This window comes from Salmo salar, chromosome ssa12, assembly GCF_905237065.1.
Source record: "Salmo salar chromosome ssa12, Ssal_v3.1, whole genome shotgun sequence".
Lineage (NCBI taxonomy): Eukaryota > Metazoa > Chordata > Actinopteri > Salmoniformes > Salmonidae > Salmo > Salmo salar.
In genome coordinates, this window is record NC_059453.1 from 9,847,305 (window position 1) to 9,919,393 (window position 72,089).

A 72,089-nucleotide genomic window follows, 5' to 3' on the forward strand; every position below is an offset into this window, starting at 1 on the left:
TTTATTATGTTCAACATAGGTGGGCCAAGCACAAGAAGTAGCTCTTTCAGTAGTTTAGTTGGAATAGGGTCCAGAATGCAGCTTGAAGGTTTAGAGGCCATGCTTATTTTCATGAATGTGTCAAGAGATATAGAATAAAAAAAACTTGAGTGTCTCCATTGATCTTAGGTCCTGGCAGTTTTGTGCAGACTCAGGACAACTGAGCTTCCGAGAAATTCAAAGACGAGTCCGTAATTTGCTTTCTAATGATCATGATCTTTTCGTCAATGAAGTTCATGAATTCATCACTGCTGACAGGAATGGAGGTCTTTATTTCAGTGAGATTGCTAAGGCGAACACCGCCATGTTTAGTTTTGCCCAACCTAGATCGAGGCACAGACACGGTGTCAATGGGGATAGCTGAGCTGACTACACTGACTATGCTAGTGGCAGACTCCACTAAGCTGGCAGGCTGGCTAACAGCCTGCTGCCTGGCCTGCACCCTATCTCAGTGTGGAGCTAGAGGAGTTAGAGTCCTGTCTATGTTCATTGATAAGATGAGAGCACCCCTCCAGCTAGGATGGAGTCTGTCACTCCTCAGCAGGCCAGGCTTGGTCCTGTTTGTGGGTGAGTCCCAGAAAGAGGGCCAATTATCTACAAATTCTATCTTTTCGGATAACAGTTTTCAAATCAAATTTTATTGGTCACATACACATATTTAGCAACGTTATTGCGGGTGTAGCAAAATACTTGTGTTCCTAGCTCCAACAGTACAGTAATATCTAGCAATTCACAACAATACAAACACATCTAAAAGTAGAAGAATGGAATTAAGAAATATATAAATATTTGATCGAGCAATGTCGGAGTGGCATAGACTAAAATACAGTAGAATATAATACAGTATATACATATGAGATGAGTAAAGCATTATTTAAACATTATTAAAGTGACTAGTGTTCCATTATTAAAGTGGCCAGAGATTCCAAGTCTGTGTATATAGGGCAGCAGCCTCTAATGTGCAGGGTTGCGTAAGATGTCCTGGAGGGCAGGTAGTTTGTCACCGGTGATGCATTGGGCAGACCGCACCACCCTCTGGAGAGCTTTGCGGTTGTGGGCGATGCAGTTGCTGTACCAGGCGGTGATACAGCCCGACAGTATTCTCTCAATTGTGCATCTGTAAAAGTTTGTGAGGGTTTTCGGTGTTAAGCCAAATTTCTTTAGCCTCCTGAGGTTGAACGGCGCTGTTGCGCCTTCTTCACCACGCTGTCTGTGTGGGTGGACCACTTCAGTTTGTCCGTGATGTGGAGGCCGAGGAACTTGAAGCTTTACACCTTCTCCACTACTGTCCCATCAATGTGGATGGGGGGGTGCTCCCTCTGCTGTTTCCTGAAGTCCATGATCATCTCCTTAGTTTTGTTGATGTTGAGTGAGAGGTTATTTTCCTGGCATCATACTCCCAGAGCCCTCACCTCCTCCCTGAAAGGCTGTCTCATTGTTGTTGGTTATCAAGCCTACTGCTGTTGTGCCGTCTGCAAACTTGATGATTGAGTTGGAGGCGTGCTTGGTCACGCAGTCATGGGTGAACAGGGAGTACAGTAGGGGGCTGAGCACACAACCTTATGGGGCCCCAGTGTTGAGGATCAGCAAAGTGGAGATGTTGTTTCCTACCTTCACCACCTCGGGGCAACCCGTCAGGAAGTCCAGGACCCAGTTGCACAGGGCGGGGTTCAGACCCAGGGCCTTGAGCTTGATGATGAGCTTGGAGGGTACTATGGTGTTGAATGCTGAGCTATAGTCAATGAACAGCATTCTTACATAGGTATGCCTCTAGTCCAGATGGGACAGGGCAGTGTGCAGTGCGGTGGCGATTGCATAGTCAGTCTGTGGATCTATTGGGTTGGTAAGCAAATTGAAGTGGGTCTAGGGTGGCAGGTAGGGTGGAGGTGATATAATCCTTGACTAGTCTCTCAAAGCACTTCATGATGACAGAGGTGAGTACTAATGGGCGATAGTCATTCAGTTCAATTACCTTTGCTTTCTTAGGTACAGGGACAATGGTGGCCATCTTGAAGCATGTGGGGACAACAGACTGGGATAGGGAGAGATCGAATATATCTGTGAACACACCAGCCAGCTGGTCTGCGCATGCTCTGAGGACGCGGCTAGGGATACCATCTGGGCTGGCAGCCTTGCGAGGGTTAACATGCTTAAATGTCTTACACACGTCGGCCACGGAGAAGGAGAACCCACAGTCCTTGATAGCGTGCCGGGTCGGTGGCACTGTATTATCCTCAAAGTGAGCGAAGAAGGTGTTCAGCCAATGTTGTTATAGAGAATTTGGCAGTATGTCAAACACAGGAGATTGATGAGGGGAGAACGGCTCATAATAATGTCCGGAACGGCTTCAGCCATTACCACGAGCCCGTTCTCCCCAATTCAGGTGCCACCAACCTCCTGTGATGTCCAACCAGCCTCAAAACCACAGACCAGTCAAACCAAGCCAGCCCAGGACCTTCACATCCAGCTTCTTCACCTGCTGGATTATCTGAGACCAGCCACCCAGACAGCTGATGAAACTGAGGAGTATTTCTGTCTGTAATGAAGCCCTTTTGTGGGGAAAAACTCATTGATTGGCTGTGCCTGGCTGCAGTGGGTGGGCCTGGATCCCCAGTGGGTGGGCATACACACTCCCAGGCCCACCCATGACTGCACCCATGCCCAGTCATGAGAAATCCAGATTAGGTCCTAATGAATTTATTTCATTTACATGACATTTTAGCTAACACTCTTATCCAAAGGGACTTACAGTAGTGAATGCATACATTTCATTTTTCATTTTTTTCTCCGTAGTGGTCCCCTGTGGGAATCGAACCCACAACCCTGGCATTGCAAACACCATGCTCTACCAACTGAGCCACACGGGACCACCGTGTTGCTCAGTTGATTGATTTTCTTATATGAACTGTAACTCTGTAAAATATTTGAAATTGTTGCATGTTGCTTTTATATTTTTGTTCAGTATATTTCGCCACTGTGTGACTGTTGTCTTTTTGTCATCTCGGCCTTATTGTATATCCCGGTGGAGTATGAATGAATGGGTTATAGAGCAATCAACGCAATTATCACAACATAGGTTGTAATATGACTTTTTTACTGGCCCCAGTGATTTTACCCGCTCACTGCAACTACTTTAAGAGCCGCGAAATGAGCAGCAACGCTCCTCGGGGTGTAAACTCTGTGGATTTGGTAGAAGTGCTCCTGGGTAGAATGGATCCCCTTTTACTGCGACATAACGTACAGGCAGTTATGTACAGTCCAATAAATGATAAGAGTACACACAGAAAAAAAACATTGTTGACCATTTAAATATCAACAATTGTTCGCATTTTCCATTTATTTTCGGCCAAATTATTAATTTACAAAGTATACAGGACATGACTCTTATTCTGAAAGATTCCAAAACTCGTGACATGGAAGTGCTTAGTTATTCCAGAGCTATTAGAGAATGAGGACATAGGAATCTCAGCTGGAAATAAATGTCGACCAATATGCAGTGGTGTAAAGTACTTAAGTCGTTTTTTGGGGTATCTGTACTTTACATTACTATTTATATTTTTGACAACTTGCATTTTCACTCCACTACATTCCTAAAGAAAATCATGTACTTTTTACTCCATACATTTTCCCTGACACCCAATTACATTTTGAATGCTTAGCAGTTCAGGAAAATTGCCCAATGTATGCACTTATCAAGAGAAAGTCCCTGGTCATCCCTTCTGCCTCTGATCTGGCAGACTCACTAAACACAAATGCATCTTTTGTAAATTATGTCTGAGTGTTGGAGTGTGCCCCTGGCTATCCATACATTTTAAAAACAAGAAAATTGTGCTCTCTGGTTTGCTTAATATAATGAATTTGAAATGATTTATACTTTTACTTTTTATACTTAAGTATATATAAAACCAAATACTTTTAGACTTTTATTCAAGTAGTATTTTATTTTGGTTGGGTGACTTCTACTTTTCTATTCAGGTATTTTAACTTTTACTGAAGTATGACAACTGGGTACTTTTTTTGACCTCTGCCATGAACGTCGACCAATGTGCTCACGCTGTCATGCTGCGTCACGTGGTTGTAAAAACGAATCGGCACGCAATTCCTTCTTAAAAGTCAGGGGACGAGACACCTGCCTATTTTCCTCAATAGTACGTAATGTCATGGATTTTAAGCTATACGATATTACAGCGAACAAGTGAATTATCTCACACCCCGATAAAAATGTTGAATGTTGTACTTCTTGTTCACGTAATTCATGCTAATGTTGGGTTTTTGAGCTGGAGCCAGAAGGAGTGAGTGCGTTGTCCAATAATCCCCCAGAATGCACCACGCGGCCCATTGACGAAGCACGGGCAACGTACACAATGGTAGTTAACACAATTACACTGGAGTTTCTCATCTCCATAAAGGTATCTCTGGTTATTCTTGCTCGCTTCACAACGGTGGCAATACCAAAGATGGTGGACGCTTTTCTTCTTTGATTGAAAGCAAGAATGGGACAATTTTGGAATATAGCTGGTCAGTAAAGCATTAGGTATCGGGGTTGTTCAAACGATGTAGTTACCTAGTCGTTAGGGTTGCATAACTTAGTTACTGTTTTGCACCTGCTCTTCAGAATGCTACTTTTTTAGTTGGGTAGCTAGCTGCTCAATAGCGCCTGCTAACTCATTTGAATCTCTGCTCAAACATAGACGATACAGGAATAAAATGACAATTGTTTTCTGTATGGTAAGAACAGGCAGGGGACTCTACATATAATTAATGAGCTGTTGTACCTAATGTTCCTGTTACGTTATTAAGCTAGCTTCCAAAATTCCAAATTGTAACCTTCAAAATAAAAGTCCTTATTGTGGAAACCTTTCAATTTAAATGGTATTAAAGATAACTCATATTGTTCTATTATATTGTTATATTAAGTAAACATGAAATAGTGACGGTAAAATATAGAACATTTAAACATTTGATGGACTTGACAGAAATAGAATGTCACTACATATTTGACCGTATTAGGACGGGATTCGTTTTACTGGGGGAGATCAGGTAAAGTAATTATGCGCTCGAGCACAAAACTCAACTAACCGAATTTTTGTCCTGTGCGAATCTGCCATGTCCAGTCATTTTTCACATGGAGGGAGAATAATAATTCTAGCGGAAAAACCTACATTTATTTTTTTGGCAAACTCCAAGATGCTCTGATAGTACTTATCCTGAGCGAATCGACATCACTGTGTTTTGAAGGGTATTACAGCGTTTAACAGGTGCTGCTTGCAGTTTGGGTAAGAACATGGGAACAAGGCTGTGCAGTGCTAGCTATGTACAGAGCCTACAGATAAGTTCTATTTTTTTTGTCATATATAAACTTTCCTAGCACCTATTTCTCTTTTTAAAAGATTAAGCGCATGATATTGTGCCAATGAATTGATACATGGCCAAATACAACAGTTTTAAATAGATGTCTGCATACAGTTCATGGTTCTTATTGATATTATTTAGATTTTCTCCGATCTTAAAGCAAGTCAATATTATATTAGGCTATCCCATAGACAAGTTGAAATATCTGCACGCCTAGAACAGCCTCCAGGCTTCCATCATAACGGTCAAGTTTGAATGAGGAAAAATACAAATAAATTACAGGGGGCAGTTTGGTAAAAACGGATCCCGTCCGACTTGCCCTTTACACCACGTCTGCCTATTTTTACACAGGTGACCTCACAAAGAGATTCCACTGTTCTGGTGACAGGAAGAAAGATCTGGTGTTCTGAGATAACGCTCACCCTGGAATAACTTGTGTCTTGGCCAGAGACTGGCAAAACAGCACCTCTTGAAGCTTCCCGTGTGGTGCAGCGGTCTAAGACGCTGCATCTCAGTGCTAGAGGTCGTCGCTACAGACACCCTGGTTCTATTCCAGGCTGTATCACAACTGGCCGTGATTGGGACTCCCATAGGGTGGCGCACAATTGGCCCAGCGTCGTCCAGGTTTGACCGGTGTAGGCCGTCATTATAAATAAGAATTTGTTCTTAACTGACTTGCCTGGTTAAATAAAGGTTAAATAAAAATAAAGCTCCCAGTGTGAAGGGAGATATAGGAGTCCTGTGAATACAAAGGAGAGAGACACCTCACATTAGTGACAGCTCCGTTCAATGACCAGTTGTTATAGGTTTTTTTAAACCAAGAAACATTCTACCTCTGCTGAGACAAAATGAGTTCAGAGAAGGAAACGTTGATGGATGAAATTGAAAAGAGTTTATGGAATTTAACTGAGGACAATTTACGTTACATGTGTGAACGTTGTGGAATAGATGGCTCTGAAGTTAAAGGGATGAATCATCGCTTATTACGGCGTAAAGTCATGGAGGAAATGTGGGACAATACGGAGTCAATGATATCAGAGGAGCAGGGAATGTCTTGGTTAGTCCAACTGAAAGACGACATCAGGAGGATACAGGAGGGTAGCAGTGCACTCATGAGGCCCAGCCAATCCGACGATGTACACTGTGACGAAGAATGGAATGAAGAGGGAGGAGCTAGGTTGCCTAGCAACAGACTAGAGGCAAAATCTGATCTAGAGAGGCACACAGCAGAGCAGAGGGAGAGTGGTGTGACTACTTCCCAGTCAGAAAGTGTTTTTCTCAAACCACACTTGTGCACTAAATGTGGAAAGGGATTCCATCAGGCCGGCTGTCTGAAGAGACACCTGAGAACTCATACGGGGGAGAAACCGTTCGTCTGCCCTCGTTGTGGGAGGGCTTGGAGTGATTCTGGAAACTTAAAGAGACACATGAGAAAAACTCTCCCAGGAGAAGAGATGGTTGTTAAGAGGCTCAACACACAGAGGACTGACCCTACAGGAAATAGGGAGGAAATGAATGTGGATTCAATTAAATTGGAGGAGCAGGGAACATCTTGGTCACTCCAGCTGAAAGAGGAGGATGCTTGCGGTGCACCCGTGAGTCCCAGCCAGGCTCATGCTGATGATGTAGACTGCAACGTTGAGGACAGGGATTGGTTGCCTAGCATTGGACTGAAGGCGGAGCCCATGAGTCCCATCCAATCCGACGATGATGCTGCAGACCGCGAAGGAGAATGGAACGAAGCGGGAGGCGCTAGGTTGCCTAGCAATGGACTGGAGGCGGAGTCAGCTCAATAGAGCCACAGTTGCGTGAGTACTTTCCAGTCATTATGTATTTTGTTTCTCAACAGTTTTTCCTTGATTCCCAACCTCCTTTTTATAAATGCATTGGGAGGAGAATAACTGAGGCTCCACCTCTTGGACTTCGTCCTCCAATGCATTTTGAGAAGGAGGCAGAGTAATTGAGGATGAGAGTAATCGAGGAAAGACTCTTGAGACTTCAAAATTCCTTGACAGGTAGGAGAGCGTTTCCCACACTAAGGGTTTTTCTGGATCAAAAATGGGCTTAGGGGGTGGGCGTGGCATGGGGGCGTATCAATGGGCGGGGTCGGCCCATTGGCTCAGTTGAATTTTGGACATCATTTTAGAGGCCCCCATCTTGGCGATGTACAGAATTCTTAGCATTTTTAAGCCAATTTTCTGCAACTCTACAAATTTCTCCATGGAGCTGAGAGAGATTTTTAAACACATTTTTAAAGCAACATTATTTTGCGTTTCTACGTATTCTGCCATGAACCTGAGAGAAGATTTTGCAGTTTGAAGCTAATTTCCTTGAACTCTATGCATTTTGCCATGGTTAATGCTGTGTTATTCTGCTCAAACAAAAACATCTAAATAAATTCTGCTAAATTAATTGTTTTTGGCATTGTTTATTCTCCCTGACTGTCTAGTTTTTATTTTGATGATTGTTAGTTCTCAGATTATATTATTGATAGATGTATCGGTCTGTTATCTTTTCTACATACCTTCTATCTGGTTTTAGTCCTTTACCCTGAAAGTGTTTTTCCAGGACTTCAATGGCAGAAAAATCCCTGCACCCTGATTTTTGATTTCATGTCTATTTTTCTGATTTCCAGGACAAGCCTCTCTGGCTCTCCTCCACCCTCCCAGAGTCCCCGGGTCGTGCCTCTCCCGGTAGCACCTTATTGTGCAGTCTGAAGGGGGTGTCTGTGCGGCTTGTCGACTGCAGGAAGACACCTGGGCAGAGTGGCCTTAAAATACACAAGGCAACAATGACAGGAGAGAAATCCCACAGTTCATCTAATGCTGAAAAACACAAAACCCTCTCAGGAAACAGGCCTCGCTCCCATATCTGTGATCACTGTGGGAAGAATTTTACCACAGCAACCAATCTGAAAAGACACTTACTTTATCTGTCTGGAGAGAAACCATACATGTGCTCTGAATGCGGAAAGAGATTCACACAGGCCGGCAGTCTTAAGACACACCAGAGAACTCATACGGGGGAGAAACCGTACATCTGCCCTCGTTGTGGGAAGGCTTGGAGTGATTATGGAAACTTAAAGAGACACATGAGAAGGCATACTGTTAAACAACACACAGTGAAACCTCACCATTGCTCGGATTGTGGGAAACAATTCATTGTAAAATCAAGCCTAAAACATCACCGGCTAGTTTTTCACACAGAACACCCTCACCGTTGTGGTCAATGTAAGAAGAGTTTCATAACTGCAGAAAGACTGGAATCACACATAAAAACACGACACCCGCCAAGTGATCCTCTGAAGAACCCACACGTGTGCTCTGAATGTGGAAAGGGATTCCATCAGGCCGGCTGTCTGAAGAGACACCTGAGAACTCATACGGGGGAGAAACCGTTCGTTTGCACTCGTTGTGGGAGGGCTTGGAGTGATTCTGGAAACTTAAAGAGACACATGAGAAAAACTCACCCAGGAGAAGAGATGGTTAAGAGGCTTGACACTCAGAGGAGTGACCCTACAGGAAGTAGGGAGGAAATTAATGTGGATTCAATTAAATTGGAGGAGCAGGGAATGTCTCGGTCACTCCAGCTGAAAGAGGACATCAGAAGGATACTGGTGGATGCTAGCGGTGCACCAATGAGTCCCAACCGAGCCGATGATTATTCTGAAGACTGTGACGAGGGACGAACTAGGTTGCCTAGCAACAGACTGGAGGCGAAATCTGATCTAGAGAGGCACACACCAGACCAGAGGGAGAGTGATGTGACTACTTCCCAGTCAGAAAGTGTTTTTCTCAAACCACACTTGTGCACTAAATGAGGTAAGGGATTCAAAAAGGCCGGCTGTCTGAAGAGACACCTGAGAACTCATACGGGGGAGAAACCGTTCGTCTGCCCTCGTTGTGGGAGGGCTTGGAGTGATTCTGGAAACTTAAAGAGACACGAGAAAAACTCACCCAGGAGAAGAGATGGTTGTTAAGAGGCTCAACACACAGAGGACTGACCCTACAGGAAGTAGGGAGGAAATGAATGTGGATTCAATTAAATTGGAGGAGCAGGGAACATCTTGGTCACTCCAGCTGAAAGAGGAGGATGCTTGCGGTGCACCCGTGAGTCCCAGCCAGGCTCATGCTGATGATGTAGACTGCAACGTTGAGGACAGGGATTGGTTGCCTAGCATCGGACTGAAGGCGGAGCCCATGAGTCCCATCCAATCCGATGATGACTCTGCAGACCGCGAAGAAGAATGGAACGAAGCGGGAGGTGCCCTTCGTTGTGGGAAGGCTTGGAGTTATTAAAGAGACACATGAAAAGAGCTCACCCACCACACAATCAGCATGTCCCTTATCCCTACCCACCACACAATCGGCATGTCCCTTATCCCTACCCACATCAGACTCCATTGTAACTTGGTTTACACCTGTCCAATCCCTTATAGATGTGTTTACTACTTCAAGGAAACAAGATGGGAAGGATGTGATTTTTAGGGGTGGTATATTTGATGTTGTAATTGTTTTTAATGGAGACAGGTTAGAAGTAGAGGGGGAGACAGATGAGCAGGGAAGACAGTGAAGAGTAGATGCAGGGATTGAACTTTGGTCTCCAGTGGGGAGGCTGAGGCATACATAGAGCATCCAGCTGTGTTACCACAAGACTACAGGCTATGTACAGAAGGAAGCATTTCTAAAGTATTGGAACACTGCCCTAGACTCAGCCTGTCCCAAATATCACCTTATGCCCTATATAGTGCACTACTTTTGACCCCTGCCCAATGGGGTGCCATTTGGGATTCAGGACTTCCCAAACCCCTACCTACCACGTGCCCTTGCTCGGCCCTCACTAGGGCTGTGGCGGTCATGACATTTTGTCAGCAGGTGATTGTCAAGCAAATAACTGCCAAGTAAATAACTGCCGGTCTCATTTTGACCGTTTAATTATCATAAACATGTTTAGAATCTCCTGGCTTCCACATTTAACCTACAAGCCACTGATCAAATCAAATCAAATGTATTTATATAGCCCTTCGTACATCAGCTGATATCTCAGAGTGCTGTACAGAAACCCAGCCTAAAACCCCAAACAGCAAGCAATGCATGTGAAAGAAGCACGGTGGCTAGGAAAAACTCCCTAGGAAAAACTCCCTAGAAAGGCCAAAAACCTAGGAAGAAACCTAGAGAGGAACCAGGCTATGAGGGGTGGCCAGTCCTCTTCTGGCTGTGCAGGGTGGATATTATAACAGAACATGGTCAAGATGTTAATGTTCATAAATGACCAGCATGGTCAAATAATAATAATCATAGTAGTTGTCGAGGGTGCAACAAGCACGTCCGGTGAACAGGTCAGGGTTCCATAGCCGCAGGCAGAACAGTTGAAACTGGAGCAGCAGCACGGCCGGGTGGACTGGGGACAGCAAGGAGTCATCATACCAGGTAGTCCTGAGGCATGGTCCTAGGGCTCAGGTCCTCCGAGAGAAAGACAGAAAGAGAGAATTAGAGAGAGCATATTTAAATTCACACAGGACACCGGATAAGACAAGAGAAATACTCCAGATGTAACAGACTGACCCTAGCCCCCCGACACATAAACTACTGCAGCATAAATACTGGAGGCTGAGACAGGAGGGATCAGAAGACACTGTGGCCCCATCCGATGATACCCCCAGACAGGGCCAAACAGGCAGGATATAACCCCACCCACTTTGCCAAAGCACAGCCCCTACACCACTAGAGGGATGTCTCCAACCACCAACTTACCATCCTAAGACAAGGCCGAGTATAGCCCACAACGATCTCCGCCATGGCACAACCCAAGGGGGGGCGCCAACCCAGACAGGAAGACCACGTCAGTGACTCAACCCACTCAAGTGATGCACCCCTCCCATGGATGCAGACCTTTGGGCTCCCTAGTGGTGCAGCGGTCTAAGGCACTGCATCTCAGTGCTACAGGCGTCACTACAGACCCTGGTTCGATTCCAGGCTGTATCACAACTGGCCTTGATTGGGAGTCCCATAGGGCGGCGCACAATTGGCCCAGCGTAGTCCGGGTTAGGGTTTGGCTGGGATAGGCCGTCATTGTAAATAAGAATTTGTTCTTAACTGACTTGCCTAGTTAAATAAATAAAAAAAATTAACAAAAGTATAAACATTGAATTTAATATATCACAATTGAACATAGCTTAATAAAATAGAAAGGATATTTTCCCCAAACGATTTCAAAGGAAGTGCACACAATTCTGTGTTGAGCGGTTAACAAAGAAACTGGTCCTCCTATATGCTTCGTTCAGAGTTATTTATTCGACTTTTGTTGTGATACGAACGTTGAGATATGTTCTTATTCTTAAAATATTATAAGGGTGCATGATGGGACTCTGATGATTTGAAAAAAAGTCGCAAGCTGAACACACTTCATCAGTCTCTCATTCACAATTTGACAAGCACTTGACAATATTCTCACCAGGCCTCGAATTTCCCGGTAGCATCCCCCTTGTGTGGCTGTAATGCCCCATAAAAAAATCTGTGCCTTTTGCGGCCAATGTGAGTGTTATAATAATAATAATTTCTCTCACTCACATGGCTCCTTCAGATGTAGTCAATGCCCGTCACGTTATCGGGTCCATCTCAAAGTCATTTCAGCTAAGAAGTAGGCTAAAAGTGAATGAAGACAGACGCATCGGGGGCGTAACTGCGCGCGTCCAATTCCGAGGCGCATATTGATAATGTTAGAACTGTCCACATCTTACTTTTCGTCAGCCAATCAGATGAGTCGGTCTAACCAACACCAACAGCACTAGCTTATGCCAATGTACTATCCCCCCCATAGTGCAAAAGTTGACCTATGCTATTGGTCAACCGTTCTTCTTCTGTGCAAGAAATAAATATGCCAAACATACTCTAGGACAGTTTGTGGGATGCGATAGATCCCAAATGAATACAGCAACTCACATCCAAACATTTTTTTTTAAAGCAATGAGGCTGGTGCAACAGATAGAACGTTTAGCTTAAACTGTTGATAAACTATTAGGCTATTCCTATTAGTCTATTTCTTCATATTAGAACTGTATCAATGCGCACATGGTGGTTGGCTATTAGTGCGAATGTCCCAAAATGCAATCAATTAGCAGTAAAACACTGTTCCTGAAAGTGAGGGCAAATGCGATTTGTGCATTTAATGGTTTATTATAAAGGTGTATTTATGGTGAAAATGATCTTCCCCAAACTTGAAACTCACGCACAGCTTATGTATGCCAGTTAGGCTCTACACCGGTTATAAAGCGGATTAATGGTGATTATTTTATTTTTTATTTAACTAGGCAAGTCAGTTAAGAACACATTTTTATTTTCAATGACGGCCTAGGAACAGTGGGTTAACTGTCTTGTTCAGGGGCAGAATGACAGATTTTTACCTTGTCAGCTCGGGGATTTGATCTTGCAACCTTACGGTTACTGGCCCAACGCTCTAACCACTAGGCTACCTGCGCTTCCTGTGCTTCATTGTAAGGAGTTATTTGGTGACTTTAGTTGTGATAAAAACATATAGGCCTATGTGCTGGGCTACATACGGTGTGTGACTATGATTTGAAAAAGTCGCAAAAAAACACGAGTTATTCCTTACCTTACTGCACAAGCTGGGCATCATTCACAAGTGATAATACATAATCCACAAGTGATAGGCTAATATTGTCACCCATCAGACTATTCTTAATATAATGTTGTCTTTACATATACTAAATAATATATGTGTGAAATTAGTTTTGATTTAGAATGGACTATTATCATGCACCTGAATCGAATCAGGGGTGTATGGGGAAAAATGTGTCAACTATGCACTTAAATAGCTAAATGCTTTTCCTGTGGTCCATTTTCATGCCAGCCAGGTAGGCTATACTCCTGTTGTAAAGAGAAGTGCTTAATATTAGGAAAGTTTATAAATATAATAGGCCTAGCCTATAGAAAGCTGATGGGATCCTCCTCTTTTTAATAGTCCATCAAAACGGTTTTCTCACTCAATTACATAACCTATAGAAATGTTGACCAACATGAGCTTATGGACTCTGAAGTGTTTTGATTAGATTTGACATTACATTTGCATTAATGTCAGAGTGATTTAAAGGGACAATACAGTGCTGAGTACCAGGCAGTTAGTTTGGTAGGCTACTAATGACCAGCAGTAGCATCAGAGAAGCCTAATTACCGTCGTGGAATTTGACTGCCGTCATGGCTTGTGACTGCCGATCTGGTGGTAATACCGTCACCTTGACAACCCCTCCATGTTGGCAGATCTAGGGACAAGATGACTGAGTTTACCAAAGACAAACGGCTGAATGAAGAACTCTATACAGCTGACTTTCTATCATTGGACCATTGGAGAAGGGCCCAATCCCAAATTGACATCTAGACCCTATGCACTTGTGGAGATGTAAGATAATCTAATTGGTTGTAAGCAATATGGTATTACTTCCACCTAGCCTATCGTTGTGTGGTAGAGCTATTACCATATTGCTTACACTTGACAAAACCTCTCCGATCTCCACAAGTGCATAGGGTCTAGGGGGCATTTAGGATTGGGCCCATTGGGTCCATGTGTCTTGATCTCTGGTTTTAAAAGACTTGTCAGCAGTCTTACCACCATGACTAGTTCATAATAAATTCAAAGTGCCATGCTGTTGTATCCTGTATGTATAACTTGGAATATAATTATATTTTGTAAATTTGTCTCAAACTGAAATAATGCTGCTCGGCTCCCTGTTCAAGTTGAGTTCACATTTTAGCCCGGTAGTTTTTGTATTTACTGTTGATGTTTAGATACTTTTGTATATGTAGTGTATGTGAACACCCTTTCAAATTTGTGGATTTGGCTATTTCAGCCACACCCGTTGCTGACAGGTTTATACAATTGAGCACACAGCCATGCATTCTCCATAGACAAACATTGGTAGTAAAATGGCCTAACTGAAGAGCTCAGTGACTTTCAACGCAGCATCGTCATAGGATTCCACTTTTCTAACAAGTCAGTTCATCAAACTTCTGCCTTGCTAGAGCTCCCCCGGTCAACTGTAAGTGCTGTTATTGTGAAGTGGAAACATCCCGGAGCAATGACGTCTCAGCCGCGAAGTGGTAGGACCACAACAAGTTCACAGAACAGGACCGGCGAGTGCTGAAACACGCAGCACGTAAAAATCAACTCCATATTGATGCCCAACATTTTGGAATGAGATGTTCAACGAGCATGTGTCCACATAATTTTGGTCATGTAGTGTATGTTGTCCATTTCAAGGAATGTTTTCAATTTATTGCTGAACACCAACTAGAGTTAATAAAAATGGTGACAGCAAAGTGTTGTTGGAGTATATCTTTATGAGTAAGAAGGATTATGCATAACCAAGGGTCCTAGTATAACCAAGGGTCCTAGCATAACCAAGGGCCCTAGCATAACCAAGGGTCCTAGCATAACCAAGGGTCCTAGCATAACCTAGGGTCCTAGTATAACCAAGGGTTCAAGCGTCACAGGTAAAGTCCATGTATGTAGTGTTACATCAACATTTTGTGAGGACAGAAATTTAAGAAATTCTTAGATTTGTAATTATTTGTTAATTGATCAATAATGACAATAAAGGTGTAATTCTATCTTAAGTTAGATAACAATAGGCATATGTGTAATTTTTACATAAACACACATTAATCCCGATAAGATTGCTATACTACCATTATTTGTCACCTATCTAAAAAATGGGGATCTTCATTTCAGTCCGTCTTTCATGGCAGAGTTTTGTGCTTTTGCATTGGGTGACTGTTGATGGCGTGAAAAGACAAATTAAAATTGCTATTCAAAATGGGGGGGGACACTCGTTATAACGTGTTCATTTATGCTCACCGCACGACTAATAAATCCAAACTGTACATTCGAGCTAGAAAGCGCGTAATCGTGATTCGTGCATCATACGGCTTTTATTTTGTCGTAGACATATTTTGATTGACGCCGTGTCAAAAACGTCACTACGCCGGAAGTGTTGGAAAAGATTAAAATCCTCTTGAGTGACAGCGGCGGTTTGGTACATTGTATTTTTGTCTTTCTGTAGGGATGGAGGTGACACGAACAAGTAATTCATCTCTTTATGCACCCTTATAGATAATATACACCAAGATTATATTCCTATGCTATTAGATACACAACGTTAGCTGTCGTTTCTCACCGCACAATCATGATTCCGTTCATGTCCGCGAGGTTGTGAATGCTAACCCGCTAACTAGCATTAATGGCTAGCTTGCGTGTTGAGTAAACCACCAACGCATGTTGGCTGATTGTTTTTGTATTACAGATTTCAAAGACAGTTTAAACACTGTGTACAGCGCTATAGAGGAAGCAGACTTTCTCGCAATCGATGGGGAATTTTCAGGTAAGCCATTGTTAGCTAGCTATTAAACTGGCAAACGTTTATAGTTATATCTTAGTTAGCTCGCTGGCCAACCAGTTTCCGTGGCTGCTACAAGCCACACGCGCAGTCGGTTTTGAACTCTGACAGCTATAATTTTCTAGTTAATACAATAGGAAATACACTTTTCGGTTTCAGGTATTAGCGATGGGCCCAACGTCAGCGCACTGACTAACGGGTTGGACACGCCAGAGGAGCGCTACATGAAGCTAAAAAAGGTAAGTCAAGAGAGGCATGTTTTTAGAGTTGGGGTCAATGCGGTTTCTGCATTATGCTGCATTTACTTGTAACTACAACATTTTATGGCAGCCATGTTGGTTCCCCGTTAGTTTAACATGGGGAATATTTAACAATGCTATGTAACGGAATGTCTAGAACTACAACGATATTCAAAACACTAACAGATTGCCTAACACTAAATGACTCTGGTTATAACTGTCGGTCAGGTACTGAGTGAATAGGTACAGTTGAAGTCGGAAGTTTACATACACCTTAGCCAAAGATATCTCAACTCAGTTTTTTCACAATTCCTGGCATTTAATCCTAGTAAAAAGTCCCTGTCTTAGGTCAGTTAAGATCACCACTTTATTTTAAGAATGTTAAATGTCAGAATAATAGTAGTGATTTATTTCAGCTTTTATTTCTTTCATCACATTCCCAGTGGGTCAGAAGTTTACGTACACTCAATTAGTATTTGATAGTGTTTAAATTGTTTAACTTGGGTCAAACGTTTCACGTAGCCTTCCACAAGCTAACAACAATAAGTTGGGTGAATTTTGACCCACTCCTCTTGACAGAGCTGGTGTAACTGAGTCAGGTTTGTAGTCCTCCTTGCTCGCACATGCTTTTTCAGTTCTGCCCACAAATTTTCTATAGGGTTGAGGTCAGGGCTTTGTGATAGCCACTCCAATACCTTAACTTTGTTGTCCTTAAGCCATTTTGCCACAACTTTGGAAGTATGCTTGGGGTCATTGTCCATTTGGAAGACCCATTTGCGACCAAGCTTTAACTTCCTGACTGATGTCTTGAGATGTTGCTTCAATATATCCACATAGTTTTCTTTCCTCATGATGCCATCTATTTTGTGAAGTGCACCAGTCCCTCCTGCAGCAAAGCACCGCCACAACATGATGCTGCCACCCCCGTGCTTCACTGTTGGGATGGTGTTCTTCGGCTTGCAAGCCTCCCCCTTTTTCCTCCAAACATAACGATGGTTATTATGGCCAAACAGTTCTATTTTAGTTTCATCAGACCAGAGGACATTTCTCCAAAAAGTACTATCTTTGTCCCCGTGTGCAGTTGCAAACCGTAGTCTGGCTTTTTTATGGCGGTTTTGGAGCAGTGGCTTCTTCCTTGCTGAGCGGCCTTTCAGGTTATGTCGATATAGGACTCGTTTTACCGTGGATATAGATTTTTGTACTTGTTTCCTCCAGCATCTTAACAAGGTCCTTTGCTGTTGTTCTGGGATTGATTTGCACTTTTCGCACAAAAGTACATTCATCTCTAGGAGACAGAATGCGTCTCCTTCCTGAGCGTTATGACGGCTGCGTGGTCCCATGGGGTTTATGCTGGCATTCTATTGTTTGTACAGATGAACGTGGTACCTTCATGCATTTGGTAATTGCTCCCAAGGATGAACCAGACTTGTGGAAGTCTACTTTTTTTTTTCTGAAGTCTTGGCTGATTTCTTTTGATTTTTCCCATGATGTCAAGCAAAGAGGCACTGAGTTTGAATGTAGGCCTTGAAATACATCCACAGGTACACCTTCAATTGACTCAAATGATGCCAATTAGCCTATCAGAAGCTTCTAAAGCCATGACATCATTTTCTGGGATTCTCCAAGCTGTTTAAAGGCACAGTCAACTTAGTGTATGTAAACTTCTGACCCACTGTAATTATAATGATAAGTGAAATAATCTTTCTGTAAACAATTCTTGGAAAAATGACTTGTGTCATGCACAAAGTAAATGTCCTAACCGTAAACTTCTGACTAGAGGTCGGCCGATTATGATTTTTCAACGCCGATACCGATTATTGGAGGACCAAAAAAAGACGATTTCTATTAATTTAATTATAATTTTTTTACTTGTATTCATTTTATTTTTTTTGAATTTATTTGTTAGAATGACAATTACAACAATACTGAATGAACACTGATTTTAACTTAATATAATACATCAATAAAATCAATTTGGCCTCAAATAAATAATGAAACATGTTCAATTTGGTTTAAATAATGCAAAAACAAAGTGTTGGAGAAGAAAGTAAAAGTGCAATATGTGCCATGTAAAAAAGCTAACGTTTAAGTTCCTTGCTCAGAACATGAGAACATATGAAAGCTGGTGGTTCCTTTTAACATGAGTCTTCAATATTCCCAGTTAAGAAGTTTTAGGTTGTAGTTATTGTAGGAATTATAGGACTATTTCTCGCTATACGATTTGTATTTCATATACCTTTTGACTGTTGGATGTTCTTATAGGCACGTTAGTATTGCCAGTGTAACCGTATAGCTTCCGTCCCTCTCCTCGCTCCTACCTGGGCTCGAACGAGGAACACATCGACAACAGCCACCCTCGAAGCAGCGTTACCCATGCAGAGGAAGGGGAACAACTACTCCAAGTCTCAGTGCGAGTGACGTTTGAAACGCTATTAGCGCGCACCCCGCTAACTAGCTAGCCATTTCACATCGGTTACACCAGCCTAATCTCGGGAGTTGATAGGCTTGAAGTCATAAACAGCACAATGCTTGAACCATTGCGACGAGCTGCTGGCAAACGCACGAAAGTGCTGTTTGAATGAAGGCTTACGAGCCTGCTGCTGCCTACCATCGCTCAGACTGCTCTATCAAATATCAAATCATAGACTTAATTATAACATAACACACCAAAATACGAGCCTTTGGTCATTAATATGGTCGAATCCGGAAACTATCATTTTGAAAACAAAACGTTTATTCTTTCAGTGAAATACGGAACCGTTCCGTATTTTATCTAACGGATGGCATCCCTAAGTGTAAATATTGCTGTTACATTGTACAACCTTCAATGTTATGTCCTAATTAATTAGGGCCTTTGTTAGGAATAAATGGACTTCACACAGTTCGCAACGAGCCAGGCGGCCCAAACTGCTGCATATACCCTGACTGCTTGCACGGAACGCAAGAGAAGTGACACAATTTCCCTAGTAATAAGAAATTCATGTTAGCAGGCAATATTAACTAAATATGCAGGTTTAGAAATATATACTTGTATATTGATTTTAAAGAAAGGCATTGATGTTTATGGTTAGGTACATTGGTGCAATGACGGGGCTTTTTCGCAAATGCGCTTGTTAAATCATCACCCGTTTGTCGAAGTAGGCTGTGATTCAATGATAAATTAACAGGCACCGCATCGATTATATGCAACGCAGGACACGTTAGGTAAACTAGTAATATCATCAACCATGTGTAGTTAACTAGTGATTATGTGAAGATTGTTTTTTTAATATAAGTTTAATGCTAGCTAGCAACTTACCTTGACTTCTTGCTGCCCTCGTGTAACAGGTAGTCAGCCTGCCACGCAGGCTCCTCGTGGAGTGCAAAGTAAGGCAGGTGGTTAGAGCGTTGGACTAGGAATGGGAAGGTTGCAAAAACGAATCCCGGAGCTGACAAGGTAAAAATCTGTCGTTCTGCCCCTGAACAAGGCAGTTAACCCACCATTCCTAGGCCGTCATTGAAAATAAGAATGTGTTCTTAACTGACTTGCCTAGTTAAATAAAGGTGTATACATTTTTTTTTTTTTTAAACGGCAAATCTGTGTCCAAAAATACCGATTACGGTTTGTTATGAAAACTTGAAATCGGCCCTAATTAATTGGCCATTCCGATTAATCGCTCGACCTCTACTTCTGACCCACTAAAATTGTGATACAGTGAATTATAAGTGAAATCTGTCTGTAAACAAAATTACTTGTGTCATGCAAAAAGTAGATGTCTTAACTGACTTGCTAAATCTATAGTTTGTTAATTAACAAGAAATTTGTGGAGTGGTTGAATAATGAGTTTTAATGACTCCAACCTAAGTGTATGTAAACTTCTGACTGTATATAACTAAAACTAATAATATAGCGAGGTAGCTCGCTTAACTTTTTACTTCATGGCTGAATTTGATCATGGTTTTTGGGTGTTTTTGATTCCTGGAGTCTATGTATGGCCCCACGTGGGCCACAACAAGGCCACCTGCTATCGGTTCTGCTTTAAATGTACACGTTTGACTCTCTCTCCACTCCTCTGGCTCTCCACCCCCCCCCTCTCTCTTATCCAGCATTCTATGGATTTCTTGCTGTTTCAGTTTGGACTGTGCACGTTCACATATGACCAGGCAGAGTCCAAGTGAGTGGGACTTTTTCTCTCTTAGGTTTAACCTTCCTTCCTCCACCACAATTGTTATAGTCCTGGGCCACACACGCAGTCGCTTTTGAACTGAGTGACATTTGAGTAACATGAAGCTTCTCAGAGTAGGAGTGCTGATTTCGGGTCAGTTTTTAGCCTTTCAGCTCATTCTGAATGAGATTCCATATGGACCTGATCCTATATCGGCCATCTTACTTAGATAAGCTTGACACATAGGACCCCTGACCTGACTCCAGATCAGTTAGTGATTTAGCCAACTCTTCTCTGCTGTGTTGTTACACTGTCACAACTAACGGGTTGTCTGAAATACAGATCTGGGACCAGTCTGCCACAGAATGAAATAGAAGGCTGATTTAGTGTTAAATAGAAGTCTAAGTCAGCTATATTGAATGATGTGATCTCTATGCAGGCTATAGGAATGTTTAACCTACCTGACCTGCTGTTCTTTCTCTCCCGGTGTTTTTGTCCCCACAGCTACGTCATAAAGACTTTTAATTTTTATATATTCCCAAAGCCATTCAACAGAACCTCACCAGACACCAAGTTCATCTGCCAGGTTAGAAAACCATGGTCTGTTTTATTTAATCCGGGTGGTACAAGCATTTCTTATTGGACAGGTTTAGGTAGTCACTCTCCGTTTCAGCCCTTTTGCTTCCCTTTCATTCCTGGAGAGAAGCACCCATGTTGCCCCTGGCGGTGCTTCGTTAAATATGATTGTTTGTTATTTCAGAGTTCCAGCATAGACTTCCTGGCCAGTCAGGGTTTTGACTTCAACAAAGTGTTCCGTCACGGTAGGTGGCATTCTGTTTGGTTGCCGTAGAAATCCGAACTTGGACAATAAAGATGATCGATTGATTTTATTGATTGAAGCTACTCTAGCTAACTCCTCCCCTGTTCTGGTTGCTCTAGATATTCCAACTGGGACAATAAAGATGACTAAGTGATTGATTTAAGCTAACCTAGCTAACCAAAACGCCGCCATCTAACCCCGCCTCCTTTTGTGGTTGCCGTAGGGATCCCGTACCTGAACCAGGAAGAGGAAGTGCAGCTGCGGGAGCAGTATGAGGAGAGGCGGAGTCAGAGTAACGGATCAGGAAACCCCTCCTACATCTCCCCCAACTCAAACAAAGGCCCCGGCAGCATCCCCGAGGAGCACAGGGAGTACATCGGACGAGTGGTGTAAGTTTAAACCTCACTCCCATTTCTAGTTACAACTTTAGATTGTAGTTGCATGTGGTAACGGAGTGGTGAGAGTTGACAGCCTGGTCCCAAATCTGTCCCTAGCCACCTGCTGACACCATTTCCTCCAGCCGCCGCTAGCCTCTTTCCCTCACTAGCCACCTGCTGACACCATTTCCTCCAGCCACCCCTAGCCCCTTTCCCTGCCGAGCTACCCACTGACACCAGTTCCTCCAGCCACCACTAGCCCCTTTCCCTGCCGAGCTACCCACTGACACCAGTTCCTCCAGCCGCCCCAGCCCCTTTCCCTCCCTAGCCACCCGCTGACACCAGTTCCTCCAGCCACCACTAGCCCCTTTCCCTCCCTAGCCACCCGCTGACACCAGTTCCTCCAGCCACCACTAGCCCCTTTCCGTCCCTAGCCACCCGCTGACACCAGTTCCTCCAGCCACCACTAGCCCCTTTCCCTCCCTAGCCACCCGCTGACACCAGTTCCTCCAGCCACCACTAGCCCCTTTCCCTCCCTAGCCACCCGCTGACACCAGTTCCTCCAGCCGCCCCTTTCCCTAGCCACCCGCTGACACCAGTTCCTCCAGCCACCACTAGCCCCTTTCCCTCCCTAGCCACCCGCTGACACCAGTTCCTCCAGCCACCACTAGCCCCTTTCCCTCCCTAGCCACCCGCTGACACCAGTTCCTCCAGCCACCACTAGCCCCTTTCCCTCCCTAGCCACCCGCTGACACCAGTTCCTCCAGCCGCCCCTTTCCCTAGCCACCCGCTGACACCAGTTCCTCCAGCCACCACTAGCCCCTTTCCCTCCCTAGCCACCCGCTGACACCAGTTCCTCCAGCGGCCCCTTTCCCTAGCCACCTGCTGACACCAGTTCCTCCAGCCACCACTAGCCCCTTTCCCTCGCTAGCCACCCGCTGACACCAGTTCCTCCAGCGGCCCCTTTCCCTAGCCACCTGCTGACACCAGTTCCTCCATAGTTGTCCTTCATATAAGGCATGGTTTAAACTCCTCCAAACGGGTGTTACAGCCTCAGTGCGGAACCCGTCCTACGGTCCACAGTGAACTCACATGGTACTGATTTATGTCTAGTGGAGCAGAAATCCATGGTAACAGTCCAGACACCACCCTTCAGCTCCAGCCCTGAATGCATCCCTGTAGTCGTTTTGTTAAGTCTTCCTCTTGTCCCTTACAGAGAGAAGGTGGAATCTCTGTTCACTACCTCAGAGAAGACTGTGGACCTGGAGCCCTGCACAGGGTAAAGAAACGTGTGTGTGTGTGTGTGAAATGTGCATTTATACAACTTTTTTTCAGTCTCAAAGGGCTTTACCATGTTAACATGGCTCTCCTGATCCCCCAGCTACATTTACCATTGTTTTGTTTATTAAGAACCTCCATTCCCCCTGTTCTGTTCTCTGCTCCACTCCAGGTTTCAGAGGAAGCTGATCTACCAGACACTCAACTCCAAGTAAATACTTTCTGTCCTTCAAGACCAGCAATGTTCTAGAACTCTGCAGATATAATTCAGTGTTCCACCCCATGAATACAGGGAGATGAATGAAATCCACTTTTTAATTGTTTGTTTACATTCTGCTATTTCTAAAAGAAATGAATTGGGGTTTATAACTGTAGTTTTAACGCTGCTTGGTCACAATTAATGTTAATCATAAAATGTTCATATATTTACCAGTACTGAGTGTGTATATTGTACAGAGATTACATATCTTTATGGAAGGATAATGTTGATCTAATCTCCTATAGGTTCCCAAAGGGCCTTCATGTTGAGACCTTGGAGACAGAGAAGGTCAGTCTGCCAGCTAGATCAGTGGTTCTCAAACCTGTCCTCGGGGGGGACCCACAGCCAGTCCATGTATTTGATCTATTCCAGAGCCCTACGGGACTCCTGATCACGGCCGGTTGTGATACAGCCCGGGATCGAACCAGGGTCTGAAGTGACTCCTCTAGCACTTTCGATGCAGTGCCTTAAACCGCTAGCACACCTGATTCAACTAATCATCAAGACATTTTATATTAGGGACAAGGGTCCCGAGTGGCGCAGCGGTTTAAGGCACTGCATCGAAGTGCTAGAGGCATCACTACAGACCCTGGTTCAATCCCGGGCTGTATCACAACCAGCTGTGATCAGGAGTCCCGTAGGGCAGTGCACAATTGGCCCAGCATCAACCGGGTTAGGGGAGGGGTAGGCCGTCATTGTAAAATAAGAATTAGTTCTTAACAGACTTGCCTAGTTAAATAAAACCATTAAGCTAGAGGATGTAATGTGGGATACCAGTTTCAACTTTAGTTTAGGCCTCCATTTTAACTGTCTTTATACCTATGGCAGAGTTACTCAGGGATTTTCTACGTTAGTAATCAGGAGTTACTCAGGGATTTTCTACGTTAGTAATCAGGATTAATGAAATTAATTTATTTTCTCTGGAGTATAACTGTGCTTAGAGTAACTTTTGTCTCCAGTCAGTGTGAGGTGTATGTTTGTTTACATTATAAACACATGTATGTTTTATATTATATATGGTGTTCCAGAAAGAGCAACACCTCCAGATCTAGAAGGAACAACACAATGCTTAGAGTACAGAAATACTACCTTGCCTGTGTTCTAGTCTGACCTCTTGCCTGTGTTCTAGTCTGACCTCTTGCCTGTGTTCTAGTCTGACCTCTTGCCTGTGTTCTAGTCTGACCTCTTGCCTGTGTTCTAGTCTGACCTCTTGCCTGTGTTCTAGTCTGACCTCTTGCCTGTGTTCTAGTCTGACCTCTTGCCTGTGTTCTAGTCTGACCTCTTGCCTGTGTTCTAGTCTGACCTCTTGCCTGTGTTCTAGTCTGACCTCTTGCCTGTGTTCTAGTCTGACCTCTTGCCTGTGTTCTAGTCTGACCCCCCCCTTGCCTGTGTTCTAGTCTGACCCCCCCCCCTTGCCTGTGTTCTAGTCTGACCCCCCCCTTGCCGGTGTTCTAGTCTGACCCCCCCCTTGCCGGTGTTCTAGTCTGACCCCCCCTTGCCGGTGTTCTAGTCTGACCCCCCCTTCCGGTGTTCTAGTCTGACCCCCCCCTTGCCGGTGTTCTAGTCTGACCCCCCCCCTGCCGGTGTTCTAGTCTGACCCCCCCTGCCGGTGTTCTAGTCTGACCCCCCCCCTGCCGGTGTTCTCGTCTGACCCCCCCCTGCCGGTGTTCTAGTCTGACCCCCCCCTGCCGGTGTTCTCGTCTGACCCCCCCCTGCCGGTGTTCTAGTCTGACCCCCCCCTGCCGGTGTTCTCGTCTGACCCCCCCTGCCGGTGTTCTCGTCTGACCCCCCCCTGCCGGTGTTCTAGTCTGACCCCCCCCTGCCGGTGTTCTAGTCTGACCCCCCCCTGCCGGTGTTCTAGTCTGACCCCCCCCTGCCTGTGTTCTCGTCTGACCCCCCCCTGCCTGTGTTCTAGTCTGACCCCCCCCTGCCGGTGTTCTAGTCTGACCCCCCCCTGCCGGTGTTCTCGTCTGACCCCCCCCTGCCGGTGTTCTAGTTTCATCCTGATCTAGAAGGAATAACACAATGCCAATGCTTAGAGTACAGAAATACTATCATGTAATGTGAGTCATGCTGTGGGATTGTCTCCAGTCAGTAGGTGTTATATTATCAGTAGGTGTGTGTAGATGTACATTATAGACAGGTGTATTATATGGTGTTTCAGAAAGAGCGTTACATCCAGATCAGCAAGGTGGACGACGAGGAGCGGAAGAGGAGAGAACGGCAGAAACAGGAGAGGGAACAGGTGACGTTCCGTCAACCGTTTTTCTAAAAAGCAAACTAACATTCCACAACATTTCTCCCTGTGGTGTTGTAGAATGAAGCAGTCTAAACACAGTAACTCCAAAATGACATGACCAGCTGAATTTCCTTCTACTGTATCTAAAAAGCAGACGGTACATTTCTTCTTGAAATGTTCCAAACCTTCACCCCCCCCCAAGAAACACGATCAGGAGGCAACGTTTTGAATCCTGGAGAATACTTGTCCAATAAGAGACATTCCTTTGTAGTTTCTTTGCAACGTTTTGCTATGTTTCCTACTGAACATGACCCTGGTCAATCCTTCCAGGAGGAGCTGAATGACGCTGTGGGATTCTCCAGGGTCATACACGCCATCTCCAAATCTGTGAGTTACCCTGACAACCTGTTATCAAGTTGTTTAGTTTTGATCTGTATCTTCTTATGTTACGATGTACAGTATATGCCAACTGCCTTTGCAGTCCACCACTGAAACTATAAGGAATATTTTAGTTGAGTGAGTTCTCCTTTATCTCTCTTGGGCGCTATACCTTTAGGATGGGACTCATCTCTTTTCCCCCTCTCTCCAACCCAGGGAAAGTTGGTGGTTGGCCACAACATGCTGTTGGACGTCATGCACACCATCCATCAGTTCTACTGCGTACTGCCAGAGGTACAAACACGCACCATTTATATGAACGCAATGGTTTATTTTTTTATTTTATTTTTTATTTCACCTTTATTTAACCAGGTAGGCTAGTTGAGAACAAGTTCTCATTTACAACTGCGACCTGGCCAAGATAAAGCAAAGCAGTGCGACACAAACAACACAGAGTTACACATAGAATAAACAAACATACAGTCTATAACACAATAGAAAAAAAGTCTATATACCGTGCGTGCAGAAGATGAATGTGCAAGTAGAGATACTGGGGTGCAAAGGAGAAGAAGAAAAAAAAGAACAGTGAGGATGAGGTGGTTGGATGGGCTATTTACAGATGGGCTATGTACAGGTGCAGTGATCTGTGAGCTGCTCTGACAGCTGATGCTTAAAGTTAGTGAGGGAGATACGAGTCTCCAGCTTCAGTGATTTTTGCAATTCGTTTTAGTCATTGGCAGCAGAGAACTGGAAGGAAAGGTGGCCAAAGGAGGAATTGGCTTTGGGGGTAACCAGTGAAATATACCTGCTGGAGCGTGTGCTACGGGTGGGTGCTGCTATGGTGACCAGTGAGCTGAGATAAGGCGGGGCTTTACCTGGCAAAGACTTATAGATGCCCTGGAGCCAGTGGGTTTGGCGGCGAATATGAAGCAAGGGCCAGCCAACGAGAGCATACAGGTCGCAGTGGTGGGTAGTATATGGGGCTTTGGTGACAAAACGGATGGCACTGTGATGGACTGCATCCAATTTGCTGAGTAGAGTGTTGGAGGCTATTTTGTAAATGACATGGCCGGTGTCGAGGATAGGTAGGATGGTCAGTTTTACGAGGGTATGTTTGGCAGCATGGGTGAAGGATGCTTTGTTGCGAAATAAGAAGCCGATTCTAGATTTAATTTAGGATTTGAGATGCTTAATGTGAGTCTGGAAGGAGAGTTTACAGTCTAAGCAGACACCCAGGTATTTGTAGATGTCAGAACCGTCCAGAGTAGTGATGCTGGACGGGCAGGCAGGTGCTGGTAGCGATCGGTTGAAGAGCATGCATTTAGTTTTACTTGCATTTAAGAGCAGTTGGAGGCCACGGAAAGAGTTGTATGGCATTGAAGCTCGTCTGGAGGTCAGTTAAGTGTCCAAAGAAGGGCCAGAACTATACAGAATGGTATCGTCTGCGTAGAGGTGGATCAGAGATTCACCAGCAGCAAGAGCGACATCATTGATTTATACAGAGAAAAGAGTCAGCCCGAGAATTGAACCCTGTGGCACCCCCATAGAGACTACCAGAGGTCTGGACAACAGGCCCTCCGATTTGACACACTGAACTGTCTGAAGTAGTTGGTGAACCAGGCGAGGCAGTCATTTGAGAAACCAAGGCTGTTGAGTCTGCTGATAAGAATATGGTGATTGACCGTGTCGAAAGCCTTGGCCAGGTCGATGAATACGGCTGCACAGTAATGTCTCTTATCGATGGAGGTTATGATATCGTTTAGGACCTTGAGCGTGGCTGAGGTGCACCCATGACCAGCTCGGAAACCAGATTGCATAGCGGAGAAGGTACGGTGGGGATTCGAAATGGTCTGTGATCTGTTTTGTTAACTTGTCTTTTGAAGACCTTAGAAAGGCAGGGTAGGATAGATATAGGTCTGTAGCAGTTTGGGTCTAGAGTGTCTCCCCCTTTGAAGAGGGGGATGACTGCGGCAGCTTTCCAATCTTTGGGGATCTCAGACGATACGAAAGAGGTTGAACAGGCTAGTAATAGGGGTTGCAAAAATTTTGGCTGATAATTTAGAAAGAGGGTCCAGATTGTTTAGCTCTTTCAGAACATCAGCTATCTGGATTTGGGTGAAGGAGAAATGAGGGAGGCTTGGGCAAATTGCTGTGGGGGGTGCAGGGCTGTTTACCAGGGTAGGGGTGGCCAGGTGGAAAGCATGGCCAGCTGTAGAAAAATGCTAATTGAAATTCTCAATTATTGTGGATTTATCGGTGGTGACAGTGTTTCCTAGCCTCAGTGCAGTGGGCAGCTGGGAGGAGGTGCTCTTATTCTCCATGGACTTTAGTGTCCCAGAACTTTTTGGAGTTTGTGCTGCAGGATGCAAATTTCTGTTTGCAAAAGTTAGCCTTAGCTTTCCTAACTGTCTGTGTATATTGGTTCCTGACTTCCCTGAAAAGTTGCATATCGCAGGGTCTATTCAATGCTAATGCAGTATGCCATAGGATGTTTTTGTGCTTGTCAAGGGCAGTCGGGTCTGGAGTGAACCCAGGGCTATATCTGTTCCTGGTTCTACATTTTTTGAATGGGGCATGCTTATTTAAGATTGTGAGGAAAGCACTTTTAAAGAATAACCAGGCGTATTCTACTGATGGAATGGGGTCGGAGACACAGTGGTTTAGAATCGGAGACACAGTGGGTTTAGAATCGGGGACACAGTGGTTTTAGAATCGGGGACACAGTGGTTTTAGAATCGGGGACACAGTGGTTTTAGAATCGGAGACACAGTGGTTTTAGAATCGGGGACACAGTGGTTTTAGAATCGGGGACACAGTGGTTTTAGAATCGGGGACACAGTGGTTTTAGAATCGGGGACACAGTGGTTTTAGAATCGGGGACACAGTGGTTTTAGCATCGGGGACACAGTGGTTTTAGCATCGGGGACACAGTGGTTTTAGCATCGGGGACACAGTGGTTTTAGCATCGGGGACACAGTGGTTTTAGCATCGGGGACACAGTGGTTTTAGCATCGGGGACACAGTGGTTTTAGCATCGGGGACACAGTGGTTTTAGCATCGGGGACACAGTGGTTTTAGCATCGGGGACACAGTGGTTTAGAAGAACCTTGTAGCTTTTCTATTTGACAGTCTTTCTTTCTTCCCCACAGGACCTGAATGACTTTAAAGAAGTCACTCAGTGTGTCTTCCCCAGGTAAATACATTCTGCTGCGTCAGGGTTTCGGTGGGTCTTCTCCGGGTAAATGCATACTGCGCTCCGTCAGGGTTTAGGTGGGTCTTCCCCAGGTAAATACATTCTGCTGTGTCAGGGTTTCGGTGGGTCTTCTCCGGGTAAATACATACTGCTGCGTTAGGGTTTAGGTGGGTCTTCCCCAGGTAAATACATACTACGTCAGGGTTTAGGTGGGTCTTCCCCGGGTAAATACATACTACGTCAGGGTTTAGGTGGGTCTTCCCCGGGTAAATGCATACTACGTCAGGGATTAGGTGGGTCTTCCCCGGGTAAATACATACTGCTGCGTCAGGGTTTAGGCGGGTCTCCTCCGGGTAAATACATACTGCGCTGCGTCAGGGTTTAGGTGGGTCTCCTCCGGGTAAATACATTCTGCGCTGCGTCAGGGTTTAGGTGGGTCTTCCCCGGGTAAATACATTCTGCTGCGTCAGGGTTTAGGTGGGTCTTCCCCGGGTAAATACATACTGCGCTGCGTCAGGGTTTAGGTGGGTCTTCTCCGGGTAAATACATTCTGCTGTGTCAGGGTTTAGGTGGGTCTTCCCCGGGTAAATACATACTGCGCTGCGTCAGGGTTTAGGTGGGTCTTCCCCGGGTAAATACATACTACGTCAGGGTTTAGGTGGGTCTTCCCCGGGTAAATACATACTACGTCAGGGTTTAGGTGGGTCTCCTCCAGGTAAATACATACTGCGCTACGTCAGGGTTTAGGTGGGTCTTCCCCAGGTAAATACATACTGCGCTACGTCAGGGTTTAGGTGGGTCTCCTCCAGGTAAATACATACTGCGCAAGTCAGGGTTTAGGTGGGCCTTCCCCGGGTAAATGCATACTGCTACTACTTCTCTCTGGGCCGTTCTGGCTCTGACAAGGCCACTACTTTGACCTAACCTCTCTGGGAGTCAGTCTATTTATCTGGTGCACTGTTAATCTAGAACCCTCTCCAGTAGCCCAGAGGTTGGAGAGGGTGACCAGCAGCTGGGAGAGCCGGCGACACACATGGGAATGAACTGACAGCTGGAAGGCTGCTGGTCTGCTGATTCCACCCCCCCCCCCAAAAAAATCTCCTGCCATTGTGCAAGGCACTTAACCCACATGTTTTTCCCCCAGGAGGGCTCCCCCCTCAGCGCGTGTGCCGCCCTCCCCCCTCAGCGCGTGTGCCGCCCTCCCCCCTCAGCGCGTGTGCCGCCCTCCCCCCTCAGCGCGTGTGCCGCCCTCCCCCCTCAGCGCGTGTGCCGCCCTCCCCCCTCAGCGCGTGTATATCTGGTGCTGTTGGTAAAGACATGTCCTTTTCTAACCAATGGACCAAGTATTTTCTTTGTTTTCTCAGGCTGTTGGACACCAAGCTCATGGCCACTACGCAACCTTTCAAGGTAATACTATTTCAAGTATTTAGATGTCAGGTTATAAAAGGATGTCATGAAACCCCCTGTGGAAGTCTGAAGAATATTTATTTTGACTTTATTTTAACCCTTCTAGGAGTTGATCAACATCACGTCTCTAGCAGAGCTGCAGAAACAGCTGAAAGAGAGCCCCTTCAAATCTCCGAAAGTTGGTAAGAGAACATGACAACTACACCATGTTAAAGGAACAGGAAGTTTATTTCAAAAGCTAGCAGCTGGCGCTCGGACAGCTGATGCAAAGGCTAAAAATGGCTTAGAAAAAAACAAGATTTCAGCTAATAGGGAGGAGTATCTAACAAAATAACTACATCACATGAACTAAATCATACAGCTTTTAACATATAATAGAAATGGTGGTACATTTGTGTACAAAATTCTAACTTAACCTATATTGTCTAGAGTAAGGGACAAGATTCTACAGCAGTGGTTCTCAACCCGGTGTACTAGGAGCCCCTGGTGGTACCAGACCCATCCACAGGGGGTGCCTGAAGACTCATGACACCATAGGCTAACTGTTAAAATGCAAGAGGGAGTACTTCAGGGGTACTCCGGACAGAGCAAAATATACTTGGTATTTTAACCGAGGTTGAACCAGAGATCTATAAGACCTGTGTAGATACTGTAATGGTGTTCAAAGTAGGGGAAGTGACCCCAGGGCAACTGCAGTGGGGTCACTTTTTTTTAGGAGTACAGATTATTGTATGGGTCCATATACTAACAAAAATCTAAGTTTATAGTCTTTAGATTTTGGGTTGCAAGCAGTAGCAGTGTGGACAAAATCAATGGGTTAGCAGAGCCAGGAAGAAATGCAACGTATAACCAACCCATGTCAGCGTTTCCCAAACTCTGTCCTCGGGACCCCAATGGGTGCACGTTTTGGTTCATGGTTCTCACCCCCTACCATAGACTTACACAGTCATTATGACAACTCCCAGAGGACGTCCTCCAACCTATCAGAGCTCTTGTATGAACTGAACTGACATGTTGTCCATCCAATCAAAGGATCAGAGAATGTCAGAACCTGGTACTGAAAGTAGAAGCTACAGCTAGCTAGCACTGCGGTGAAAGTTGACTCAAAGAGAGAAATACAGTAGTTGAACGTTTTTTAACAAAGTAATTTCTTCCAAAATAAAGAAGTTAGAGATTAATTATTTTTCAGTTTTACTCAAGTAGCTAGCAAATGCAGCTACCTAGTTTAGCCTACTGAAGCACACTGCTCAAACATGGGATGCTATGTTAGCTGGCTATGACTATCCAACACTGGAACTCTTCCAAGTCAAGGTAAGCTTTTGGTTTGACTAATGTATTGCCACTGGGGTCCGCCAACTGTAAGTGGTAAACTGCTTAGTGACTGACTGTACACTGTAACGTTACTGCATGATTGTAGCAGGTTTACTAACGCGTTAGTTATATTGGCTGTGTTGACTATGTTACTTGAGCTAATATGGTGACAATGATGTAGTCCTTGTGGTAGCGGTTATATGGTATGTCTTGGAATGTTTTCTCGCCTGGACACACAGCGCATGTGTTGTGCATTGAAGTCCACAAGCGACGGGATAAGGTGAGGAGAGCGCATAGATGTGAGCAGGAAAACAACGTGGCTGCTATGAAAGTCAACAGGTGATAAGGGGTGTATTCATTTATCCGATGCTGTTAACTTTTCTCAAACTGAAGCAACTGGAACAAAACGAGGTTAAACATACCTGAATTTGTCTAATAGAAACTCATTAGAAATTTGGACTAATTGATTACACCCTAGATCAGCTAGATGCAGGCAAGAGTGTGCAAGGCGGTATTGAATGTGTCACGGTCACCTCAAATGTTTATCTCGACCTGTGTGCTCCTACGTTGTAAACTTTCATTCATAGGCTAGGTTGTAGCAACATCACGATGGGTACAGGGACAATGTGAGTATCGTGTAGTAGCCTAAACCTATCAATGTTACATTGAACATGAATGACCGTCAATATGCTGTAATAGAAATAAGGCCAAGCTCATGGGGGGGGAAACCTGACCTTTGTTGTGATAATTGCTTTGTTTGCTCTATAACCTATTAGTTCATATGCCTTGCCACCGTGATATATAGGCCTAAGGCCGAGACAATAAGACTGACAGAATTCATTCAAACACAACTTTTTGTTTCATCACACAACCGGACAGCAACATCTGTCTGATGTCCACAAATCATTTTGCATGTTTAAAACAGTTGCTTGACCATGATGTAGGTCATGTAAGTTAATGTTTCCGACATTTTCTGGACTGCTAAACTACTATCGACTTCGAACCACGAAGCTTTACGGCAAGTCGAAAATAAATCAAGAGCTTTCCCTGTTGTCCAGCTGTGTCTAACATTTCACGTAAACCCTGTTTCTTGTCTGCATCGAAGTTGCGGTCCTTGTACCTAGCATCGAGCATGGTGGCGACACAGTAAAGAGGCTCAGAGAGAATACAACCAAATCGCTTGTGCACAGCCTCGAGTACTTTTGTAAGTTAACTCCACGGCCCGGTCGGCAGTTTTGTTGAGCAGGCGTTTCAATGCCATGACAGGGGGTATCACGTCTGCTGCAGACGCAGTTGATGAGCTTATTTCTCGAGTCAGTTGTTCGAATGGAGCTAGGAGTGTGTTCATGTTTCAAACATTCTCAAATGCGATTGAAATGGCAGCAGCGGTATGAGAACCAGCACATTCTTGAGCAATACGGCTTTCCTCAGTACGAAATCCTCGTCGACCCACTGTGCTGTCGGACTCCGCATGCTCATGGGGATGATATCGCTGGTCCAAATGGAAGTCGTGACGCCCATAGCAAGCAGCATAATGAATTCCATTATCTTGGCTTTAATGGATTTCGCCTTTGAGTTGTCTCGCTGAAATGTAATTACTCTTTCAAATGACTGCTCGACTTGAACTTGTTTAGTTGTTGGAAGTGTACACTTAATATTTTTCTGGTTTTGTTCTGTGTCGCGCTGTATTTTTCGTGGCGTCATTACGTCATGTACTTACGTTATATATGTATGCACGTCAGTAGAGTAGGACAGGTCTCCATCCATGGCTAATGTAGTGTCTGATTACAGTAGAGTAGGACAGGTCTCCATCCATGGCTAATGTAGTGTCTGATTACAGTAGAGTAGGACAGGTCTCCATCCATGGCTAATGTAGTGTCTGATTACAGTAGAGTAGGACAGGTCTCCATCCATGGCTAATGTAGTGTCTGATTACAGTAGAGTAGGACAGGTCTCCGTCCATGGCTAATGTAGTGTCTGATTACAGTAGAGTAGGACAGGTCTCCATCCATGGCTAATGTAGTGTCTGATTACAGTAGAGTAGGACAGGTCTCCATCCATGGCTAATGTAGTGTCTGATTACAGTAGAGTAGGACAGGTCTCCATCCATGGCTAATGTAGTGTCTGATTACAGTAGAGTAGGACAGGTCTCCATCCATGGCTAATGTAGTGTCTGATTACAGTAGAGTAGGACAGGTCTCCATCCATGGCTAATGTAGTGTCTGATTACAGTAGAGTAGGACAGGTCTCCATCCATGGCTAATGTAGTGTCTGATTACAGTAGAGTAGGACAGGTCTCCATCCATGGCTAATGTGGTGTCTGATTTATCCCTGTTTCTTTCCTCTGTGGCCCAGTAACGGCAGAGGGGTTCCCCAGCTACGATACAGCCCAGGAACAGCTCCACGAGGCGGGCTACGATGCCTATATCACTGGCCTCTGCTTCATCTCCATGGCCAACTACCTAGGTACTACCATTTACACTGTATACCGCTATTACGCCACTGGCCTGTGGCTCTAACCCGACGCCACTGGCCTGTGGCTCTAACCCGACGCCACTGGCCTGTGGCTCTAACCCGACGCCACTGGCCTGTGCTTCAATGGCCTTTTCTCATTTGGGAAAAAGTCTGCTCTCCTTTCTCTGCTCTGTGGTCAAAGATGTCCGTTGGTTAGTAGGGAACGGAAGTCCTCCCCTCTCGACAGCCACCTTTCCATTGAGGATAGTTGAGGGTAGGATACACTTAAGTCCTTATCTGCCACTTCCCATTTTTGAATCAGGTGTTGTCGGAGGAGACAAGCATGTACTCACCTAAAACGATAAGTAGCATATTGTTTTTATCTGTAAAAAGTCTTGCACAACTTAATTTGTTTACGTCACTTGACACATTTTTCTTTTGAGATCCACCCTGTAAACGTAATTTGCCTCATGTAGTGCTAGGGGAGGACTCATGTCATACAAGCGCATTTTCATCCACGCTCCCTTATCGCTGCCTCTCCTCAATTTACCTCTGACCATTTTCAAAAGGATGCGGGAGGTGAGCAAATCCAATGGAGAGAAGACCATCTCCATGGTAACACTACCGCTTACCGTTAGTGAAAACGGATGGGGGACAGTACCATGGACAGCTTTGAATCTCTGATGCCATGTAGACTATATCAGTAGCTACTGTCATGTGTTTGGTCATCGGTGGCTGTTTCTCAATCTTTAAAACTATCTCTTTCCTTCTCAGGTACTTTCCTGACTCCTCCCAGAGCCCACATCCCATCCCAATCTAAACTCATCCAACCCTTCGTCAACAAGTAAGATCTTTGTTCTCCCCTTCAGTTTCTTTACCTCTCCGAAGGGGACTCGTATATCCCCTACCTCAACTTAGTCCTAGTGTAGTTATAACACATCTGTCAGCTTTATAATGCTACATTGACGTCTCATGTCTTCGCCAGACTGTTCCTGATGAGGATCATAGATATTCCCTACCTCAACATCAGCGGACCAGACCGTGAGTATTTCAATGTGATACAATATACTGTACAACACATATCCTACAGCACAGTAGTATTAGTAGTTTAATGTGATACTATATACTGTACAACACATCCTACAGCACAGTAGTATTAGTCGTTTAATGTGATACTATATACTGTATAACACCATATTCTACAGCACAGTAGTATTAGTAGTTTAATGTGATACTATATACTGTACAACACATATCCTACAGCACAGTAGTATTAGTAGTTTAATGTGATACTATATACTGTACAACACCATATCCTACAGCACAGTAGTATTAGACACTACCTTGTCTGCATATAGTCGGCAGCCAAAGGAAAATGGAGAGGATTTATTAAAGATGGCATATAGAAATGGACCGTGGCAATGATGTATATAAACCTATCATTGGCCAGTGGTGACTGAACTTTCCTTGTTCCCCTCTTTCCCCCTCTCTTTATCTCCCCCCTTTCCCTTCATTCCCCTCAACAGTCCAGCCCAAGAGGGATCATGTTCTGTACGTCACCTTCCCTAAGGAGTGGAAGACCAGTGACCTCTACCAGCTGTTCAGTGCCTTTGGTAAGACCCACCACATTATATGATAATAATAAAGGCCGTTCAGCAGACACTTTTTATCTAAAACAACGTACAATTTCGTGTTGGTGGTCCCAGTGGGAATCAAAGCCACTGTCCTGGCCTTGCAAGTGGGCCACCACACAAACCAGTCACTAGCAACTGGGCCACCACGCCCACCAGTCACTAGCAACTGGGCCACCACGCCCACCAGTCACTAGCAACTGGGCCACCACGCCCACCAGTCACTAGCAACTGGGCCACCACGCCCACCAGTCACTAGCAACTGGGCCACCACGCCCACCAGTCACTAGCAACTGGGCCACCACGCCCACCAGTCACTAGCAACTGGGCCACCACGCCCACCAGTCACTAGCAACTGGGCCACCACGCCCACCAGTCACTAGCAACTGGGCCACCACGCCCACCAGTCACTAGCAACTGGGCCACCACGCCCACCAGTCACTAGCAACTGGGCCACCACGCCCACCAGTCACTAGCAACTGGGCCACCACGCCCACCAGTCACTAGCAACTGGGCCACCACGCCCACCAGTCACTAGCAACTGGGCCACCACGCCCACCAGTCACTAGCAACTGGGCCACCACGCCCACCAGTCACTAGCAACTGGGCCACCACGCCCACCAGTCACTAGCAACTGGGCCACCACGCCCACCAGTCACTAGCAACTGGGCCACCACGCCCACCAGTCACTAGCAACTGGGCCACCACGCCCACCAGTCACTAGCAACTGGGCCACCACGCCCACCAGTCACTAGCAACTGGGCCACCACGCCCACCAGTCACTAGCAACTGGGCCACCACGCCCACCAGTCACTAGCAACTGGGCCACCACGCCCACCAGTCACTAGCAACTGGGCCACCACGCCCACCAGTCACTAGCAACCGGGCCACCACGCCCACCAGTCACTAGCAACCGGGCCACCACGCCCACCAGTCACTAGCAACCGGGCCACCACGCCCACCAGTCACTAGCAACCGGGCCACCACGCCCACCAGTCACTAGCAACCGGGCCACCACGCCCACCAGTCACTAGCAACCGGGCCACCACGCCCACCAGTCACTAGCAACCGGGCCACCACGCCCACCAGTCACTAGCAACCGGGCCACCACGCCCACCAGTCACTAGCAACCGGGCCACCACGCCCACCAGTCACTAGCAACCGGGCCACCACGCCCACCAGTCACTAGCAACCGGGCCACCACGCCCACCAGTCACTAGCAACCGGGCCACCACGCCCACCAGTCACTAGCAACCGGGCCACCACGCCCACCAGTCACTAGCAACCGGGCCACCACGCCCACCAGTCACTAGCAACCGGGCCACCACGCCCACCAGTCACTAGCAACCGGGCCACCACGCCCACCAGTCACTAGCAACCGGGCCACCACGCCCACCAGTCACTAGCAACCGGGCCACCACGCCCACCAGTCACTAGCAACCGGGCCACCACGCCCACCAGTCACTAGCAACCGGGCCACCACGCCCACCAGTCACTAGCAACCGGGCCACCACGCCCACCAGTCACTAGCAACCGGGGCCACCACGCCCACCAGTCACTAGCAACCGGGGCCACCACGCCCACCAGTCACTAGCAACCGGGGCCACCACGCCCACCAGTCACTAGCAACCGGGGCCACCACGCCCACTAGCAACCGGGGCCACCACGCCCACTAGCAACCGGGGCCACCACGCCCACTAGCAACCGGGGCCACCACGCCCACCAGTCACTAGCAACCGGGGCCACCACGCCCACCAGTCACTAGCAACCGGGGCCACCACGCCCGGAAACCTTTTTAATTCCCATGTCTTCCCCCATGTCTCCTAGGTAACATCCAGGTGTCGTGGATTGATGACACGTCAGCGTTTGTCTCTCTGAGTCAGACAGACCAGGTACAGATCGGTGAGTACTGGCCTATCCATAAGCCTATTCCCTATATAGTGAGCTACCTTTGACCCAGAGACCAGTACTTGACTTGGGCCAGAGCTCACATGATCGGAGTACCGGGCCAGCAGCACCTCAAATGTTCTACTGCTTGAGTTCTGGCACCTCCTTATAGAAGACGTTGAACTATTGCAGAGTTCCTGCAGCTACATATTAATGGTCCAGGATGAACAGCTGTTTCAGGCCATAGACCTGACCCTGTTCCCCTGCCTTTAACCAGGGGCCTGACCCTGTTCCCCTGCCTTTAACCAGGGGCCTGACCCTGTTCCCCTGCCTTTAACCAGGGGCCTGACCCTGTTCCCCTGCCTTTAACCAGGGGCCTGACCCTGTTCCCCTGCCTTTAACCAGGGGCCTGACCCTGTTCCCCTGCCTTTAACCAGGGGCCTGACCCTGTTCCCCTGCCTTTAACCAGGGGCCTGACCCTGTTCCCCTGCCTTTAACCAGGGGCCTGACCCTGTTCCCCTGCCTTTAACCGGGGACCTGACCCTGTTCCCCTGCCTTTAACCGGGGGCCTGACCCTGTTCCCCTGCCTTTAACCGGGGGCCTGACCCTGTTCCCCTGCCTTTAACCGGGGCCTGACCCTGTTCCCCTGCCTTTAACCGGGGACCTGACCCTGTTCCCCTGCCTTTAACCGGGGCCTGACCCTGTTCCCCTGCCTTTAACCGGGGCCTGACCCTGTTCCCCTGCCTTTAACCGGGGGCCTGACCCTGTTCCCCTGCCTTTAACCGGGGGCCTGACCCTGTTCCCCTGCCTTTAACCGGGGGCCTGACCCTGTTCCCCTGCCTTTAACCGGGGGCCTGACCCTGTTCCCCTGCCTTTAACCGGGGCCTGACCCTGTTCCCCTGCCTTTAACCGGGGGCCTGACCCTGTTCCCCTGCCTTTAACCGGGGGCCTGACACTGTTCCCCTGCCTTTAACCGGGGGCCTGACCCTGTTCCCCTGCCTTTAACCGGGGCCTGACCCTGTTCCCCTGCCTTTAACCGGGGGCCTGACCCTGTTCCCCTGCCTTTAACCGGGGCCTGACCCTGTTCCCCTGCCTTTAACCGGGGGCCTGACCCTGTTCCCCTGCCTTTAACCGGGGGCCTGACCCTGTTCCCCTGCCTTTAACCGGGGGCCTGACCCTGTTCCCCTGCCTTTAACCAGGGGCCTGACCCTGTTCCCCTGCCTTTAACCAGGGGCCTGACCCTGTTCCCCTGCCTTTAACCGGGGGCCTGACCCTGTTCCCCTGCCTTTAACCGGGGGCCTGACCCTGTTCCCCTGCCTTTAACCGGGGGCCTGACCCCCATTCTCTCATCTGTGTCTAGCGATTAACACCAGTCGCTATGCAGAGAGCTACCGTATCCAGACGTATGCAGAGTACGTCCAGGGCAGACAGCAGGTCAGGGAGAGCCAGGGCCACTCTACCCAGTCCTGGGATGAGGACGGCTGGGTTAAACCACACTACACCTCCCCCTCTACAGTTGGTGCTGGTCCTACTGGCTACAGCTACGGTCACAGCAGGTACACCTCTTACATAGACACCACTTCATTTCATGGACTTTTAATGGACTCGTCTTGAAAGGCGTCTGTCAATTAAAATGTCCATGTTTTATATTAAAATAAGCTAAGGATGTTCTCCATGGAATCTCTAAGGCAGGTTGATGTTTAAATGTGAAGGCCGGTCTGTGTGTTGTACGTGTCAGGCCGTCATTGGGGAAACGCTGCGTCAGTCCTATCCAGGAGGAGCAGCCTACAGACGGAGAGGCTCAGAGATCACACGCTGACGGATGGAGTGGCTACACGCACTCTCACACACACTCCGACACGGGCAGCAAGAAGATCAGGACCGACGGTAAGGACACACACACTCACACACACTCCCCTGCTTGAAGACAGACAGTAACTAAGTGTATATATCCACCACCAGAGTACAAACTATGAACAAAATGTTTAAAGGAAAACACTGATCAAGAAACGCCTGTTGTGATGTGGTCTGTTGTCGTCTCTAGGGGTGTGGAGATCTGATCTGGTCTGTGTTGTCGTCTCTAGGGGGGTGGAGATCTGATCTGGTCTGTGTTGTCGTCTCTAGGGGGGTGGAGATCTGATGTGGTCTGTGTTGTCGTCTCTAGGGGGTGGAGATCTGATGTGGTCTGTGTTGTCGTCTCTAGGGGGTGGAGATCTGATGTGGTCTGTGTTGTCGTCTCTAGGGGGTGTGGAGATCTGATGTGGTCTGTGTTGTCGTCTCTAGGGGGTGGAGATCTGATGTGGTCTGTGTTGTCGTCTCTAGGGGGTGGAGATCTGATGTGGTCTGTGTTGTCGTCTCTAGGGGGGTGGAGATCTGGTGGTCTGTGTCGTCTCTAGGGGGGTGGAGATCTGATGTGGTCTGTGTTGCCCTCTCTAGGGGTGTGGAGACCTGATGTGGTCTGTGTTGTCGTCTCTAGGGGTGTGGAGATCTGATCTGGTCTGTGTTGTCGTCTCTAGGGGTGTGGTGATCTGATGTTGTCTGTGTTGTCGTCTCTAGGGGTGTGGAGATCTGATGTGGTCTGTTGTCGTCTCTAGGGGGGTGGAGATCTGATGTGGTCTGTGTTGTCGTCTCTAGGGGGGTGGAGATCTGATCTGGTCTGTGTTGTCGTCTCTAGGGGGGTGGAGATCTGATCTGGTCTGTGTTGTCGTCTCTAGGGGGGTGGAGATCTGATCTGGTCTGTGTTGTCGTCTCTAGGGGTGTGGAGATCTGATCTGGTCTGTGTTGTCGTCTCTAGGGGTGTGGAGATCTGATGTGGTCTGTGTTGTCGTCTCTAGGGGGGTGTGGAGATCTGATCTGTGTTGTCGTCTCTAGGGGTGTGTGTACGGACGTATGCAGGAGTAGTGGACAGTAGGACGTCAGAAGGCTGGATGAAAACTCAGTAAGTAAAGATTTGTACAGTGGAACATGTAACTCCAGTACTTTTAGTGCGGCCTTAAACTACCTGGGTGTTCGTTGAAGGAAGTTAAGCCTGTGATTGGTTGCTGTTCCCTGTAGGTCTGGGTCTGATTCGTCGAGCATGAGTCCGATCCAGGAAGAGGTGGGGTCGGAGGCGGTAGACGACGCTAGTGATCAGGCGCTGGGCGAATGGCAACAGCAGCCATCGACCAATCAGAGCAAGAAGGGCCGCAAGAAGAGGAAGGCTGATGGTGAGACGAGTGAGAGAACCATGCGTGTGTTCTGGAAGGCTTGTTTTAAAGTGTTTTGATCCATCAAATCAAGCTTTATTTCTACAGCACATTTTAGACATGACTGTACACAAACCATGGATTAGAAACACTGAAAATAGAAACTGAAATATTTACTACACAACAAACATAAGTGGATAAAAAAACAGAATAACAACTGAACGACTAAAGCACCTTAAGGAAATGCAAAGCTACAAATGTGCTTTTTATAAATGTCCACAGTTTTGCTCCCCTCAGGTTCTCTGGCAGGCTATTCCAGAGGCTGGGGGGATAGTAACTAGAGGCTGGGGGGGATAGTAACTAGAGGCTGGGGGGATAGTAACTAGAGGCTGGGGGGGATAGTAACGAGAGGCTGGGGGGATAGTAACGAGAGGCTGGGGGGATAGTAACGAGAGGCTGGGGGGATAGTAACGAGAGGCTGGGGGTATAGTAACTAGAGGCTGGGGGGGATAGTAACTAGAGGCTGGGGGGATAGTAACGAGAGGCTGGGGGGATAGTAACGAGAGGCTGGGGGATAGTAACGAGAGGCTGGGGGGATAGTAACGAGAGGCTGGGGGGATAGTAACGAGAGGCTGGGGGGATAGTAACGAGAGGCTGGGGGGATAGTAACGAGAGGCTGGGGGGATAGTAACGAGAGGCTGGGGGGATAGTAACGAGAGGCTGGGGGGATAGTAACGAGAGGCTGGGGGGATAGTAACGAGAGGCTGGGGTATAGTAACTAAAGGCTGCCTCTCCATGCCTCTTGGTCTGAGGCTTTGGGAGAGTTAAAAGGCCAGAGGACCTGAGGGACCTACTGGGTACATCACTTAATGAAAGCATGTCTGACATGTATTGAGGTGTACAATCATGGATTGATTTAAAAACCAATAGAAGAATGTTAACATGAATTGTAAAACTCGCAGCCAGTCCAGAGACCTTAAAGCCGGTGTGTTGTGTTCTCTGTCTGGTCGTGTTGCAGCGTTCTGTATGTTTTGCAGTTGACCAATGGCTTTCTTGGGTAGACCAGACAGGAGAAGCATTACAGTAGTCAAGCCTGCTTGTAATAAAAGCATGGATGAGTCTCTCTGTATCAATGTTCCTTTATTGCTGGTGAATTAAAATGTGCGGCCAGATTCTCTGGGTTTCGGCTCCAGCAATAAGAACCTCGGTCTTGTCTTGATGTAGCTGGAGGAAGTTGAACCATCCAAGTATTTAAATCTCTAATAGTCTAATTGATCTGTGGAGCTAACATCCTCTGGTGCCAGACCCTGATAGTTGGCTGTGCTTTTGCTCTCTGCTTCTCTGTATTGGAACAGTTGTCCGTAGCACCGTCACCAGTACAACAACACACCAGTGGTGTACCTCAGGTTGACTGACTGGGACTGTCTCTCTGTATCTCATCTTTCCCTCCCTCTAGGTGCAGAGACGACGTCTTCTCTGTTCGACGTTCCTGAGGTCTGGTAGCGATGGAACCGAGCCCCTGGCTCCTTACCACCTTGGTTCCTACTTCGTACCCCTGGCCACTTGACTCCTACCCCCTAGGACCGGATTTGGAACTAGGCCTGAAGTTTCAACCAGCTGCACTTATCTGACTGGCTGAGAGAAATGTCTTAAAGCCATAAATCATGGTAGGAGTCCTCAGCATGTGGTATAGCAGGATATTCCTTAGGAAAGAAAAATCAGTCCTAAATGGCTCCCTATTTCTTATATAGTGCACTACTTTTAACCACGGTCAATAGGGCTCTGGTTCAAAGTAGTGCACTATGGATTGAATTAGGGTGCCATTTGGGACATATCCAATCTTTTTTTCACTGTCTCTTTATTTTGCTCGCACTGTTTTTCAAGTCTGATTTATTGATTGCTAAATCCCGTGTATCGTGATGGATTAGGTAGTTGCCACTCTGCATGTTGTGGTGCTACTGACACCTGTTCAATACAGAGAGAGAACTCACACCCAGGCTTAGTTCTAATCACCTAACCCATCAGGGTCTGAAATGGTAGCCTAATCTGTTCCACTACTCTTAACTAGGGTCTATAGCGCTCTGGTCAAAACGAGTGCTCTATATAGGGGATGGGGGCCATTTGGTACACAGCCAGGGTCTGTGTTCCATGAGGATCGACGTTACAGAATATTAATCTAGAAATACACTATCTAGATTGATGCGCTTCTTTGTTCTATAGAAGAGGGAATCGTGTCATTCATCTGGTGTGTATTTTCTATGTTGTATCATCCTGAACACCAGGCTAGTTGTTCCACGACCACCTAGTTACTGTCACCGAGTCTGAAATCTTTCCCCTCACTGTGTCTGTTACCGGTGCCAAACCGGTTTAGTTTTAACCGTAAAAATGTTGCCTCCTTGTCTCGTTCATAGTGAACCATTTAAGTGTCTCTTAAACCCCACCACCCCCTCAATGCCACTTGACTGATTCTAGTGTAATACTGTCCTGGTGCTGTAATAATATTTTAAATGTAGTTTAACTTCCTTTTAAAAAAATATGTATAAAGTTAAAGCCCCTCCCCTCTAATTTTATAGATCCTGCTAGAACCTTCTCCAAGGCTGTATCCTAATTGACTCCCTGTATAGTGCAGTGTACTAGAAAGGGAATAGGGAGCCATTTTGTGAAACAACAAGAGATGTGGTTTTTGGCGTGGTTGGTCTTTTCCCTACAACAGACGGTCTAGTGGCATTACTTTTGTATGGAAGACATTTTTGTGGCATTTAAATGTCTTTATTTTTGCTGTCTTACTTTCCCCTCGTTGTAACTCCTCCCCTGCAACTGTGTCAAATATTGTATCAATGCAAAATGTGTCAACGTTAAGAATACGTATGCTGTTTTTGTATGAAAAATGTTAAAAGAAATATTTCCTTATGAACAGGAACAATTAAAGAACGTTTCTTAGTAATCCAGTGTTTCACTGTTCCTTTTTCATCTATTTAGAACTGTTCTATATCCATGGCAATGTTACATCTCAGCCGTCGGTGTAGGATCTATTTAGAACTGTTCTATATCCATGGTAATGTTACATCTCAGCCGTCGGTGTAGGATCTATTTAGAACTGTTCTATATCCATGGTAATGTTACATCTCAGGTGAAGGTGTTTTCTTATAGTTTTTTTCCAACACAAACATGTATAGACAAATCCACATCTTAACAAATATAATCAAACCTTAAGGTATCATGTGTTTTTATTAGAAATGAGCTCCAATCAGTTTATCCTTCAATTTCTAAAAGTGGAAGGTTTTTCTATGTCTCAGTTTGCCTGTGAAGTGCCAACCCTGGTCAGTGATATGATGGCGCAGACCAGATACAATTTAAATGTTTCTTACGTCCCTGCCAATGAAGGCACCCAACTGCCAGGCACTGAAGGCTAGAAAGCCAGTAGCAATTATATCTGGATAATGTTAGTCAAAATTACATGTATCTAACTGCACCTCATGTCCATATTGATAATCTCAATCTGCTGTAAAACTCTCCACTGACCAGACAGTCAAATAACTGAAGACAAGAACTACAACAGAACTCAGTTCAAACACGTTTACATGATGTTTTTCCATAGACTCAACAAACAGCCTTTGAAACACACATTCTTCAATATCATCTTCCTAAGTATATACTTAGGCCTAGATTCAATGAGATTAACCGGCATAGTGGACGTTTTGGTGGCGTCTGAGGGGGAACTGCTGGAGCTGTCGACTATACATAGAATACACTCAGATTTAAAAATCATTCAACTGGCTGTAGATTACATCACATTCCAGTGTTCCAACTTCTAAACAAGGCTGCATTGGATTTCTGTTAGTGTGACTGGAGCCGATTGCAATGTCCGCTTTGGGTATAAGCCAGGAGCCGCTTATGGATTTGACAGCTCTAACGCAGTTCTACCTCCGACACCACTGAAACGGATCTGATCGAATAGAGCCCTAAAAATGTAAAACAAAAAATGACTTGCTATGCACAACTGTGAAACATGTCAATATACACTGCTCAAAAAAAAAAAAAGGGAACGCTTAAACGCAATGTAACTCCAAGTCAATCTGTCCACTTAGGAAGCAACACTGACAATACATTTCACATGCTGTTGTGCAAATGGAATAGACAACAGGTGGAAATTATAGGCAATTAGCAAGACACCCCCAATAAAGGAGTGGTTCTGCAGGTGGTGACCACAGACCACTTCTCAGTTCCTATGCTTCCTGGCTGATGTTTTGGTCACTTTTGAATGCTGGCGGTGCTTTCACTCTAGTGGTAGCATGAGACGGAGTCTACAACCCACACAAGTGGCTCAGGTAGTGCAGCTCATCCAGGATGGCACATCAATGCGAGCTGTGGCAAGAAGGTTTGCTGTGTCTGTCAGCGTAGTGTCCAGAGCATGGAGGTGCTACCAGGAGACGTGGAGGAGGCCGTAGGAGGGCAACAACCCAGCAGCAGGACCGCTACCTCTGCCTTTGTGCAAGGAGGAGCAGGAGGAGCACTGCCAGAGCCCTGCAAAATGACCTCCAGCAGGCCACAAATGTGCATGTGTCTGCTCAAACGGTCAGAAACAGACTCCATGAGGGTGGTATGAGGGCCCGACGTCCACAGGTGGGGGTTGTGCTTACAGCCCAACACCGTGCAGGACGTTCGGCATTTGCCAGAGAACACCAAGATTGGCAAATTCGCCACTGGCGCCCTGTGCTCTTCACAGATGAAAGCAGGTTCACACTGAGCACGTGACAGACGTGACAGTCTGGAGACGCCGTGGAGAACGTTCTGCTGCCTGCAACATCCTCCAGCATGACCGGTTTGGCGGTGGGTCAGTCATGGTGTGGGGTGGCATTTCTTTGGGGGGCCACACAGCCCTCCATGTGCTCGCCAGAGGTAGCCTGACTGCCATTAGGTACCGAGATGAGATCCTCAGACCCCTTGTGAGACCATATGCTGGTGCGGTTGGCCCTGGGTTCCTCCTAATGCAAGACAATGCTAGACCTCATGTGGCTGGAGTGTGTCAGCAGTTCCTGCAAGAGGAAGGCATTGATGCTATGGACTGGCCTGCCCGTTCCCCAGACCTGAATCCAATTGAGCACATCTGGGACATCATGTCTCGCTCCATCCACCAACGCCACATTGCACCACAGACTGTCCAGGAGTTGGCGGATGCTTTAGTCCAGGTCTGGGAGGAGATCCCTCAGGAGACCACCCGCCACCTCATCAGGAGCATGCCCAGGCGTTGTAGGGAGGTCATACATGCACGTGGAGGCCACACACACTACTGAGCCTCATTTTGACTTGTTTTAAGGACATTACATCAAAGTTGGATCAGCCTGTAGTGTGGTTTTCCACTTTAATTTTGAGTGTGACTCCAAATCCAGACCTCCATGGGTTGATAAATTGGATTTCCATTGATTATTTTTGTGATTTTGTTGTCAGCACATTCAACTATGTAAAGAAAAAAGTATTTAATAACATTATTTCATTCATTCAGATCTAGGATGTGTTATTTTAGTGTTCCCTTTATTTTTCTGAGCAGTGTACTATAAGTTCATTGAGTCTCTTAGGTAGAGGGGCACTTGTTTCTAATTGTATTGTTTCTTGGTAACTAAAGAGTTGTGGAAATGTTATCTTGAAGGACAAAGAACAGTCAATCAATTAATGAACCCATTTTAAATCCAATGGCTGTAAACGGTAGCTGTGTAAAATGCTATGGGCAGCTTTCTGTTGCCATGTCTATGAATTTGAGGTGGTTTTCCCATCCCTTAGCTTGTTTACACCAAAGATGGAGTGTTGATCTCGTCGTCTTGGTGTTTCCAGACTCCAGACCAAACGATCTTCTCACGCTCTTGGTGCAATTACTTTTTTTTTCTTCAATAATATATATTATGTTATATAATTGGGCAAACTCTCAAGTCTCAATACAACATGCAACGAAACAAAATGTCTCCTAATTAAAGCAGAATTGTCAGACTGAAGGTTGACATACTGTGAAGAGGGACAATAAGCCTGGAGAACTGCTGGCCAAAACAATAAGACAACACAATCATATCTGCCCTGTTTTAATGAGGTCCTGGTCTCATCTGACTGGGGGTCAATACTGACGTCCTGTCTGAGTCTTTATAAAGAGGTCTTGGTCTGTCCTGTCTTGGTCTGAGTCTTGGTCTGTCCTGTCTTTGTGAGTTTTGGTCTTGAGTCTTTATAAAGAGGTCTTGGTCTGTCCTGTCTTTGTGAGTTTTGGTCTGAGTCTTTATAAAGAGGTCCAGTCTTGGTCTTGGTCAGAGTCTGAGTCAGTATTAGAGTGTTGCGGGTCTTGACTCCATCGCTGCAGTATACCGGACCAATAGGGGGCGCTGTCTCTCCGGTGTGTCTTCTGGTGATTCGTAAGAGCTCTTTTCTCTGAGAAACACTTGCCACAGTCAGGGCATTGGTACGGCTTTGCTCGAGGGCTCCGGTCTTGACTCAATCTCTGTTTTTTACCAGGCAAAGAGAAAGCAGAGTTGTGTGCCCCTGACCCGTGTGCGTTGCTGTGTGTCTCTGTCCCGTGTGTGTCACGCTGGTGTTTTTTCATGGCTTTCTTTTCAGTGAAACGCTTCCCGCAGTCGGGGCACTGGTACGGTTTCTCTCCGGTGTGCGTTAGTATGTGTGTTTTCAGCGTATTTGACTGAGAGAAACTCTTGTCGCAGTAAGTGCAGTGGTACGGTTTCTCACCTGAGTGTATTAGGCGGTGCCGTATTAGAGATGCACCATGCGAGAACTTCATATCGCAGACGGAGCATTGGAAAGGTTTATCTCCCGTGTGCACCGTCTGGTGGCGTTTCATGTAAGACTTTTCAGTGAAGCGTTTGTCACAATGGGAGCATTGGTAAGGCTTCTCTCCTGTGTGCTTTCTCTCGTGGATTACCAATCTATGCTTTGAATTGAATTCCTGGCCGCAAGTAAGGCAGAGGAACGGATTCTTCTCTCTTACTTGCTCGTTTGTTTTCTGATGCTTGGTTCTCTGATGATTTGACAAGGCCTGAAGCACCCTAAAGGTCTTCCCGCAGTCGGGGCAGAGGTGCTGTTTCTCCTCATGGGTCACCACATGTTTCTTCAGCGCTCCAGATTCCATGAAACCTTTTCCACAGACAGAACAGACGTGTGGCTTCGCTACTTGCTCTCCATGCTGCGTTTTCTGATGTCTTCTCAAAGCTGAGTGGAAGCCGAAGCTCTTGCCGCAGTCGGCGCAGAGGTGAGGTTTCTCTCCAGTGTGGGTCCGCAGGTGAGTCTCTAACCCTGCCTTAGAAGCCAGCCTCTTACCACAGTGAGGGCATGGCTCAGAGACCTGTGTCTTGCCTACCTTCTCTCCTTTATGTCTTCTAACATGTGTTCTAAGATTCGAAGAGTCGTTAAATTGCTTCCCGCAAAGGGGGCAAATGAAGGGTTTCTCCCCAGTGTGCATACGAAGGTGCCTTTGATAACTACTTGAGTGAGAGAAGCGTTTGTGGCATTGGGAGCAGCGAAATGGTTTCTCTCCGGTATGCGTCCTCTGGTGGCTTGTCAGCCTTTCCTTTGTTGGGAAATGGCGCTTGCATTCAGGGCATTGGAATTGGTCTCTGTTTAAACGATGCAATTTGGAATGATTTGTTAAGGTAAATAAGGATGCAAAAGTCTTTCCACAATCAGAGCAGAGGTGAGGTTTCTCTTCCGAATGGATGGCTTGATGTTTTTTTAAGTAGCCAGAATCTCTAAAGCCTTTCCCACAGACAGAGCACATGTGGGGCTTTGCACTACCTGCTGCGTGAAGTGCCTGATGTCTTTTCAGAGACGACTGAAAAGAGAAACTCTTCCCACAGTCAGCACAGAGATGAGGTTTCTCTCCAGTGTGGGTTCTTTGATGGGACCTCAAGGCTCCTGGTTGATTAAAGACTTTACCACACACTGAACATTCGTGCCGTTTCACTCCTCCGCGCTCTGAATGACTAAGTTTCTGATGTTTGGTCAAGGAGGGACGGAAAGCAAAGCTCTTCCCACAGTCAGGGCAGACGTGAGATTTCTCTACAGTGTGGGTCTTCAGGTGAATCTTTAGTCTTGTCTTGGTTGACAACTTCTTCCCACAGTGAGAACATGGATGAAGGACTGGCTTCTTTACTGTCTCCTCCTGTTCTGAAGAACCAACATTGTTCTCAGAAGGTTTCTCTTTGGAATGTTCTCCGGAGTGAGTTCTTTTCATGTGCTTCTTCAAGTTTCCTGGATCATTAAAAGGCTTGCCACAACGAGGGCAAATGTATGGTTTCTCCCCAGTATGAGTTCTCAGATGCCTCTTAAGACTAGACAATTCATTGAATCCCTTCCCGCAGTCAGAACACTGGTGAGGTTTCTCTCCTGTGTGGGTTACCAGGTGCTCCTCCAAAGCCTTCTTTGTGGGAAACTTCTCCCCACAGTGAGGACACGGTTCACGGTAGAGCCTCTCCACACCCAACTTCTCTCCTGGGTGAGCTCTCCTGATGTGTTTCTTCAAGTTTCCTGGATCATTGAAACCTTTCTTACAACGAGGGCAAACATATGGTTTCTCTCCAGTGTGAGTTAGCAGATGTCTCCTAAGACTGGAATGTGTACTGAATGTCTTTCCGCATTCAGAGCATGTGGTTTCAGAAACATTATATGTCTCTCCAGTATGAGTTTTCAGATGCCTGGTAAGGCTGGAAAATGTACTGAATACTTTTCCACATTCAGCGCATATATTTTTCTGTTTCTCTCCAGTGTGAGTTAGCAGATGTCGCTCCAGAATGTCTTTTGTGGCAAAACTCTTCCCACACTGAGCACAGGAGTGGGTTTTCTTGCAGGTTTTCTGCCCCGGTGGTTTCTTGCAGTCCATCAGCTGCACAGACACCCTCTTCAGACCCCAAATTAAGGCGCTACCGGGAGAGGCACGACAAAGGGTCTTCGGTGGGCGACGCTTGTCCTGGAAATCACAAAAAAAGAGACTTAATTAATCAGGATGGGAAACCCTCTCCTACCTGACAAAGAACTTTGAAGTCTTTCAATTCCTCTCATCCTCGATTACTCAACCTCCTCCTTCTCAATAAAGGAGAAAGTCTAAGAGGAAGAACATCCGATATTCTCCCAAAGCCTTGTATAAGTTGTTGAGGAATCAATGAAAGCATTGAGAAACAAACTAAATACTCACTTTCTGACTGGGAAAAGAAATACTCACTTTCTGACTGGGAAAATAAATACTCACTTTTTGACTGGGAATTAAATACTCACTTTTTGACTTGAAAATAAATACTCCTTTTTGACTGGGAAATAAATACTCACTTTCTGACTGGGAAAATAAATTCTCACTTTTTGCCTGGAAAAATAAATACTCACTTTCTGACTGGAAAAATAAATACTCACTTTTTGCCTGGAAAAATACATACTTTCTGACTGGGAAAATAAATATTCACCTTCTGCTCTGGTGTGTGCTTCTTTGGAGATAACTCCACCTCCAGCCCATCGCTAACCATCCAATCCCTGACCTCCCTGTCCAATTCTTCATCGCAGTCTGCAGCATCACAATCATCGGACTGGCTGGGACTCATGGACTCCGCCTCCAGCCCATTGCTAGGCAACCAATCCGTGTCCCCTGCGTCACAGTCTGCAGCATCATCATCATCAGATTGGCTGGGACTCATGGGTTCCACCTCCAACCTGTTGCTAGGTAACCCAGCCCCTCCCTCTCCATTCCATTCTTCATCGCAGTCTACAGGATCATCTTCATCGGCTTTGCTGGGACTCGACGGTGCACCACTAGCATCCTCCTGTATCCTCCTGATGTCCTCCTTCAGTTGGACTAACCAAGTTATTCCCTTCTCCTCTGATTTCATTGAATCAGTATTGTCCCACATTTCCTCCATGATTTTACGCCGCAACGACCGGTGATCCATTGCTTTAACTTCAGATCCATCATGTCCATGATGTTCACATAGGTAACGTAAATTGTCCTCAGTCAAATTCCATAAACTCTTTTCGATTTCATCCATCAACGTTCCCTTCTTTTGACTCATATTGTCTGTTGAGTTAGAATGATTCTTGGTAACAACAGCAATAATAACACCTAGTTATTGAATGGAGCTGTCACAAGTTTGAGGTATCTCTCCTCCCACTGGGCACAGGCGTCAATTCAAGGTCTATTCCATGTTGGTTCAAAGTAATTGAATTCAAATGATGTGAAAACAACGCCAATTCAATCAGTGTGTGCCAAGTGGGCTGCGTTTATTCACAAGTCTTCTAGAACTGGAGTCTCATAACACCAGATCTTGTATGGTCACCTGTGTACATAGGAGGACATGGAGTGAAACAAAAACTGTTTGTACCATTCAATATCTACATGTATAGTCCGATTCTATTTTTGTCAGGTGTGTCAAATATTTACCTTTTGTATAATGAATTTGTAGTTTTAGTTAATAGAACAATATTAGTGACACATTTATTTACCGATTTAATAACATTTCAATGTTCCCATGAGTGATTTTATTTTGAAGGATCCAACCCGGAAGCATAATTCCGCTAACTAACAAGCTAAGAAAAGAGGAACAGAAAGTACAACAGTAACTATTGATTATACACAGCTACAATCGATCTGCATGTAGCTACCAGTCAGCAGAAACAATACTTGTATTATTATATCGACTCAATTTGAGCACAGCTTCAAATGAGTTAGCAGGAGCAATTAGCTAGCTAGCTACCAAGCTAAACAGCAGCTAAGCAGAGCAGGTAGCTAGCCTTGCTAACGGTTATGCAAACCTATCAACTAATTACAACGTTTAGACGACCTTTATGACTGTTGGTAGATACCTAATACTTAACTTACCAGCTCGATTTAAGAAAAAATATTTCCCTGTATTGAGCAGTGTACTATTAGCTAGCTAGCTTTTCAAACGCGACCTGTTCACGTTCGAGGAGAAAAGAAACAAAGGGGCGGGGCCAACAGAAAGTACGGAAGCTGAGAAAGGACATGAGAGGAGAGCAGTGGTTCTCAACCAGGTACTAGGAGCCCTGGGGGTACTCGGCCCATCCACAGGGGGTACTTGAGAAGATTCATGAGACCATAGGTTTCTGTTAAAATGCAGAACAAAATTCAGTTGGTGGTACAGTAACCGAAAAAGGTTGTTAACCACTGGCATAATGAGTGAGAGGTTAGAGATGAGAAAACTAATGAAGATATCCTCATTGAGGACATGGATACACTTTATATTGCATCATAGCTGAATAAAAAGTAACATTACTTAAATTAACGTGTTTTTTTTAACCCCTTGCCTACGTAATGACACAGCACAGTGACAAAGAGGAGTGTTCATTGAGTTTCCTGGTGATTTTCACTAGTTTGTTTACAATGGTTATGATAGTGCAGTTTGCCAAAACCGGCAGATGAATTCAAACTTCAAAGGTTCAATCTGTGATTGGTCCATCCATTTTTGGACTAATTAATTCTATATACCCATTGATCCTTGAAGAAAATAACCTATAAATACCTCATGAGCTTTAGCTCAACTGTCATACCCTATCAAACCCCAAATACACTTCTTGTTTTACTCCATTGTTTGTAAACAAACACTGTATAGCCTCAGAACATTATTAAAACTATTATTTTGATATCATGAATGGTGAGTTCTTGCATCTATAGCTATGTCTATGAATTTGACAGTGGCTACATTTCTCCAAACCTTATCCCTCAGCTTTTTACCATAACAATGACAGGCAGCCCACATTGTTATTGTTTGAACTGCAGATTGCCCTGTAGCCCTTTCCTGCAGTCAAATTACTTAGTGGCCTCATGCGTGAAATGTTCTTCATATTTTTAATAATTAATAAATATTTATATATTTTTTTAAACAGCAGAAAATCTGGTCAATCTGGTCAAACGGTCAAACGGTTTTGTTATATTTCAGTCCTCTGTGATGTATATAAAGTGTAATATTGGGATGCAAACTCAAAATGTAATACATTTCAATTCTATATCTGACATGGTCCAGGTGTCTTCTATTTATAAGCCCATAAACATGTGTGTGAGGTGTAGACTTTGGTTTCAAAGTAGATTTGTTTAAGACGAACAAGAAACACTCTGTGTAACTCTGATTCATGGTAAAAACAGCAATAATTAATAAGTCATAATTGAAATGATGTGAAAACAACGCTGATTCAATCAGTGTGTGCCCAGTGGGCTGTATTTATTCACAAGTCTTCTAGAACTGGAGTCTCATAACACCAGATCTTTTATGGTCAAAAATAGTCTTATTGAAAGATATATACATGATATAAGATAAATAAATGAGTCCATGTTTCTTTCCACTTGAAACCACTTTTGCTTCCAGAGGATTAATCTATACAGCTAAATAAAAATAAAACAAACAAAAATAAACACCACTTTCAAGATCAGGAAATGTTTCGAGCTCAAATTCATGACTTTTTATCCTAACCAGACTTACCACTGGGGCCAAGCAGAGAAAAAACATTATTAAAAAAAAGAATTTTAAAAAACATGTTTATTTTGAGACATTTACAAACCTTCAGATCAAAATTAAACGTCAGATTCACAACTGTTTCAGACATGGCAACATCGATAACTTCCACCTCCAATTAAAATATAGAACTGAGACTCCTGGAGGAGCCTGGGTAACAGTCTGTTTAGATATGTTCTATCATTCCACTCCTTGTGAGATTCTAAATGAGGAGAGTGTCAATTTGTTAGTAGGCGATACAAATTAGTCTTCTCCCCTCCTCGATTCCCTACTTCGGCAGAGGATGCACAAGAGTATCCTCGTAGTGGCACACACGGAAGTTTTCTAAAATCCGCCACACCCCCTTTGAATCAGCTGTTGTTTTCTCGAAGGAGAAAAGCATGCAAACATTTAAAAAAGGATATGCTACTTATCCTTTTATCTATAAAATGTATTTCACAACTATGTATAGTGCATTCTGAAAGTATTCAGAACCCTTCCCTTTTTCCACATTTTGTTATGTTACAGCCTTATTCTAAAATGTATTAAATAGCTTTTCCCCCCTCATCAATCTACACACAATACCCCATAATGACAAAGCAAAAACAGGTTAAGACATTTTAGCACATTGATTTTAAAATAAATAAAAAATGAAATATCACCACATTTACATAAGTATTCAGACCCTTTACTCAGTACTTTGTTGAAGCACCTTTGGCAGCGATTACAGCCGCGAGTCTTCTTGGGTATGATGCTACAAGCTTGACACACCTGTATTTGGGGAGTTTCTCCAATTCTTCTCTTCAGATCCTCTCAAGCTCTGTCAGGTTGGATGGGGAGCGTCACTGCACAGCTATTTTCAGGTCTATCCAGAGATGTTGGATCGGATTCAAGTCCGGGCTCTGGCTGGGCCACTCAAGGACATTCAGAGACTTGTCCCGTAGCCACTCCAGCGTTATCTTGGCTGTGTGCTTAAGGTTGTTGTCCTGTTGGAAGGTGAACCTTCACCCCAGTCTGAGGTCCTGAGCGCTCTGGAGCAGGTTTTCATCAATAATCTCTCTGTACGTTGCTCCGTTCATCTTTGCCTCGATCCTGACTAGTCTACCAGTTCCTGCCTCTGAAAAACTTGCCCACAGCATGATGCTGCCACCCCCATGCTTCACCGTAGGGATGGTGCCAGGTTTCCTCCAGACGTAACGCTTGGCATTTAGGCCAAAGAGTTCATTCTTGGTTTCATCAGACCAGAGAATCTCGTTTCTCATGGTCTGAGTCTTTAGGTGCCTTTTAGCAAACTTTAGGTGCCTTTTTGGCTGTCATATGCCTTTTACTGAGGAGTGGCTTCCGTCTGGCCACTCTACCATAAAGGCCTGATTTGCAGAGTGCTGCAGAGATGGTTGTCCTTCTGGAAGGTTCTCCCATCTTCCACTGAGGAACTCTGGAGCCCTTTAATGGGCAACTCAACCACCTGGTCGAGCATATTTTTGAAGAGTTCTTAAAATAAAGAGCTGGCCACCCGGCCAAACTGAGCAATCGGGGAAGAAGGGCGTTGGTCACCTCCCTGACTGCTCGGTTTGGCCGGGTGGCCAGCTCTAGTTAGAGTCTTGGTGTTTCCAAACTTCTTCCATTTAAGAATGATGGATGCCACTGTGTTCTTGGGGACCTTCAGTGCTGCAGACATTTTTTGGTTCCCTTCCCCAGTCCACCTTGTGGTCAATTGAATTGACCACAGGTGGACTCCAATCAAGTTGTAGAAACATCAAGGATGATCAATGGAAACAGGATACACCTGAGCTCAATTTCAAGACTCATAGCAAAGGGGGGTCTTAATACATATATAAATACAGTATTTCTGTTTTTGCTTTGTCAATATGGGGTATTGTGTGTAGATTGATGAGGAAAACAATTAATTTAATCCATTTTATAATAAGGTTGTAACGTAACAAAATGTGGAGAAAGTCAAGGGGTCTGAATACTTTCCGATTTGCACTGTATATGCTTAGAACACCAGTAAAATGACATGTACTGAATGATATTGTGAAACATATTGAAGATAACAGGCAGACTGTAAATAATGATATGGATTTGAAAGGATTTTTGTACTTGCACAGATAAAAAGATCCCGTAACAATATTTCTCCATTCATATGTACATACACTATTCAACTATTGCTGTACATATACTATTCTATTCTACAGATATACAAAATATTCTTTCCACATACTGTCCATAATGTCTATATATCCCATCATATATACATCTTGCTCTTTTGCTTTTAGTGTATTATTGTTGTTGTGAATTGTTAGATATTACTACACTGTTGGAGCTAGGAATGCAAGCATTTCGCTACACCCACATCTGCTGAATATGTGTATGTGACCAATAAAATTGTATTATATTTTTCCTGGGGAATTCTTTCTTCCTGTCAGCGCGATGGACAGAGAACCCCCGTTGGCTGAATGGACGGGGACAATATATCCGGAGAGAGACACTATTCCGTAAAACAGAGTATGTTACAGTCCCTGATGTCTCTCTGGAAGGAGATCCTCACCCTGAGCTTGTCTACTTTATTGTCAAGGGACTGAACGTTAACGAGTAATGTACTCTGAAGCGGTGGATGGTATGCGGTGTCTGACTAAGGCTCCACTTCTTCTTCTTCTCCGACGTCAGCATTTTGGTGCAGCTCCCGGGATGAAAATAATGACCTGTCTCAGAAAGTTCAAACAAAGGATCCAGGTCAGGAAGTCAAATTTGTGCTCATCTTATATCCAAAACTTATTTCCGGCTGTAGATAATCATATAAGAGACGTTATGAGCAAATAACGTCAGAAACATCAGAACCCCCCCCCCCAAAATACTGCAAAGTTAGAAGCTCATAGCCTTTCCTGGTTAAATAAAGGTTAAGCCTAGCTTCACATGTAGGGAGGTGAATGCATACCTTACCTAGCCTAGCTTCACATGTAGGGAGGTGAATGCATACCTTACCTAGCCTAGCTTCACATGTAGGGAGGTGAATGCATACCTTGCCTAGCTTCACATGTAGTGAGGTGAATGCATACCTTACCTAGCCTAGCTTCACATGTAGGGAGAAGCTCTTTATCAAAAAACAATAGAACCATAGACTACCTTATTCCTTTTTCCTCAGTTCACCAATCATCTCAGTCAACGGGCACCAACCACACCTTAGATTATTTTCTTGAGGTATTCAGCCTCAACTACCATAGACACCCCGGAGATGACTTGGGGTATTCAGCCTCAACTGTCATAGACACCCCGGAGATGACTTGGGGTATTCAGCCTCAACTGCCATAGACACCCCAGAGATGACTTGGGGTATTCAGCCTCAACTGCCATAGACACCCCGGAGATGACTTGGGGTATTCAGCCTCAACTGCCATAGACACCCCGGATTGGGTACTCAGCCTCAACTGCCATAGACACCCCGGAGATGACTTTGGGTACTCAGCCTCAACTGCCATAGACACCCCGGAGATGATTCCTTTAACAGGGACCCTACTTTGGAATTTGCGATGGTTGCGAGTCCTTGTACAATTTTCTTCTGTTCTTCAGAAATACAATGAATCAGAACCAGCCCACTTCTGGCAGCCTGGCTGCATAGATTAGACGTAGCATAGTGAACGTAAATCCGGGGACAGTCAAATTAGTATGATATGTTACGTTTTGGTATGGTTACATAAGACAGGATGCTTAAGGCAAAAATGTACGCAAACATCTAGCAACTCAAAGGTTGCGTGTTCGAATTTCATCACAGACAACTTCAGCATTTTAGCAACATTGCAACTACTTACTACTATTTAGCTACTTTGCATGTTAGCTAACCATTACCTAACCATAACATTTTAACCTAACCATTTAAGTGGATGTGGGTATGCTGACCCTTGAGCCACTGTGAACCCCTCAAGATGTTCAGATTGTTTGTTGCCCCCACCCCCATCCAAGTTGCCCAGAACATCATTAGATACAGTCTCCAATCTTTTGATATGAATATTTTGTACTTCCAAAGATGGTGGATAAATAAGATAGTTTATTAAGGCTGTTTACCGTTGAAAAAATATTCAAGGTTCCTGTCAGTGTAAGTGGGTGTTCCCTCTCTCGCGTGAGCTCAAAGCTATTGGCTGGCTCTGGATTATTGATAAGATAATTGTTCTTTTTAAGGTTTTGACTAAAGTATTCCACTCTGAAACCATGTAACTTTCCCGTACTGATATCTAAACTTTGCCCAGTTAACCTATTAGGCAGGGATGTAATGACTAGATTGAATGTGGCCAGGAACCTTGAATATTTTTTTAACGGTAAACAGCCTTAATAAACTATCTTATTTATCCACCATCTTTGGAAGTACAAAAGATTCATATCAAAAGATTGGAGACTGTATCTAATGATGTTCTGGGCAACTTGGATGGGGGTGGGGGCCACAAACAATCTGAGAGGGGTATGAAAGCATACATAGTCCGGGATAATATGGTTGTCTGTAGGGATGGGGAACCATGTTATTGGTACAGTCAAGATCTACTGAGGGGTGGGGTTAACCGACATTCCCAAAACTTTGATGGAACTCGCTGATGATGTAGTATCAGGACCCACTAAGATGTCCCCCGATGATTTACACTGTACTCTCTGGTATAACAAGTACCCAGGTCCAAACCCAGTCTATGAGGAAGTTTTGTTTAAAACAGCAGAAAGAACTATTGGTTTGAAGTGGTTTCACTATGACAGTACACACGCTGCAGTTCAAGTAGAATTGTTACCTCAGACTAAGAAGCTGTTCAGGGAGAGGTGGAGTGCGCATGTATCTCTCGCCAAAGAGCCGTCAGAGGGGTGGGAGGACATGGGACAGTGGGTATCCAAGGGAAAGAGAATTACAGATTGGATAGACAGGATGAATGGAGATCAGCACAGCCCCTCCACTGATCGGTACCGTAGGAATCTGAATTGGAGAGTCAATAGTATTCCCGGGGTACATTTGAGCAACCAGGGGGGGAAATGAGAAAATATGTATCTGCTGACTGAGGGACAAGAGGAGGAATTGAGACAAATTCCTGAATATTTATGGTCACAAGGTCTAGCAGATGTAGGATTACATTTACATTTAAGTCATTTAGCAGACGCTCTTATCCAGAGCGACTTACAAATTGGTGCATTCACCTTATGATATCCAGTGGATTAACCTCTATGGGCTACTCAACAGCCAGTGTAATCCCGTGGCGCGTTATTCAAATTCCTCAAATGCAAAAACTTCAATTTTTCAAACATATGACTATTTTACACCATTTTAAAGACATGACTCTCGTTAATCTAACCACACTGTCCGATTTCAAAAAGGCTTTACAACGAAAGCAAAACATTAGATTATGTCAGCAGAGTACCCAGCCAGAAATAATCAGACACCCATTTTTCAAGCTAGCATATAATGTCACATAAACCCAAACCACAGCTAAATGTAGCACTAACCTTTGATGATCTTCATCAGATGACAACCCTAGGACATTATGTTATACAATACATGCATGTTTTGTTCAATCAAGTTCATATTTATATCAAAAACCAGCTTTTTACATTAGCATGTGTCGTGTCTTTGGCTATGCCGGATTAAGTGATATGACATGCTAACCTATAAAATGATTTCTCTGTAATTAATATTACCTGATTAAGCTAATCATGTAAATGTAATTAACTAGAAAGTCGGGGCACCACGGAAGAACGTTTATAGAGCCGTTATCTTCCGAATAAACTCTTAAAATACTTTGTAATATTTTACATCGATAGCAGTCAATATTAACCCTTGTCTTATTTTCAGTCTCATAATGAAAGTTGTAAATTCTTGGTTATCTTCACGAACCCTGGCTAACAAGTTGAATCAGCAATACAAAATTGGGTTTAATTATTTATTTACTAAATACCTAACTAATCACACAGAATTACAAATACACCGAATACAAATGATGTCATACAGAAACCGTCCTGGTGGACGGAACCTGTATCATGGCTGGTTACACAAAGGAAAGCGGGTTGGGCTTGAATGACAGAGCGGGAAGATTTAGGAACAAAGAAACAGCAGCTATGCTATCGTAAATACATTATCTTATGCATTCTAAATTACCGCCCATTTGGAAAAGGAAAATGCAATAAATATTTACTCTGAGCTGCGCTTCGGTAGATTGGTCGTAGATGCTGGCCGGGTTGGCCAACAGATCTTCCTGTAAACTCGGAAGAATGTCTCTGGTGGTAAATTGGATACGTGGTGGTATCTTCGTCCGTCTGTTAGACTGGATCCGTCGTCCGTCCTTTCCTAGCCCCCGTCGACAGCGGCCGCTGCTAACTCAATGGCTAGGAAGTATCACTTCTGTAGTGAATAAGCTCAAAATTCATACCAGTTCATACCATAGCTCACGCCGAGGTTGGCTTAGTTCTGTCCTTGACATGTGTGTCCTTCTAACGTAGAGGCTGCAGACCTCACGTGCTGGAACAACCTGGTTATCTTTTCGTCAAAGGCTTAAATAGTGGAGAGGGGGGAAGGATGTGTTTCATCGTTTATAACCCCTCCTCTTCACAGGGGTGGGCCACTGATCAAGCAGGGCATTTTCCTTATGAAAACCCAAATCTCTCATTTGGAAGCTAAAATTACATTTAATCTCCTAACAAACAATTTCAATATCAAACATTTCAATTGCATAACAATTCCATGTGACTCTGATAACTAGAGGGTGGATACTTTCCCAGGTACAGTTTATGTCGTCCTGTCATCAGTCATAATGTCTCAGATGACGACTGAAATGAAATCCATACTCATTACGTTCCCAAGCATATTTCCAACTGGTTTTATTACCCAAATATGGTTCCTTTTCCCCATTTGTTTGATGTTCCCAGACTCTCTATATTTAACACAGGCTATTCAAGTCCTTCAGTAGGGTCAGAGAGGGGAAGGGAGAAAGGTATTTATGGGGGGGGGGTCATAAACCTTACCCACAGGCCAACGTCATGACACATGTGACTAGCATGTGACTAGCATTCCCACCGAACACTGCCGGTGAATTTACTAAATTACTCACGATAAACTTTCACAAAAAGCATAACAATTATTTTAAGAATTATAGATACAGAACTCCTCTATGCACTCGATATGTCCGATTTTAAAATAGCTTTTCGGTGAAAGCACATTTCGCAATATTCTCAGTAGATAGCCCGGCATCACAGGGCTAGCTATTTAGACACCCAGCAAGTTTAGCACTCACCAAAGTCAGATTTACTATAAGAAAAATGTTATTACCTTTGCTGTCTTCGTCAGAATGCACTCCCAGGACTTCTACTTCAATAACAAATGTTGGTTTGGTCCAAAATAATCCATCGTTATATCCAAATAGCGGCGTTTTGTTCGTGCGTTCAAGACACTATCCGAAAGGGTAAATAAGGGTGACGAGCATGGCGCAATTCGTGACAAAAAAATGTCTAAATATTCCATTACCGTACTTCGAAGCATGTCAACCGCTGTTTAAAATAAATTTTTATGCCATTTTTCTCATAAAAAAGCGATAATATTCCGACCGAGAATCTGCGTTTAGGTAAACAGACAAAAGAAAACAAAGCATGGGGTCGACTCGGGCACGCGCCTAAGCCCATAGTACTCTGATCGGCCACTTGCCAAACGCGATAAAGTGTTTCAGCCAGAGGCTGCCTCGATATCGTTCAGCTTTTTCCCGGGCTCTGAGAGCCTATGGGAGCCGTAGGAAGTGTCACGTTATAGCAAAGATCCTCAGTCTTCAATAAAAAGAGCCAAGATGAAACACAACTTGTCAGACAGGCCACTTCCTGCATGGAATCTTCTCAGGTTTTGGCCTGCCATATGAGTTCTGTTATACTCACAGACACCATTCAAACAGTTTTAGAAACTTTAGGGTGTTTTCTATCCAAAGCCAATAATTATATGCATATTCTAGTTACTGGGCAGGAGTAGTAACCAGATTAAATCGGGTACGTTTTTTATCCGGCCGTGTCAATACTGCCTCCTAGCCCTAACAGGTTAATTAAAGGAGTAGTCCCCATACAAGTAGTGCCAAAATTGAATTTTCGACCATATCAGAAGCAATATCCTATGAAACCTGAAGCAATAAAAGGCATTATGCCTACGTTTGAGCAGTTGAGACAAGGAGGAGTGATAGTGCCAGGAGATGAAGCGTTTTGCAAAACACCAGTTTTCCCTGTTAAAAAGGCAGCACCTAGTACTGATTGGAGGATGGTAACAGACTTACAGGGGGTTAATAATAGTATAATTCCACAAACTCCATGCGTGCCAGACCCACACACTTTATTGAATCAGTTTAAACCAGAAAATGCTTACTTCACAGTGATAGATTTAGCAAATTAATTTTTTAGCATTCTAGTACACCCAGACAGCCAGGGATGGTTCGGCTTTACCTTTTTGGGAAAAAAATGGGTGTATTCAAGACTGCCAATGGGAAAGTCCAACAATATTCAGCCAAGCCCTTACCCCAAATTTAGGACAATTTGATTCTCCGAATAACAGCCAAATCTTAATATATGTAGACGATATCTTGGTGGCGAATCCCTCACAGGAGGGCTGTAAAGCTGACACTCTAGCTCTGTTAGTGTTCTTAGCAGAACAGGGTCATAAAGTAAGTAATAGGGAGTTACAGCTCTGGCAGGAACAGGTCATTTATTTGGAACACTTAATTACACCAGAAAGACAGCCATTCTAGAAGCACCTAAACCACTCAATAAGAAACAAATTATGAGTTTTCTTGGAATGATTAACTATTGCCGTGCGTGGATACCCTATTTTGCATTACATACAGGAAAGCTCAGTGAGTTGACATATGGTAAAGCTATGGCAGCAAAAGATAAGATCCAGCGAACAGATGAGGCTGAAAACCAGTTTGTAAACATAAAAAAGTTGACATCGAGCTCAGTTCTGGCGTTTCCCAGATATGATCGCCCCTTTGAACAGACAGTGGACTGTAGGGAGGGGTTCATGATGTCAGTACTAACCCAGAGACACGGGGGAAAAAAATAGGCCTATTGCTTACTATTCCTCCCAATTAGATGAAGTAGCCCAGGCAATGCCACTTTGTTTGCAGTCTGTGGTAGCAGCAGCTCATGCAATAGAGGACTCGGCTTCTGTGGTGCTCTATCATGATTTGACTTTAAAAGTTCCTCATGCCGTATCCATACTGTTGTTAGAAAATAAGATGGCTTACATGTCACCAGCTAGACATTTGTCTCGTATGATAATTCTTCTGAATATGCCTAATTTGACAATAGAACGGTGCACTACTCTGAACCCCTCAACATTAGTTCCTATTGCAACAGATGGCAGCCCACATGATTGTGTAACCGAAACTGAGAAAGTTGTCTTACCACGGCCCGATTTGACTGACCTAGCCTTATCTGATGGGGAACTGACAATGTTTGTAGATGGTTCATCCAGAAAAAACCCTGATGGTACTAATGCAACAGGATATGCTGTAGTTACAGACACAGAGGTCTTGGAAGCAGAACCGTTACCGAGAAACTATTCAGCACAACAAGCAGAGATAGTGGCACTCACCCGGGCGTGTCAGTTAGGGACAGGAAAACGTATTACTATTTACACCGACAGTGCCTACGCATTTAATACAGAACACATATTTGCAGCCCAATGGAGAAACAGGGGAATGGTAACCACTTCTGGGAAACCTATTACACATGCTCAGTTAATTTTGAATCTATTAGATGCTGAACTTTTGCCAGAAAAGTTATCCATTTGGAAATGCGAGGCTCACACTACGGGGAAGGACAGTATCAGTAACGGCAACAGGAAGGCAGATCAGGAAGCAAAACGGGCAGGCCTCAAGCCACAGCTGCCGACACAGCATTTGTTAAAAGAGGAAGTAAACATAGACAAAACTGTATTAAGGGACTGTCAATCTAGAGCACCAGTCAAGGAGATTTCAAAATGGGAGAAGTTAGGAGCGGTCTATACGGAGAGGATTTGGTATAAGAATAAGTTGCCCATACTACCTAAGTCATTGTTTAGATATGCAGCAATATTGATACATGGGCAGAGCCATGTATCAACTGGAGGGATGGTAGAAATAATAAGAAAGCACTTCGTAGCACTTCGTAGCATACAGGATTACAAACTACTTTAAAAAAATTGTTCCAGATGCGTTATTTGTGCACAAAGTAATCACCAGGGTAGACAGAAAGCACCACAGGGAGAATATCCCCGGGCAAAATATCCTTTTCAACAACTACAAATGTATTTTATAGAACTTACTAGAAGTGAAGGAAAGAAGTGGTGTCTGACCATCATAGATAAATATACTAAATGGGTGGAAGCGTTTCCCACCTCCTCTGCAGATGCAATGACAGTGGCTAAGGCATCATGCCAATACATTTTTCCTAGATTTGGTCTAGCAGAAACCATCTATTCTGATAATGGGTCCCATTTTTCTAATAAAATTATAGACAACATTGGACAGAAATTAGGTATAAACATGAAGAAACATTGTTCCTATCATCCGCAATCCGCAGGTTTGATAGAGCGCATGAATGCCATGGTTAAAAATAGGCTAAGAAAGACTCACATGAGCACAGGAAAAAATTGGATACAGTGTTTGCCCAGTGTTAATGACTATAAGGATAACCCCTGACAAAGATGGGTTATCCCCATTTGAGAAGGTGTTTGGAAGGCCTTATAGAATGCCAGAACTAGGAGGACCTGAACAAGGTGATGTAGAAGCAGAAAATACTATAAAAGAACATATGAGAAGGTTGTTTAGTAACCAGATCCGAATGTCAAAGATTTTATGCACCACAGGAGAACTGCAGAAGGAGGTTACACACAAGATTCGGCCAGGAGACTGGGTCTGGGTCCAATCCCTAAAGAAATAGGACTGGAAGCAACCACGGTGGGAGGGGCCATACCAAGTACTTCTGGTGACAGCCTTCACGGTGAGAATAGCTGAAAGAGCTACCTGGGTGCATATCACACATTGTAAGAGGGTAAGACACACTGACACTGTCGAACAATCACAGAGTTAGGAGAAAAACCGAATACCAATAAGGTTCGGGGGTTACCTCTCTAACGAAGATTCCCTAACCCGCCCGATCCTCACTGTGTGCGTTCATAGAAGTGAAAGTATGGGTTGGCCTCTAGCCAGTGATATGTTCTCTGGGAGGGAGTGGGGCTTTACAGGGGTACTGGTCAGTCTGAGCTGTCTGATTGTGGGAGCCATATTCCTAATACACCATGAACCACTCGAGAAGTCAGAAAGTGGTAACTTGACCCATAGTGTAGAAGAGGAGGATTTTGTATTACCTAAGTACAAAAGGTCACTCGATCTGGATAAAAAGGAAGTGAGAGTAGAGTTAGGGAAGGATGTCTCAATAGAGTTCTATGTAGACCAAATGGGGTCCCTAACCTCTTGGCAGTCTAGGACTCTGACTTCATGGGGAAGATATCTGTGTAAATCCCCGTGTAACTCATGGAATCAGGTCATAGCTCACACAGAAAGAGAGGGCTATGTCAATCCACACACCCGATATAGAAACAGATGGAGCATCGTAAAGGTCAGGGTTTTTTACTGTAATCCAGAGCGAGGGAAGTATTGCATAAAGGTACAAATAGCCATTAAAAGCGTAAAGAAAGAGGATTTAGGGATATGGTATGTTGGATTTGACCAGACTTCGGTTGACACTATGGTTTCATTCAGAGTAGGAAAGCTGGAGGTGGGAGATGGTTCCATGACTAGCCAGAATACAAGCACAACCCCTGAGGACATGGACATCCCCCATGGTGCTGTCTAGAGTCAAGGACCGGTAAGGATAATTCAGACGAAAGATCTTAAGGAAGTGATAGAGGTGGAAACCGGGTTTTGGGATTCTAACCTATGGCTGGAATGGATTCAGTATACAGCTAGGTCTGTGGTCAAGGAACAATGCTATGCATGCACAACAGCCAAACCTCAGTTGACAACCATTCCCTTTCCACTCGATGGAAGTAATTCACCCAGGGGTGTGGCGTGTATGATAAAGCTGTTCATGAAGGCAGGGAAGCCAGACAACGACAGTTGTACTGATCTGCATTATTTGTATCCCCATGTGCCCATTAGGTCCCGACTTCCCTCTTTCACAGAGACTATCATTGTCTGGCCCGATACAACACTCACGGACGGGATGTAGGGGAAGTAAGAACATGCAATAGGACAGAGAACGTGACGACGACGGAGACTATGAGGGATCTGACTGGGTGGTTGAGTCCCGAGGATTTTAGTGAGATAAAAAGGCCTAGAGCGGATGTCTGGTGGTTGTGTGGGGGTATGAAGCTGTGGCCTAGCCTGCCTACGAATTGGAACGGTACTTGTGCATTGTTACAGTTAGGCATGCCTTTCACCCTTATCAAACACAAAGACCTAGTGCCAGGTAGAAGAGAGAGAAGGAGTGCTCCGTCAGGGTCCTTCGATTATAGAATTTACATTGATAGCATTGGAGTTCCAAGGGGGGGTGCCTGATGAGTTCAAAGCTAGGAATCAGATATGGGCTGGATTGGAATCAAGTATTTTTTGGTGGTCAACCCTAAATAAAAATGTGGATTGGATAAATTACATCTATTATAATCAACAGCGTTTCATCAACTATACCAGAGATGCGATTCAAGGGTTAGCAGAACAGACATCTGCGACTACTTTGATGGTATTGCATAATAGAATAGCTTTGGATATGCTTCTGGCTGAGAAGGGTGGTGTGTGTGTGATATTCGGATCTGAATGCTGTACTTTCATCCCCGATAACACAGCCCCAGGTGGATCAGTGACCAAGGCCCTGGCCGGTCTAAACAATTTGGCTCAAGAGTTAGCAGAAAACTCTGGGGTGGACACTGCACTCACGGGGTGGTTCGATAGTACCTTTGGGAAATGGAAGAATGTTGTAAGTACTGTATTGTGGGCTGCTTTCACCTGTATGAGTGTGTTAGTATTGTGTGGATGTTGTTTGGTCCCTTGTGCGAGAGGTCTCATTTCCAGGGCTCTGGAGAGATCAATAACGGAGCAGATGGTGAGATACGGACCGATTCCAAGTTCAGACCAGGGGGACGACAAATACCTCCCGCCGAGCCTGGTGGAGGATTAATTTAATTACGAGGAGCCCATGTTAGATGAGACTGTCTTTAATGTTTACGAAGACTCTTTCTTTAAACGAAAATCCTAGCCGGAAGAGTTATGACTGGATATAGGCCTGGAACAGTCGTTGATGAGATGTGATATGTGATGCAAATGTATGTATTGATTCCGTTTCAATTTAGTTTGATTTGGTGTGACATTTGTGAATCCAATAAAAATAGATGTGTAATAGTGTGTGTGAAATATTTTGTCAATAGGGAGGATTGATAAGATAATTGATCTGTTTAAGGTTTTGACTAAAGTATTTCACTCTCAAACCATACAACTTTGTGAAATGTATTAGAATTATAAGGCTAAAATAATGTGTTAAAGACTATAATCCAATACTGTGTGTGAGTAGAATTTTTAAGACAAGAACACTGTTACCATTTCAAAATGAGCAGGGCATAGTTGATAAGACGACCTTGTGAAAGTAACAGGAAAAGGGGCCTCCCTGAGTTAGGGAGGGGAACAACTGCCCGAAAACGGATAGTCGAGGAGAAGATTAGGAGACAGAAGTGTGATAAAGAATGTATGTGTAATGTGGAAAAATACAGCCGCCTAAAGCGGGGTGTTCTCTACTGATGTGAGTTATTTTGTGTGTGTGTGTGTGTGTGTGTGTGTGTGTGTGTGTGTGTGTGTGTGTGTGTGTGTGTGTGTGTGTGTTTTACATATAAAAAGACTGTGTCCTCATTTTTAGGCAGAGCTCTCGTAAATAAACATTCTGACCATTGTAAGCTGGGTCTCCGTCTGCTTCACTCAACCAGAATCTTACACCCTCTGGGGGGCAGACTGAGTAGTTTAATTGAAGTTCGGTTGAAGAACATTGATAACTTAATTCACGTAACAACTATTTATTGTCCCCTCCCCGCTTGCCCGCCCAGAAGAAATTAGGCAGTGAAATTTCTCACTCTGGGGCACCCCATATTCTTTTTATAAAGGAATGTTATTTGGGAGATTCGATTACTGGCCACACTGTTTCAGTCTCTCCTTCTCTCTCCTACTGACCACACTGCATCAGTCTCCCTCCTTCCCTCTCCTACTGACCACACTGTATCAGTCTCTCTCCTACTGACCACACTGTATCAGTCTCTCTCCTACTGACCACACTGCATCAGTCTCTCTCCTTCCCTCTCCTACTGACCACACTGTATCAGTCTCTCTCCTTCTCTCTCCTACTGACCACACTGTATCAGTCTCTCTCCTACTGACCACACTGTATCAGTCTCTCTCCTTCCCTCTCATACTGACCACACTGTATCAGTCTCTCTCCTACTGACCACACTGTATCAGTCTCTCTCCTACTGACCCCACTGTATCAGTCTCTCTCCTACTGACCCCACTGTATCAGTCTCTCTCCTTCTCTCTCCATCTGACCACACTGCATCAGTCTCTCTCCTACTGACCCCACTGTATCAGTGTCTCTCCTACTGACCCCACTGTATCAGTCTCTCTCCTACTGACCCCACTGTATCAGTCTCTCTCCTACTGACCACACTGTATCAGTCTCTCTCCTACTGACCACACTGTATCAGTCTCTCTCCTACTGACCACACTGTATCAGTCTCTCTCCTACTGATCACACTGTATCAGTCTCTCTCCTTCCCTCTCCTACTGACCACACTGTATCAGTCTCTCTTTACTGACCACACAGTATCAGTCTCTCTCCTACTGACCACACTGTATCAGTCTCTCTCCTACTGACCACACAGTATCAGTCTCTCTCCTACTGACCACACAGTATAAGCCTCTCTCCTACTAACCACACTGTATCAGTCTCTCTCCTACTGACCCCACTGTATCAGTGTCTCTCCTACTGACCACACTGTATCAGTGTCTCTCCTACTGACCACACTGTATCAGTCTCTCTCCTTCTCTCTCCTACTGACCACACTGTATCAATCTCTCTCCTACTGACCACACTGTATCAGTCTCTCTCCTACTGACCACACTGTATCAGTCTCTCTCCTACTGACCCCACTGTATCAGTCTCTCTCCTTCTGACCACACTGTATCAGTCTCTCTCCTACTGACCACACTGTATCAGTCTCTCTCCTACTGACCACACTGTATCAGTCTCTCTCCTACTGACCCCACTGTATCAGTCTCTCTCCGACTGACCCCATTGTATCAGTCTCTCTCCTACTGACCACACTGTATCAGTCTCTCTCATTCTCTCTCCGACTGACCCCATTGTATCAGTCTCTCTCCTACTGACCACACTGTATCAGTCTCTCTCCTACTGACCCCATTGTATCAGTCTCTCTCCTACTGACCACACTGTATCAGTGTCTCTCCTACTGACCACACTGTATCAGTGTCTCTCCTACTGACCACACTGTATCAGTCTCTCTCCTACTGACCACACTGTATCAGTCTCTCTCCTACTGACCACACTGTATCAGTCTCTCTCCTACTGACCCCACTGTATCAGTCTCTCTCCTACTGACCACACTGTATCAGTCTCTCTCCTACTGACCCCACTGTATCAGTCTCTCTCCTTCTCTCTCCTACTGACCACACTGTATCAGTCTCTCTCCTACTGACCACACTGTATCAGTGTCTCTCCTACTGACCACACTGTATCAGCCTCTCTCCTACTGACCACACTGTTTCAGTGTCTCTCCTACTGACCACACTGTATCAGTGTCTCTCCTACTGACCACACTGTATCAGTCTCTCTCCTACTGACCCCACTGTATCAGTCTCTCTCCTTCTCTCTCCTACTGACCAAACTGTATCAGTCTCTCTCCTACTGACCACACTGTATCAGTCTCTCTCCTACTGACCCCACTGTATCAGTGTCTCTCCTACTGACCACACTGTATCAGTCTCTCTCCTACTGACCCCACTGTATCAGTCTCTCGCCTTCCCTCTCCTACTGACCACACAGTATCAGCCTCTCTCCTACTGACAACACAGTATCAGTCTCTCTCCTTCTCTCTCCTACTGACCACACTGTATCAGTCTCTCTCCTACTGACCCCACTGTATCAGTCTCTCTCCGACTGACCCCATTGTATCAGTCTCTCTCCTACTGACCACACTGTATCAGTCTCTCTCATTCTCTCTCCGACTGACCACACTGTATCAGTGTCTCTCCTACTGACCACACTGTATCAGTGTCTCTCCTACTGACCCCACTGTATCAGTCTCTCTCCTACTGACCACACTGTATCAGTCTCTCTCCTACTGACCACACTGTATCAGTCTCTCTCCTACTGACCCCACTGTATCAGTCTCTCTCCTACTGACCCCACTGTATCAGTCTCTCTCCTACTGACCACACTGTATCAGTCTCTCTCCTACTGACCCCACTGTATCAGTCTCTCTCCTTCTCTCTCCATCTGACCACACTGCATCAGTCTCTCTCCTACTGACCCCACTGTATCAGTGTCTCTCCTACTGACCCCACTGTATCAGTCTCTCTCCTACTGACCCCACTGTATCAGTCTCTCTCCTACTGACCACACTGTATCAGTCTCTCTCCTACTGACCACACTGTATCAGTCTCTCTCCTACTGACCACACTGTATCAGTCTCTCTCCTACTGATCACACTGTATCAGACTCTCTCCTTCCCTCTCCTACTGACCACACTGTATCAGTCTCTCTCCTACTGACCACACAGTATCAGTCTCTCTCCTACTGACCACACTGTATCAGTCTCTCTCCTACTGACCACACAGTATCAGTCTCTCTCCTACTGACCACACAGTATAAGCCTCTCTCCTACTAACCACACTGTATCAGTCTCTCTCCTACTGACCCCACTGTATCAGTGTCTCTCCTACTGACCACACTGTAACAGTGTCTCTCCTACTGACCACACTGTATCAGTCTCTCTCCTTCTCTCTCCTACTGACCACACTGTATCAATCTCTCTCCTACTGACCACACTGTATCAGTCTCTCTCCTACTGACCCCACTGTATCAGTCTCTCTCCTTCTGACCACACTGTATCAGTCTCTCTCCTACTGACCACACTGTATCAGTCTCTCTCCTACTGACCACACTGTATCAGTCTCTCTCCTACTGACCCCACTGTATCAGTCTCTCTCCGACTGACCCCATTGTATCAGTCTCTCTCCTACTGACCACACTGTATCAGTCTCTCTCATTCTCTCTCCGACTGACCCCATTGTATCAGTCTCTCTCCTACTGACCACACTGTATCAGTCTCTCTCCTACTGACCCCATTGTATCAGTCTCTCTCCTACTGACCACACTGTATCAGTCTCTCTCCTACTGACCACACTGTATCAGTCTCTCTCCTACTGACCACACTGTATCAGTCTCTCTCCTACTGACCACACTGTATCAGTCTCTCTCCTACTGACCACACTGTATCAGTCTCTCTCCTACTGACCCCACTGTATCAGTCTCTCTCCTACTGACCACACTGTATCAGTCTCTCTCCTACTGACCCCACTGTATCAGTCTCTCTCCTACTGACCACACTGTATCAGTCTCTCTCCTACTGACCACACTGTATCAGTCTCTCTCCTTCTCTCTCCTACTGACCACACTGTATCAGTCTCTCTCCTACTGACCACACTGTATCAGTCTCTCTCCTACTGACCACACTGTATCAGTGTCTCTCCTACTGACCACACTGTATCAGTCTCTCTCCTACTGACCACACTGTATCAGTGTCTCTCCTACTGACCACACTGTATCAGTGTCTCTCCTACTGACCACACTGTATCAGTGTCTCTCCTACTGACCACACTGTATCAGTCTCTCTCCTACTGACCACACTGTATCAGTGTCTCTCCTACTGACCCCACTGTATCAGTCTCTCTCCTACTGACCACACTGTATCAGTCTCTCTCCTACTGACCACACTGTATCAGTGTCTCTCCTACTGACCCCACTGTATCAGTCTCTCTCCTACTGACCACACTGTATCAGTCTCTCTCCTACTGACCACACTGTATCAGTCTCTCTCCTACTGACCCCACTGTATCAGTCTCTCTCCTACTGACCACACTGTATCAGTCTCTCTCCTACTGACCCCACTGTATCAGTCTCTCTCCTACTGACCACACTGTATCAGTCTCTCTCCTACTGACCCCACTGTATCAGTCTCTCTCCTTCTCTCTCCTACTGACCACACTGTATCAGTCTCTCTCCTACTGACCACACTGTATCAGTCTCTCTCCTTCTCTCTCCTACTGACCACACTGTATCAGTCTCTCTCCTACTGATCACACTGTATCAGTCTCTCTCCTTCCCTCTCCTACTGACCACACTGTATCAGTCTCTCTCCTACTGACCACACAGTATCAGTCTCTCTCCTACTGACCCCACTGTATCAGTCTATCGCCTTCCCTCTCCTACTGACCACACAGTATCAGCCTCTCTCCTACTGACAACACTGTATCAGTCTCTCTCCTTCTCTCTCCTACTGACCACACTGTATCAGTCTCTCTCCTACTGACCCCACTGTATCAGTCTCTCTCCGACTGACCCCATTGTATCAGTCTCTCTCATACTGACCACACTGTATCAGTCTCTCTCATTCTCTCTCCGACTGACCACACTGTATCAGTGTCTCTCCTACTGACCACACTGTATCAGTGTCTCTCCTACTGACCCCACTGTATCAGTCTCTCTCCTACTGACCACACTGTATCAGTCTCTCTCCTACTGACCACACTGTATCAGTCTCTCTCCTACTGACCCCACTGTATCAGTCTATCGCCTTCCCTCTCCTACTGACCACACTGTATCAGTCTCTCTCCTACTGACCACACTGTATCAGTGTCTCTCCTACTGACCACACTGTATCAGCCTCTCTCCTACTGACCACACTGTTTCAGTGTCTCTCCTACTGACCAC

At 45.3% G+C, this 72,089-nt stretch overlaps 3 protein-coding genes across 4 annotated transcripts; 2 read left to right on the plus strand and 1 right to left on the minus strand.

Annotated features, from left to right (window-relative positions):
- The first annotated feature begins 4,056 nt into the window (after positions 1–4,056).
- On the plus strand, positions 4,057–10,473 carry LOC106564121 (zinc finger protein 239-like). The gene is made up of 2 exons (XM_014130121.2): positions 4,057–4,557; positions 8,027–10,473. Exon 2 carries the CDS (start codon positions 8,183–8,185, stop codon positions 9,209–9,211), a length of 1,029 nt encoding a protein of 342 aa, XP_013985596.1. The 5' UTR covers positions 4,057–4,557; positions 8,027–8,182; the 3' UTR covers positions 9,212–10,473.
- Positions 10,474–15,376: 4,903 nt separating this feature from the next.
- Positions 15,377–43,546, plus strand: LOC106564122 (poly(A)-specific ribonuclease PARN). Of its 2 annotated transcripts, XM_045690655.1 has the most exons (26): positions 15,377–15,487; positions 15,707–15,784; positions 15,959–16,038; positions 20,125–20,192; positions 20,688–20,769; positions 20,944–21,004; positions 21,227–21,392; positions 22,597–22,659; positions 22,831–22,869; positions 23,163–23,205; positions 25,082–25,162; positions 25,487–25,543; positions 25,751–25,828; positions 28,684–28,727; positions 30,092–30,134; positions 30,241–30,316; positions 33,801–33,911; positions 34,674–34,743; positions 34,885–34,940; positions 35,426–35,512; positions 37,358–37,432; positions 38,778–38,973; positions 39,156–39,304; positions 40,289–40,355; positions 40,472–40,623; positions 42,059–43,546. In XM_045690655.1, the coding sequence occupies exons 1-26, from the start codon at positions 15,469–15,471 to the stop codon at positions 42,103–42,105; spliced, it is 2,088 nt and encodes a 695-aa protein (XP_045546611.1). In that variant the 5' UTR covers positions 15,377–15,468; the 3' UTR covers positions 42,106–43,546. The 2 variants fall into 2 exon arrangements, with proteins under 2 accessions (XP_045546611.1, XP_045546612.1); XM_045690656.1 differs by lacking the exons at positions 40,289–40,355; positions 40,472–40,623.
- A 2,449-nt stretch (positions 43,547–45,995) lies between these two features.
- On the minus strand, positions 45,996–51,558 carry LOC106594003 (zinc finger protein 585A). Its single transcript, XM_014185375.2, has 3 exons — positions 51,449–51,558; positions 50,043–50,906; positions 45,996–49,555 (listed from the first exon to the last, which is right to left on the minus strand). The coding sequence occupies exons 2-3, from the start codon at positions 50,640–50,642 to the stop codon at positions 46,862–46,864; spliced, it is 3,294 nt and encodes a 1,097-aa protein (XP_014040850.1). The 5' UTR covers positions 50,643–50,906; positions 51,449–51,558; the 3' UTR covers positions 45,996–46,861.
- Between the last annotated feature and the right edge of the window lie 20,531 nt (positions 51,559–72,089).

Excerpts from the sequence above, each read along its gene's own strand:
- LOC106564121 (XM_014130121.2), top strand. The coding sequence starts at position 8,183 with ATGACAGGAGAGAAATCCCACAGTTCATCTAATGCTGAAAAACACAAA.
- LOC106594003 (XM_014185375.2), bottom strand. The coding sequence starts at position 50,642 with ATGAGTCAAAAGAAGGGAACGTTGATGGATGAAATCGAAAAGAGTTTA. Across the intron at positions 49,556-50,042 it reads AGCACACACCAGAGCAGAAG|GACAAGCGTCGCCCACCGAA; the intron begins GTGAATATTTAT and ends TGTGATTTCCAG.
- LOC106564122 (XM_045690655.1), top strand. Across the intron at positions 23,206-25,081 it reads AGACCTTGGAGACAGAGAAG|AAAGAGCGTTACATCCAGAT; the intron begins GTCAGTCTGCCA and ends ATGGTGTTTCAG. Across the intron at positions 25,544-25,750 it reads TACACGCCATCTCCAAATCT|GGAAAGTTGGTGGTTGGCCA; the intron begins GTGAGTTACCCT and ends TCTCCAACCCAG.